General features: G+C 39.1%; 1 protein-coding gene and 2 long non-coding RNA genes across 4 annotated transcripts; 2 read left to right on the top strand and 1 right to left on the bottom strand.

The window, feature by feature from the left end:
- The first annotated feature begins 4,700 nt into the window (after window positions 1-4,700).
- On the top strand, window positions 4,701-5,552 carry LOC129758442 (uncharacterized). The gene is made up of 3 exons (XR_008739986.1): window positions 4,701-5,083; window positions 5,194-5,302; window positions 5,408-5,552. It is a non-coding gene; the product is annotated as an uncharacterized LOC129758442 (long non-coding RNA).
- Window positions 5,553-49,644: 44,092 nt separating this feature from the next.
- On the bottom strand, window positions 49,645-51,030 carry LOC129752840 (uncharacterized). The gene is made up of 2 exons (XM_055748623.1): window positions 50,245-51,030; window positions 49,645-50,163 (listed from the first exon to the last, which is right to left on the bottom strand). The coding sequence occupies exons 1-2, from the start codon at window positions 51,028-51,030 to the stop codon at window positions 49,645-49,647; spliced, it is 1,305 nt and encodes a 434-aa protein (XP_055604598.1).
- A 4,688-nt stretch (window positions 51,031-55,718) lies between these two features.
- Window positions 55,719-57,792, top strand: LOC129757081 (uncharacterized). 2 transcript variants are annotated; one of them, XR_008739606.1, is made up of 4 exons: window positions 55,719-55,978; window positions 56,046-56,221; window positions 56,284-56,688; window positions 56,744-57,792. It is a non-coding gene; the product is annotated as an uncharacterized LOC129757081 (long non-coding RNA). The 2 variants fall into 2 exon arrangements; XR_008739605.1 differs by having other exon boundaries at window positions 55,719-56,221.
- The last annotated feature ends 14,297 nt before the right edge of the window (window positions 57,793-72,089 follow it).

Below are 72,089 nucleotides of genomic sequence, written 5' to 3'. Positions count from 1 at the left end.
GCGAGCCAGGTTTTGGAATCTATTCGATCATACACAGCTCACTTTTTTATTTCATCATCTGAAATTGCTTTAAAATAACGAAATGAATTAGGAAATCACAGTTTTGGGTTAACTCATAAAGTTTGCATGTTATTTGGTCAATTTGGATTTGGTGGCCCACGATTCCCCACCATTTTTCAAAATCCAAAAAATATTGCTTTTTTTCAAACAGTCAGAATTTAAGAAAAATAACTTATAAAAATTTGGAAAAAATACCTTATGATAACTTGAAAATGTAGAAAACCAAACCGTTTTTTATTTTCATTTTATCTTTTATAATAAAGAAGTTATGGAGCAACGAAAAAAAGTGGCCCATGATTCCTCACTCTCCCATACTTTTGGTTAAATTTTACAAAAAGAAGAGTACTCTCATTTCTCGATCGAAAAAGAGTACAAGTACTCTCAAAAGAGTACGTATGGTAACCCTACTCTAGGGATAAATTATACCCATAAAATACATTTTGGAAAACTGCCTCTTAAAAAAATTGAGAGCTTACTAATGCTTTGAAAATATGGCTTTATAGAGTTCATATTATATTTTTACGAATAGCATATTGGAATAAATGTTTTTATAATAATTTTTACTTGTGAGAAACATTATAAAGTGATAAAAAAAGATCTTCAAATCACATTTTGTAAACATTTTCAAAAAAAGTTCAATAACTCGATAATTTTTTTTTTAATTTGTTAAGGTAATAGCATTGTTGTTTTGTTCTATTTGGCACATTTTTCTAGATTATTTGATATTTGTAAGACATTCTTGTTTAGAGATTAAGCGAGGGAATCAAGTACCCTCCCTCAGTGACCACGTATCCTCATTCTCCCCTACTTAATTCGTCTAAGTGGTCGAGATTTTATCAATTTATTGCTTACAAACTATGATAATTTGTTACCATTCAGAGTGTTGTACTGTTCATCTGTAGGTAAGAAGAGTATTTTTTTTAATTTTTTCAACACATAAATTTCTATCTTGTGAAAATCTTTTAAATTTGAGTAAAATTATAACCGCCAATTTTTAAACTTTTATTTCCATTTCCTTCATCCTCTCTTCTACAATTATCATTAAAACGTCATCAATTGAAAGGGGTCTTGTAAACGTACATATTACGCTTAAGCAGCAACAAATATTACGTCAGAAATCAAATGCACCTAAAAAAAAGAAAGTATGGGCCGCTTGAAATGTGATAAAATCGTACGAACAGCAAAATATGAAAATATTGAACAGAAATGTATGAATTCAAAGTGCTTCACATACTCCTCTTCGATTGCTCTCGCCACTTTACATATCTACTGGTTTCATTTGAATGTAAAAAAAATCAATTCAACTCTCAACTGTTTCGGTTAAATATTACCCTACCTGGGCGAGTGCAGGTATCAATGCAGCTTCTCGTTGAAACATCCCATGGATGAAATGTAAGCATCATCGAAAGTTCTAAAACGCCAAGGGGTATGAGAGATGGAAAAAATTGAAATGATGCTTGTTATGCTTTCACCGCATATAGTTTTTTCTTTGCCTACCTACATAAAGTCACTGCAAAGTCCACGTGTAGTGAAAAAGCCAAAAAAAAACAAGCTTTTTTCCCCTTTCCGCATAACACCCTGGAGGGCAAGCCAAGCAAAAAGACGATCAACCTACAACTTTTCCGAGAATGCAGCAAAACTCGAAGGTGATGCTGGAGAAGTCGGGTTCGCAAAATAAAGCGAAAAAAACCTGAAAACTCTCGAAACCAGCTGCGGAAGGAAGGACATTTTCCCCACAGTATAGCAGCGTAATACAGTAAACAAATAAGTTGGAAGTTTTCATGGTTATTGGACTTTCCTCCATTCAAATTTAATTTTATCCTTATGGCCGTACTGGTTTGATGCTGTGAATGGTAGCACGGCTTATGGCAAACGGAAGCAGATTTTGTAATCAATATTGAAAGCATGTAGTTGACGTTGTCAAAAAGCGTTGGGACTCAATTGGTAGCACATTCTAATCTTGACATTAATTCGGTTGAATATTTACTTGAATTGGAGTAACAGATTCATGTCAACTATAGTCAAGAGTGATAGAAATCGTTTGATGTTTTCCTTCACTTTTTTGTTTTTACTCTTTAAAACATTGTTTTTTTAAGTGGTAAAGGGTTTCTAAGTGTTAATCCTTTAAATGCGTTGTGTTGCTTTCAAACAACACTAATTTGAATCAAAATATCTCGGAAACGCGTAGAAAATTTTGAGTGATGTTTAGACAAAAAATATTTTTGAATAAAAAAATTTCATCGTAGTTTCTAGGGTAGGTGTACCCTCCTCCGTCGTATCCCTCTGATTCGTCGCAATTCAAGAATGCATGTTTTAGAGCCGAAAAATCACTTTCCACTTTAATTGGCTACTTCACATGATAAACTTAAGCTTGTGAATTTATTTTCTATCACAAATTTGTAACTTTTAAAACTATTTCTTAATTTATTTGATATTGAAATCGCGAAGTGAATTGAATTATTGATGCACTCCGCCATATTGTAAAACGAACTTAGTGATTCCCCCAACGTGTTTCTTTATTTTATCGCTTCCTGTCAATGCATATAACGATCAAAATCATAAAATTCGACAGAAAAGTGTTGAAATAAAATTAGAAAAATGATTTCAAACTAATCTGAACTATATAAATTTGTCAATATTCGATTGAAATCGAATCGCTCGGGCCCCATAATCAGAGGTGCCAGGTGTCCTGATTTATCAGGATTTGTCCTGATTTTCGAGAGACCGTCCTGATTTTTCAAAAACTCTCGAGTTGTCCTGATTTTTGAAAATTTGTCCCTAAAATGTCCTGATTTTTCCTGATTTTCATAAAAACTTCTTAAATATAATCGAATTTGTAGTTAAACTATGAGAAAATCGAATAAATAGGTTATAAAATAGTTAAACTCATTTAACAGATGATAATCTTCGGTTCAGATGATATTTAAATTGTGTTTTTCGATAAGAACTACCGGTAGCTGCGTACTGTTGTTGCATAAATCGAGGATTTTACAGCACCTGTATTGCGCCTTTATTTATGCAATCTAAGCAGAAATCCTTATTGTTTTCATGAATAAAGAGGTGTCCTGAAAAATCCTGATTTTCAACTTCGAGTTGTCCTCATTTTTGACGTAACCACCTGGCACCCCTGCCCATAATTCGTCGTAATTTTGCGACAGGAATAGGGAACCGTTTTGCAAGAATTGGAATTAGACCGGTTCATTTTTACTATTTTTTGCTGAACACAGTCGGACTCATAGAAAATGAACATAATGGATTTCCAAGTAATCACAACACAATACAGTAATTTTGTTTATTTTGAAGCTAGGAACTTGATGCGCTGGGAGATAAGTGGAAAAAGTCTATTTATATTGATAAATTACTTGAATGTATTCAGCATTGCTTTTCAAATGAACAAAGAATTGATGGATTTTTTAGCTTAGTGGTTGGTGTTTTACAAATTATTTACTAACAGTATCGTGCATAATTTAATAAACGTTTGAGTGCACGCAAGAATATCTCCAACTTTACACTTTTCTAACGTTCAACTCCAATGAAATTGTTTCTTCAAAATTATTTCATATTTTAATATTTGATTATTTTTGGTTCTATTATCTGATGACACTAAACCCTTCTCAAGTGTTTGAAACTTGAGATACATCAATTATTTGAAAATTAGACTTTTTAAGCTTCTTGCATTCAAACTGCAATATCGCACATACGACCAAACGCTTTGGTCTACAGAATGGTCACTGAGAGATCCTTGAAAACTAAAACTAAAACTTCTCCAGTTTTCAGAAATTCTCTAAATGGGGATCAACTCGAGGAAAAAATTTCAATTCCTGGACCGAAAACCTCGATTTTTATTGAATCTTTACGATGCATGGAAAAACGATGAAAAAAATTCCCGTTGAAGGTCAAAATGACAAGAGAATTTGTTTGAATAAAAAAGGTCTAATATTGTGCTGCCTGCAATTGCCTTAGCCAAGCAATGGTACCTAGATACAAAAACGCTACCTTGGGATTTCTTGGCAAGTCCATTTTATTGCGACTCAGATCTCATTCGAACTTTGCAGTTATCCTGCGCGGTTGATCCGTGCGAAGTAAATAATCGCATTTGTATGAACCGCAACCGCAAAATTCCAAATCTATCCCTCCTGAGGGAGGAATAGTTCGAGACAATTTCGGTAGAATTGAATAGAAGGTATAATACTTTGCTGCCTGCAGATGCATTAGCCAAGCAATGGTAGACCTGTTTAGAATAAAGCTATCCTAGTTTCATAGCCAGGGATGCCAGGTGTTGAAGATAAAAAATCTGGGCAATTTTGTAAAAAAGTCTGGGTGTGTCTGTGCATACACTGTAAATTTTTGCCTCGGTTTCCAGCAAAAAAAATTGCTGGAAACGTTCAGCAATCCAAATTTTTGCTGGAAACCAGCAATCGGTTTTCGAATTGCTGGATTTTTCAGCATTTGGTTATGTGCTTGTCATTTTTGCTGAAAAATCAGCAATCGGTTTTCAAATTGCTGGACTCTCCAGCAATTGATCTAGTTTGCTGGAAAATCAGCAATCGAGTTGTCAATGGCCTGTGTCGGCAAGCGCCTGTCCATAACGGCCGCTTGGAGCCGCCACTAGTACCCTCTCACAGAGAGAGGGAATGAAGAGAGTGAATCTGTTAAAAAAGAGATATTTACCCCGTTTGTTGTGATCTTGTTTTTCTGTTTTGATTTCATTCGTACTATGAATGATGGCAAGGTAATATTTTTTTCGGAAATTTGTGTGTGGATTTTCGGGACCATTCAGACCGGACCAGATCACTTAATGGCAGCCGTCGGGAGCAGAGAGTTCTCCGAAATAATTTGGTTAATCGTATTCTACAGTTTGAAGCACATTATCATGTAGTTCTACGTTTCGTTAATCACAACAGCAACTTCTCCGGCCGGAGCAGGACCAAGTTACAGTTAATCTACCGCGGATGGATCCTGGTCCGTTTGGTCAGCAGCAGCAGCAAACGTACCCAAATCACAGATAGTAGCAGCCGATACAGTAAGTAGAAAAATGTTCTAACATTTTTCCGGGCACTTGTTTTGCCAAAATACCTCAGTAAAATTTAAATTTACATTTGGAATTACCCATATTTTGAATTTTCTTCACAGAATGCCCTGAAAAGATGGAAAAGCATATCCAATGCACCCGGTGCAACGAGAAGTTGAAGGAATTCGAATAACTGAGCCGCAGAAACAGCGGTCTTAGACTGAGAGTTCGGTAAATATTTTTGTAAAAATTTTAACATTTTTGACCTGTTTACAAAGTTTATAAGGTAAGCTTCCATTTTTTTTATTTCTTATCAGAGTTTTATTTCATTTGCAGTACGAATCAGGAAAATCCGAAGAAATGGTTCAGGTTGTGCGATTGCCCTCTCGGCTGGGTAGCAGGCACATGATAGAGATGGCTACTGAAACGAGTTTCAAAAACGCGATTCCACGATTCACTTAGATACACAAATAAATTAGTTTCAAAACAAATAAATTTTTACCAAAGGTAAGCGTAGGCCACACTTTAATACAAAATTTAGAAATATTATTCGCACCGAGTCACATGGTTTGATGTTTAAATGTACAGTAAGATATACTCTATTGCCCCCTGCTGAATACATTGAGCTAGGCTGGCTCTTTTTGCTTCTTGCTTCATTTCGGATTTTTTTTCAACAAATAAGTCTCCCGATTAATCCAGTGTTAACTTCCGATATGAGGTGGCAAAACATCAAATTTCAGCTTTTCTTCCACTTTTGTACAAAGGCATCTGCTGCTGTTGCAATCAATCAACAAAATACACCCTACGACCTAGCCAACATGTAAATGCCTGCTGAAAAGCTGCATGCTTTGTAGCCTGAAAAAGTAAAAAATGTTAAGTGAATTTATTTTTAATAAAAAAAAACTGTTTTATCGCACCTGGAAAAGCAAAACAACTGATCGGATAACCTGATGTCATGTCTCACTCCTGTAGATTTTTTTTCCTCTCAAAGTTGCCGGAATTCTGAAGGTATTGTAGATACGGTGGCTACTTAAAAACCTGATACATCCTCCGACCCGTTGCCTCGACTGGATATTGTTCTTGCCATTTTCCTTCGTTCCAGCCTCGCGTTGTTCTTCACCAACCAAATATTAGAAAAACGCGACCGGAGGATGTTGATCCTATACGACTAGACCGGTGAGCGATAAAATACGAAGATGCAGAAAACAAAACAAAACAAACATAAAAACAAACACGCTTCTCAAATAAAACTCAATATAAGAATAATGGAAAATCAATACGGAGTTACACAGCAAAAATTTTCTAAAAGTATACGCAATCGAAAACACGAGTGATATATTTTTTCACCAGTGTAATTCAAATAATATGTAATTTTAAACTCATTTTGACCTATTTTTGATTTGTTGGTATAAAATTAATTTTGTATTTTTAAAATTTAGACGCCCTGATCTAAAAAATATTTATTAATATAAAATAACAACGAAAATAATGAAAAACATGGCAGATTCATTGTTTTAATTTTTTTTGCGACATAAGTTTGTCTACTCTGACTCGAAATGGTGGTTTATTGAACATATAGCCAAAATTTCTTTCGCTGTTAACGTTGTATTTCCCCCGGTGAAAACTCTTTCATGAATTAAAAAGTGGTAGGTTGGATAAATGAAATAAAAAAGTGGATCTAATAAATTCTTTTTCGATTGCAGGCATGCTAGATTATTGCAGTTACAAGGATCAAAAGGAAAAGCTATGTCAAAATTTTATGGTGTTAAGAAGATTCCGAGTACTATGTTGTTGCAGAAAAATTCGAGGAGTATGCTGACGCAAAAATGCAGAACATCGCCCGGATCGGGGAATCATCGAGTAAAACAACAATTCCAGTCTTAGGATGACCGTTTCAAGGGGTGATTTTTGTATGTATAAAGTATCGGAAATATAAGTGAATTGAAATGACTCATGTAACACATATTTCTTTACAGACATATGCAATACAAAAAATTTGAATATTAAATAATTTTGTGTGTATTTTTACACGACGGTTTATGTCATCCGATTTCGTGCATTGTTTTCGATTTAAATTTACACGCCTCATAAATTATATCATTTAAAAAAATACATCGCCGTAGAAATTTAGATCAAAATTTAAGTTCTGTTTTCGTGCATCGTTTTCGATCTTAAGTTACACGAATTTTTCTTGCTGTGTATAGTGCCAGACAAGTGAGTGATGGTTTAAGTTTTTGTTGATAACCGAAAAATTTCAAAGCGTGTATAAGCGGCGAAGCAAAACGAAAAACGGATTTGAAGCAAAAAGGATGCCAAATAATTTTATTTAAACTCTTTCAGAATACGAAAAATATAATTCCGTAAAATTATGATGTAGAACTGGCGCTTGATCTATATTGGTCTGCCAACTTATCCCAGGTCTCTCATTTTGCTTGTGAGTCAAGGAAAGATATCTCAAGTATCTCAAACAAAACGATACCTGCAACTATTTTCTGCTACCAATATAGAGCTTCGTCTCCTAGTGCTAACTATATAGTCCTGAACTAAACAGAACTTAATGACATAAAATTTGCTTCTTAATCATTGTAATAATTCGTACAAACAAATACTGAATCGATTTGGAGCTTTGATCAGTTCTTTAAATGAATTGTAAGAGAATCGAAGAGCTTTTGATTTCGATACATCGAAAACGTCAATATAAAATTAATAACTGGGAGTCGGAGCATTCCCGATAGATATATTTTGATAAATGTCACCGCTCAAAGATTTTGTGCACACATCTGCAGCAAATGAAATTGTTTATTATTTACGGAAGCTTAATCCTTAATATTCCAATTTCCCTTCGACCAAGAATACTCAATTGACGCACGCCTTGTAACACTTCTATCACGGATTTCTCAAAACATAGCTTGACATCTGCCATTACGATTTAATAAAAACAGTATAAACGAAAAAAAGCAAGTCTTACATTTGCATTTTTGTTGTATTGTTAATGTGTTGATTTGAATTTTACGAAACATAGAAATATATCCCAACTGGCAGCCCTGCTGACCCTAGAATAGAAAATCAAAACAAAAAAAATTACTCTCTCACCGACAGTTTTTCGCGATTTTAATAACTTTCACCACCTCGTTCGATGCCAGCACCATGTGCAAACGGTCCGGAAAATGTGGGGGAATGTTTGGAACTCTTAAAAAAGTGTGCCAGTTACGTCAAAAAAATATAAAAAAGGTAACTCTCAATTTTTCCATACAAAATTTGGTCGAAAGGAACCATTATGATCAGCGCCATCCCTTAGTGGGAGTTGCAACTAGGTATCAAAAAACACAGCCCATTTTGAGTTTGTTTTTGTTTCGTACGCTGAAGTAAGGTGAGATTCTATTTTACGAATTTAGGTTAAATTAATATAATTATTTTATTTTCCTCTATATTCTAGCAACCAGGCATCAAGTCAAGGGTAAGTTTTTATTGTACAGGTATATATTCCATAGAAGATACTAATCAAAACTATTTTTACAGGTGGCGGATGATCAACACTTTGGCACAAAGCGGCCACCCCAGAGCCGGTGTTAGAAAGTGGTGAAAAAAGTTTTTTTTTGAAAATGAATAAATCCCTTATTGAAAATGGGAGAAAATAATTGTTTTTATTGCTTATTGTATGCACAGCCAATATTAAACTTTAATTTTGAATTGAAATATAAATTTCATACTAAATACTGTCGGTTGTGTTGAAAGACAACCCAGTAAACATGGATTTCAATGTCGATGCAGTTAATAATTACTTTGTTTCCAATTTTTCTTCCGGTTTAAGCAGTTTTGAAAACTATTTTGTAAATAATGGAAGTTTTAACTTTAATGAAGTTCTTGGCCATGAAATCGTAAATGCTGTTTACTCCATTAAATCAAATGCCATGGGTTTTGATGAACTGCCAATCAAAATTATTCAAATTTTACTTCCGTATATTCTACCTTTGATTTCACATTTGTTCAACTGCATTATTCGGACCTCAAAATTTCCTAGAGAGTGGAAACTAACAAAAATTATTCCCATTCCAAAAAAATCCAAATCTAAGGAAATCTCAGATTTAAGACCCATCAGCATATTAAGCTCAATGTCAAAAGTTTTCGAAAAACTTATTAAACAACAAATTTGCAATTATACGAAGAACTTCAATTTGATTCATGAATTTCAATCCGGATTCAGAGAAAATCATAGTACCGAGACAGCTTTAATCAAAGTACATGATGATATCGCTAGAGCAGTGGACCAGAAAGGAATTGCAATTCTTCTGCTGATTGATTTTGCTAAAGCTTTTGATAGAGTTTCTCATAAAAAGCTTTGTTTAAAACTTACGTCTATGTATAGTTTCTCTAAGCCTGCAGCTGATCTAATAAAATCTTATCTTACAGACAGAAGTCAGTCGGTTCAAATTCAAGATCAGTTTTCCCTATTTAAACCCATTTTGTCAGGTGTTCCACAAGGCTCCGTTCTTGGGCCTATATTGTTCTCGTTATTTATTAATGATCTTCCTGCAGTGCTCGACTTTTGTTCAATTCATATTTTTGCCGATGATGTGCAATTGTACCTTTGCATCGATGGGCATTACAATCAATACGAAGTTGCTCATAAAATAAATAATGACTTAGCTAAACTTGTGCACTGGTCAACAGAAAATTTGCTCTCGATAAATCCCAGTAAAACTAAAGCATTATTTTTATCTAGATTAAAAACTCAACTACCATACCCTGATTTGTACGTTAATGCTGAAAAAATATGCTTTGTAGATAAAGCGAACAATTTAGGTCTTTTTTTCCAAAGTGGCTTAAATTGGAACCTGCAAACTAACTCCCAATGTTCAAAAATTTATTTTTGTCTTAAACAGCTTAGAGTTTCAACAGTTCATCTAAAGCTTAGTTCTTTTAGAAATGGGACAGTTACGAATGCCTGTATCTCAAAAACCATTCGTTGGAACCAAATACTTTCTATGAAGAAAAAGAAGGTAATGTTATGATCTTTCATGAAAAAATTTGAAAAAAAATATTTACCGTTTTTTGTTAAAGAAATTTCTACTTTATTCTTGGTATCTCCCATTGACCGACGCACACTTTTTTCAGTCGTGGTATTGATCAGTTTCTCCAACTTATACTTCGTAAAATCTATATTTAAGGTGGCTTCACCCTCCTTCTTCAATTTCTGATACTTTTTGGTCCAAAACTTCTCTGGAAACTGGAAACTGGAAGCATTTTAGTGGATTCAGTTGTTTCGAAATGAACAAATTTGATTATTTTTTACCACATTTTTGAACGTTTTTTTTTCGGTATCGGTTTTACAGCTTAAGAGCTTTGGAACTATCAAAAAATGGTTGTTTGAGGTTGGATTTCAATGAGTCATTACTACGCAACACTTTCAGTTTATCGGAGAAAATTGTTTTGGACATTTCAGCGATCTACCCTTAGTTTTTCGTTTATTGAAAATTAAAAATGCTGGTATGAGACTTGACTTCCTTGATGATCCTTAACCGTTGTTGCCGATCATGTGCTTCACTTCAATGCTTGATTTGAACTTTGTGGACATTATTGACAGTGTTTGCATACTTATCCACCACAAAAACTCAGTAATTCTTTGAATAATCAACGGTTTTGTCAGCTATCAATTTGATGATGACGTATTTTCAAGGAAACTGTGCAAAATTATTTTTTTCTTTTTCTCTTGCATCGTACATATCTCAAAAACGCGTAAATTTTAAATTTTGAAAAAAATAGGTCGAATAGTACTTTTTACAGGCAACAAAATGCTGTCAAAATTTTTAATATCCAATAACTAGTTAACGAGCTATTAGCAAATGAAAGTGTCCCATTTCTAAAAGAACTAAGCTTTAGACATTCCAACTAAGATTAGACTTTTCAAGACATACTTATTGCCTCATTTTTTCTATTGTGATTTCATTTATTTTAATGCTAAATCAACATGCTTGAATAAACTTAATGTAGCCTTCAAAGCTTGTGTGAGATACGTTTTTAATTTGTCCAGGTTTTCCAGAGTTTCGCATCTACATGAAAAATTAATCGGGTGCCACTTTTCGAACCTTCTTCTTTACAGATCATTAGTCTCGATTTACAAGATATTGACAATTAATAAACCTCCGTACCTTCGTACCATGTTGATACCATTAAGAAGCACACGCACTGCAAACTTACTTATTCCTTATCACAGTTCGTCATATTATAGTAATTCTTTCCTAGTAAGAGGCATTGTAAACTGGAATTCACTACCTGAAGAATTAAAACAGATTAACTCGAAAAGTATCTTTAAAAGAGATTTACTGGCATGGCTTGGCGAGGGGCAATAGAACTAAAGCAATATTTGCAAACTACGGAGCATAGTTAGTGAGATAGGCGCAATTTAAATGAACACCTCAGAAACAAATATGAATTATTTTTTACCTACCATTTGTAACGAATTAAAAGATGTAAATCTTATGTTGCATTAATAAACCACAACTAAAAACTAAAACTAAAACTAAAGAAATAGCTGGTTTCCAGCAATCTGGATTGCTGATTTTCCAGCAATTTGAATTGCTGGAAACCAGCATTAACGTTTGCTGTTTTTTCCAGCAATTGAAATTGCTGGAAAATTTGCTGGAAAGTCAGCGGGACAAAAACCAGCAAAATTTTGCTGGTTTCCAGCAAAAAAAAAATTTGCTGTGTACACAGTAAATTTTTGCCTCGGTTTCCAGCAAAAAAAAAATGCTGGAAACGTTCAGCAATCCAAATGTTTGCTGGAAACCAGCAATCGGTTTTCGAATTGCTGGATTTTTCAGCAATCGGTTGTGTTCTTGTCATTTTAGCTGAAAAATCAGCAATCGGTTTCCAAATTGCTGGACTTTCCAGCAATTGATCTAGTTTGCTGGAAAATCAGCAATCGAGTTGTCACATTGGAGTTTGTTTGTTTTCGTACGCTGAAGCAAGGTGAGACTCTATTTTACGAATTTTGGTTAGATTAATATAATTATTTTCATTTTCCTCTATATTCTAGCAACCAGACATAAGTTAAGGGTGAGTTTTTATTGGACAGATTTCATAAAAGGTACTTATCAGAACTCTTTTCTCAGGTGTCGAATGATCAACACTTTGGCACAAAGCTGCCACTCCAGGCCCGGTGTTGGAAAATTAAAAAAAAAAAACCTTGGAAATAAATGCAAACATAATTTAAAAATGAAAGAAACAAATTGTTTTTCATTGCTCGTTATATGCACAGGCAGTAATCAATATTTAATTTAGAATTGAAATATAAATTTGGTACTAAATACAGCCGGTTGTTTTGAAAGAAATTCCTGGCTTCCAGCAATCTGGATTGCTGATTTTCCAGCAATTTGAATTGCTGGAAACCAGCATTAACGTTTGCTGTTTTTTCCAGCAATTTAAATTGCTGGAAATTTTGCTGGAAAGTCAGCGGGACAAAAAACCAGCAAAATTTTGCTGGTTTCCAGCAAAAAAAAATTTGCTGTGTAAGAAAGATCACAAATTTTGGTACTAAACAAGAAGCCCGTTCAACAGCCAATTGAAATCGGTTTCAATCGATTTCGATTGGTAAATTGTTGTTCACTCAGCCAATGTTGTGATCGAAACTAATCCAATCGACGTTCAATGAAGCCAATCGGAATCGATCGAAACCAATCGAAAACGATCAAGCTCGGAGCAGACTTGTAAACCATCGACATTTTCTCTGACAGTCGCACAGCCTGCTTTTATCAGTATCATTGTTCGTGCCATCAAACGAATGCGACCGAAGACTTGCCGAACAGTCGACTACCATCAAACGAAACGACATTCATTCTTCTTTGTGTGATTGTCGAACGAAATTTCGTGTCTTGGTACACGAGAGGGATAATTTGATGGTCAAACGACCATCATTCCCGACCAGTTTACGACATCGCCTATCTCTTTCACGCAACAGAACTTACAGACTCAATAAGCAAATGCAATCTTTTCTATTCACTCCCTCCTGTTGAAAAAAAATTCGTCACTCTGCAGCGCCGGGTGATGTTTTTATGTGTTGGTCGAACAATGTGGAATGATTATCTCGATTATCTACGCAAGAGGGATGACAGTCAAACGACTAACCACAAAAAAGATCAAAATTTCGTTTGACATTTTTTTGCTCTCCGATAAAACGATTGCGCTCTCCACGATTGTCACGAACGATGTGTGGTGGTTGTCTCCGGAAAAATTCAAACGATGGTGACCACTTACAAGCCTGGCTCGGAGGCAGGATTCGTTTCTATCGATTTCTATTACACTAACACAAATGCAGTTGTTTTCTGTCAAAACAGCTGATTTGGTTTGTTGTGAAAAAAATATTAGAAGAAATGAAAGTGGTGTCATTCGTTTTGGTGTTTTCTGTCGTGTGCTTAGTCGGTGGTGCAGTGCTAGTCGTGCGGAGTCAGTGGTGCTGATCGGTGGAGTTATGTCAGCCATGCTGGATCGGTGGTGTTGTGCCAGTCATTCTGAGTCGGTATTGCTGTGCCAGGTATTCTGAGTTGGTGGTGCTGTGCTAGACGCGCAGGTCTGGTGGTGTCAGACATGCTGGGTCTGTGGTGCTGTGCCAGTCATGCTGAGTCGGTATTGCTGTGCCAGGTATCCTGAGTCGGTGGTGCTGTGATAGTCGTGCTGGCCCGTGGTGCTGAAAGAGATATCGGTCGATGTGGCGTCGCTGTGCTGTGCCAAAGGTGCTGTGTTAGTGATGCATTAAGTAGGAGCATCTTTCAGTGTACTTAAAAACCACTTTAGAAAATAAGTTTTATGTGAAGTTTATTAAAAATAAATATAAATAAAATTACAGTTACATAAAATTAGGCACTCCTCAAGCAGATTCATAAATGGAATATTAAAATAATTATGTAAATAGTACACTTAAATTTAAATAAAACAAATAAATTCAAATTCAAAACTGTTTATTATCCTTTCTCATTCTTTCCTATCTGCCCTGAATGGTTACGTACTGTATTGTATGCTATTTTGTTATCGGATTTAACTAAACCACCTGTAACGGCAAGCGCGTTTATGGTTACTTTAGGTACTGATCCGAACCGGAACCATCAACAAATTGGCCCAATGCTCCTCCCATGCAGCGTCGTTTATTCCTCTCATAATGCTGCTTCCAACGCAGCCTCCTACACCATCTTTTGAGAAAAACGTCCTCACGCGTGTTGTCTTCTGGTCCGGACTCAAAGGACGCCTCTCCCGGAGCATTCCCGCCTACGTGGGAGATGCCAGTGCCCAGGGCTTTAAGTTCGGTGCTGCTATGACCTGGGACAGGACCATCGGAGTGATGTTCCATCTCTATGCAGTTGAACACTGGCCTGCAGCACCAAAAATGTCACCAATGGCTACCAAAAAAATTAAAATAAAACGCCATGACTACCTCAAAACAAAAATGGTGTAACCAGAGCCGGTTCTTATTACCGTGTGTTTCCAGGCATTGTTGTTATGATAGGAGGGTTGTTGGTTTGTCAGTGACGGTTCCTGCTTCCAACTTCAAGATGGCCGTTCTTTGTCCCTCGAACACATCAGGATTGTTTCCATCCGTCGATATTAAAAAAATGTTGAATTAAAAATAGAAATATGGATGTGGAAAGGATGGTATGTGGGTTATTTTCGAGTTGAGAACAATATAACAAACACTGTTTCCTACCGCGTACCATGCCGATCTTATTGTTTTAAAAAATATGCTTAATGAATGATTGGTCAAATGCCAATGGATACACGCGAGATCTGGTACTTACGGATCAAATCCGATACATGAATATTGATTTCTTAACTCAAATTTAAAAGTCTGTAAAATCTTGGCACTCTCAGCAAAAATCTGGGCAAAATCTGTGTCTGACCAATATCTGGACGAAGGGTCAAAAGTCTTGGTTTTACAGACAAATCTGGGCACCTGGCAACCCAGTTCATAGCTTATTGCGACTGGTTACCCGAGAGAACTTCTGCTGTTATCCTGCGCGGTTGATCCGTTCGATGTAAGCTGATGCTTATTGCATGAACCGCAACCGCAAAATTTTAAATGTATTTCTGAAGAGGGTGGAATAAATTGAGACAATTCCGGTCTCCTTGTACGACGGAATTAGGGACCTGGTACGACAATGGAGGAACTTGAATGAGAAAAATAAATCATAAATTGACTCAAAAGTACGCAATGGATTGATCTATTTCCTACATAGTTTCATAAAACAGTATTCGAAATAAAGTTTAATGAATAAATATCAGTTTCAAATCAACATGCAAGGCAATTCTATTGAATTAATGAAAAAAGCTTCCTTAAGCCGTTATCTTAGGTACACTTACCCTAGTAGTTTTGAAAACCGCTGTTATTTCTTCAGATTTGGAAATCCTAACATTTTTTTTAAAATCTCAATCAATCACAGCCACTTTCCTGCATCCAATGAACAATGTATTGAAGAAATCATCAAAACCGTACTAAAATAAAAATAAAATATAATAGTTTTTTAACTTCGATGGGCCATAACTTTTGTAAGGCTCAAAATCAGGGTTGAGAGATTTTGCCCGTCACGGACTAGACATGGACTAGTTTTTTCATCATCAACAGATAAATCGGATTAGCGTCTAAAAATGGAGTGAATCGGAACAGTTTTTGGACTGTCAAATTATATAAGATAAATGAAATTTAACAAAACTTGATCAAAGAAAAACAGTACCGTAAACTGGGGGAACTTTGATCACTTTTTTCATTCATTTTTCAATATTTTGGAAGATGTTGCATTTTCGTCATACCTAAAAGCTTTGAAACCCTTACTGAGGTGAGGAGTATCAAACATGATCATTGATAGCAGTAAATTCAAACGACATTGGTGGTTATAATTAAATATTTGTTACAAAACCAGATTTCAAGTTTCGGGGTAACTTTGATCACTATGGTTTTTTACGTATCTCAACATCTTCAAATTTATTGTTTTGACGGCATTAAGCACAGAAGGCTCAAAACATCAATAACAGTAATTTTATGTTTGGACTCACTTGAATTTTTCAACGTTATCTTTCAAAAACAAATATACTCGAAAGATGGACAATGTTGCTGCATACATTTAGGGGCAAAAATTATAAACATTTCTCAATATTTTTTTGCCTCAAAAACAACAAAAAATTTACCTTCATAAAATTCTCTAAGTCCTCGTACTGTTCTTATGTTCTTTTTTTCTTTAAACTAAACCATTTGATAGGGTTTTAAGCCATTTTTTCTATACGGGCTTTCTCATGGAAAATGACCGTTTTTTTTTCAAATTCCAAAAATTATCATCAAATGACCATAAAAACAACACTTAAACTTAATCTATACCAAGAAAAAAGTTGAACTTTCACATTTGTTTGTAAGCCTTCAAAAAACCAGATATTTTAAGATTTTTAAATTATATTTTAAGTAATATAAAAAATCTTCTAATATAAAACAAATTTAGCTTATTTGTAACTCAATTTACAGGCTTTCAAACGTAATAAACAGTTTTCAGATACTTTAACTTTATACTTAGTTAAAGATGATTATCTGCAAAAATTTCATGTTGATCAAAGTTACCTCGCTGATCAAAATTCTCCAAGTTTACGGTAGTTATGACTTTCTACTCTAAATTTTTTTGTAGCTTTGTAGTTTTGTGTATTTTTTGAAAAGCGATAGTGGCTTAAAGGGTGATACAGTCAAAATTTGGTCAATATCAACTTGACGTATTTCTTTCAATTTTGCATTTAAAAAACCGGGACACCCATCATTTTGAAGGTGTGTGTTTTGGGACCGGAACACAATTTCGGACACGATTCGAAACTCGCGACGATTTGGGAAAACTCAACTTAAAAGAACAACTTTTATTTTCGGTTCGATTTGGGAGGTTTTATTGTTGATGTGAAGTACACGGCGGATTGATTTGGACTGTCATTCGAATTGCGTTGTACACAAAGTGGCGAAACAGAGAAAATGAATACAAACCAAAAGTTTCCTATCATTACAACAAACACGTTTTTATATTGTTAAAGTATTGAACTCGGAGAGAAAAAAGCATAAACTTTAAGTAAAACTTCTCTTTCGCTCTGCAGTGAACAGAGCTTATCTCTCCTGAGAGGTATTTTAGATCTGTTTCGAATGATCAGCCTTTGACGTATGTCTGTTCTACCTTCTACTTCTTCACTACTACTAAACAGCTAGATCTTACCAAAACATACGCCGCCCGCCTTGAAATATCATTTCAAAACAACGGTACATTTTTTTTACAACTATCGATTTTGTGTTGCATTGTGCTTATTTTCTGCGACTATTCTAACGGTGCTTTTTGGGCCTATCTGTTTTGTTTTGCTCATTACTCCGTATAAAATTCTGTCCTACTGTGTGTTGTGTAGTGTAATCTAGTTTGTTGCTTCTGATACAGTGAACTGGAGCTGCTGGAGATGATCGATGTTTTTATTACTCCCGGGGGAAAAGTTGGATGCTACGGATGCTGGCCGGACGCTGCTGAGCTGGAGCTGCTTGGGTTGCTGGATATTGCTCTTCATTCCGTGAAAACTTGGTGTTACTGCTGCTGTTGTTGTGGGGAGGAAATCTCCTGGGTGAGTATTTATTTCGTTTCAATTCGGTTGCAATCACGACTGATTTTTCTTTCCTTCGCAGCTGCTGGTGATTTCATTTTAGCAACTGCATGTTTACTGGGTGAAAACTGCCTCGCGATGAACAGTTAACCTGGAAATAAATTTGACCGACTTCTTGTTTGGAATGTCCCTCATTCTGGATTTGTTCGTGTTTGATATGGGAACATTGATGCTGGATTGGATGCTCGCAGTGTAAAACCACTTTGCAGTGATGAGGTGAGTACTACATAATATTTTCGGCCGACGTTCTTTGTAGTAACAGTTGCATTTTCCGCTAACCATAGCCTATGCTGCTGATTACTGATTGGACAAGGATGACTTAATCGCTGCGTGACGAGTCTCGTGAACTGCGATTCTAAATTGCTAGCTTCAAATCCGACTGACTTGTAAAACAAGAGTCCCTGGATCCCTGGTGATCGTAGAACAGTCAACGACGGTGGACGATGTGTGACTCAGGAGGTAAAAGTGAGTCTGCGTACCCAGCGACTCGGTTGGATGTTTACCCCAGCGATGCTGAATGTTTCTTCACACTGCGGTCTTGAATCTCATGATGCGTCGGATGATTTGGATATGCCCCCCCTGGTGATGAAGAGCTACTCAAGAGGTGGGGATGTTTGCTGATACACGCAAGCTGTTGCATTCGTAGCCTACGCGGAGCTGTGCAATGATGATCTTTTCTGCCGACATAGGTGGCGGGACACGAGCCGTGGAGAGCCAGCATGTTACTGTGACGGATCTGGCTAGATGCTACTCTCGTCGATTGCAGATTCCCATATCATGTGGTGCAACTGTTGAGATGTAGCTGCCGTACTGCTTCTGGTGCTCTGGTTCGACCGAAGGATGAGGTGTGGACACCGACATGGATTGTGGACCTCGACGTGGATTTGCTCAACGGTATTTCTCTAGGTGTCGGTGCTCCAAGACTTCCCTATGATTCTGTGGGTGTTGCGTCGAATCTCAATCGACCGATGGTGGATACCTGGATGCAGAGGGAAGTGCTTAGCATGATGATAATTGTTTAAATAAATCAGGACTTCCCTGGATGCGGAGGCAAAGCACCTCCGCCCACGCTTATAGAACGTCTGATGATTTTTGGTGGACCGATGACATCCTCTTGACTTCTTCGGGGCTCTTTTTGGGTGAAGCAAGGTAGTACAAAACTTCTTCTGAGGGAGGAGCGATTTTTATGCTTCTGACGGTGAATCTTCAAACGGTACGTTTTTCGGGCGAAATTATGTTTCAAACGATAGGACTTTTCAAAGGTATATGATTCTTCAAGCGATACGAATGCCTTCTTGATTAGGTTAGAATTCTTCAAAAGATTTGGCGGAGAACTTCCAACGATATGCAAGGTTTTTTCAAGCGATTCAGTGAAATTAAAACGGCAAAGCGAAACTTCAAAAATATGATTCGGAGTGATTATGCGGACTTAACTTAAACATGAATCAAATTTTGCTTCACTTCAATATTGTTTGATTACTTAACAATGGTAGGGTTCTTAAAGTGCTTGCAACTCATCTTGCATTCTTGCTATATTCAACAATTTCAGGAAGAAGAAGGGAAAATTACTTGGTTCTTCAGTGAGCATTTCAGTGACGAGAATTCTGACTCGATCATACACAAAATCTTTTTGAATGACATTCAATTGAATTCATTCCCTCTGACTTATCATATCTGACGCAAACTGACTCATTCTTGGCTTGGGCAACGACAAAACGTTGCACTTCATTTTTGACTGAGGGTTCATAGAGAAATCTTTTTGGAAATCTTTTCTTCAACGGAGAAGGTGCTTGTAATCCGACATATTTCCAGCTTCTAGAATCGTATGAGTTACTTCTGGAATTTCTTGCATAACAGACTAAGGTATGGGGAACGTTTTGCGGAGATTCGACTACTTGACCTGACACAATCCAACCAAAAACTGTGTTTTGTAACGTGGGACCATTCTTTGTAACTTTTCTTCGATCATTCGTCAACAGATCCAAATAGTATTCGGCACCAATCACAATATCGATCCGCTTTGACTCGTGGAATTTTGGGTCGGCTAGCAAAGAGCAATCGGGAAGTGACAAGGATGAAGAATTAAACGATGTCGAAGGTAAATGTGGGGAAAGTTTAGGCAACACGAAGAACTGTATGGTTTCTTGGAATCTGGAGATTTTCGGTGAACGTGAACAGACTTCAGCATGTATGGTTTTCGTTGATACTGACTCAGACGATCCAATACCCTTGACTGACAAAAACGTGGGTGTTTCTTCGAGCTTCAGCCTTCTCGAAAACTCTTCTGTCATCAGACAATGTTGCGAACAAGAGTCGAGCAGGGCTCTAGCTATCAGAGCGTGACCGTAGCGGTCCTTAATCTTAACAAGAGCGGTAGGAAGCAGAATATTTGATGCAGGCTTAACTGATAGTGCTACGTAGCTTTGGCTTGTGCTTGGCATTGGTGAATTGATTTGTGTGGTTGTGTTTGGTGAATTGTGTGTTGCATTTAGCGGTTGAGTGTGTGTTTCCGTAACTATTGGCATGGTTTGTTGTCTTTGCTGTTGATAGGCTTGCTGTGTATTAATATGGGTGCTTTCAAGATTAGGTTGTGCGTTTGACAGTTGACTGAGTCTCGGATTTGACGGATTTGGAACGGAGGATCGCGTAGCATGCAACATAGTGTGATGCTTTTGTTGACACAACCGACAACTGCTACGCGTGCAGTTTGTCGCAAAATGACCAGGCTGCAGGCAATTTCGACAGACTCGACTTCGATTGGCGGCTTCAACACGTTCTGATATCTTCAATCGAAGGAATCTCTGACAGTGAAACGGTGAGTGCCACGTTTCACTACAGAATGGACACTGGTTTGAGGACTTAACTGTTGTGTAGCTTGCTGATTGGGTTCTTGACTGGTGATGATCGGTGACATTGTAACGGGGTTCTGTGGCTGGAGCAACTGACTGCAGAACGGAACAGTAGCTGCGCAGAAACTTCCTCATGTCCTCGTATTTCGGTACTTCTTTGCTGTTGTGTTGAGTTTCCCAGCTTCTTAAGGTGACAGAGTCCAGTCGCGAGTAGAGCATGTGTGCCAGAATTGTGCTCCAACCATCAGTGTTCTCGCCGACCTTCTGCAGCATCATCAAGTTCTTCTCGAACTCACTTATGAGATTGTTGATGCTCCCATACCCCTCTTTTCTGATCGGTTCGAGTGAAAATAGTGCGTCTAGGTACGCCTTCACTATCAGCTTCTTGTTTTCATATCGTTCTGTCAGAATCTCCCAGGCGACACTGTAGTTAACGTCTGACAGTTCGATAGAGAGAACTTCTTCGAGTGCTTCGCCGCTTAACGATGACCTGAGGTAGGAGAACTTCTCCATGGGTGCGAGTTGACCGTTGTTGTGGATCAAACTTTGAAAACTGTCGCGGAATGAAACCCATTCGCGAAGTTTTCCACTAAAACTGGGCAATCGGATTTCTGGCAGCTTAACTCTTGACCCCATGGAGGCATGGCCTTGACTGTGTGAAGAGTCGTCTACGATCGGAGCTCGCTCGGGTTTGTTTTGAAGTTTCGACAGTGCACCCTTCAACAGGAAGAAACGGTCTTCAAAACTCAGCAGCAGCCTGTCGTTTTCTTCCTCACGTTGTGCTTCAGCTTCATCTTTGGCGTCACCATAGAGCTCCTTGGCCTTCTTCTCTTCACTTTCATAAAAGATCAGCTCGATTTTACTGCGCACTTCATGAAACTCATCAAACACGGGTTCTAAGGCCTCAAGCCTAGAACTAATCTGACACTCATCACGTTCTGGTTCGTAATTCTGTATGAATCGGTCGACACTGTCCATGAGAAGCACTATTTGCCGTTCTCTTTTCTGCAACAACTTCAACTGAACATTTTTCGCCATTCTGACCGGAAACTTTGTCCACTTCTAACTTAAATTCAAACACTCTGACCTTTCAGAGCTGAAAAAGCAGCGATTCAACCCAAGTGTGGGCAAATGTAGAGAATAGTTTCCAATTTCCAAAATATCTGACAAACTTGGACCAAATTTGCCCAAAACTGACGAAATTCTGACACAAAAAACTGACGGAGGCGTAATAACTGTTGAAGTTCAGGAGTTGATTCTTAAATTCTGACAAAATATCGAACGATTTTCAATTTCTGACAAATTAGACACCTTTGGACCCAATTCGTCCAATACAGAATTAATAGTTGCTGACTCAGGCTTCGAATTTCTGACGAATTCAAACTTGTACCTTCAGACAAGTTCTTAAACTGACGCTTTGTTTCTGACACAGGCTTAATATTTGACAATTTTTCAGACGGCTTGTAAACTGACTCAATTTCTAACAAGTTTCAGACCAGATTCCGAAAATATTCACTTAAGAATTCCGACACAAACTGATTCAGACTTAATTCTGATTAGATCTCCGACTTAAACTTAATTTCTGACCATTCAGACTTAATTCTGATAAGTTTCCGACTCAAACTTCAATTCAGGTTCAAATTCTGACACAATCATAAATTCTTGAACAAACTTGTGATTTTCCGACAAATTCCAACACCTTGGACCCAATCCGTCCAGTATCGAATAATTCTGACCAAAATATCTGACTTGCACCTTCTGTACTACTGACTTGCACCTTAATGTGCTTCTGACTTGCACCTTAATGTGCTCTGACATGCACCTTATGTGCTTCTGACTTAGGGTATTTGCACTTAAATTTGATCAACTCTACGTTCCATCCGATCGCGACGCGAATTTGTGAGACTAGCAACCCGATATTGACAGCAGCGAGTGGGCACAACCACAGAAAGCAAAGTAAAAATGCCAATAGAATACCAAAGACCAATTTTAGTTAAACGGACAGGGCACACACTTCATGCAACTAAAGATCAATTCAAAATCAATTCTTTATTTTATTAACCACTACTTTTTGGCCTCATGCATCAAGCCTTTTAAGTTACTTCCTTGCTATTCCGAAAAACTGCTCCTTCAGACGTTGCGTTGTTAGCTGGTTGTAAAATCAGCTGTCCTCTGTGCGCTGCTGTTCAATCAGCTGTCCTCTGCTTCGTTGCTGTTAGATCAGCTGTCCTAGGTATTGGCTTCACTTCACCAGTATGCTTCAGGTATTCCGAGTATCACTTATTGTTCAAATATCGCGATGGCTGACACTAGAGTCCGATGCACTTAATTGCATCCAAGCCAAGCGAAGTTAGCGTCCTAAGCGATGCACTTTAATTGTCTTCAACAACAATCACTTCAGTCCAGCACAGCGATGGCGAATTCGTTAGTGCAAAATGGTTCACACTTTCGCTGCTGAGCGAGCGGCGGTCTTCACTTAATGTCCGATTTTTATTGTTCCGGAACCACTTTTCCGGACGGTCATCCGGTTCGAAGGACCAAATGTTTTGGGACCGGAACACAATTTCGGACACGATTCGAAACTCGCGACGATTTGGGAAAACTCAACTTAAAAGAACAACTTTTATTTTCGGTTCGATTTGGGAGGTTTTATTGTTGATGTGAAGTACACGGCGGATTGATTTGGACTGTCATTCGAATTGCGTTGTACACAAAGTGGCGAAACAGAGAAAATGAATACAAACCAAAAGTTTCCTATCATTACAACAAACACGTTTTTATATTGTTAAAGTATTGAACTCGGAGAGAAAAAAGCATAAACTTTAAGTAAAACTTCTCTTTCGCTCTGCAGTGAACAGAGCTTATCTCTCCTGAGAGGTATTTTAGATCTGTTTCGAATGATCAGCCTTTGACGTATGTCTGTTCTACCTTCTACTTCTTCACTACTACTAAACAGCTAGATCTTACCAAAACAGTGTGTGTGTGTGTAGAATGTTGCTCCCATTCTGATTTTGGAATTCATTCTTCAGTTATCAAAATGCCGTCCAAAGAAGAAGAGAAGCGTATAAAAATTTTGCTCGCGCATCGCGAAAATCCGAGCTACTCGCATGCAAAGCTGTCAAAATCGCTAAAAGTTGCCAAATCAACCGTTACAAACGAAATTTAAGTGTTTGGGGAACGTTTGTCGACAGCCAGGAAGTCTGGATCGGGGGGAAATCGAAAACCGGAAGCCGCTGAGACGACAAAGATAGTTGCCGGTAGTTTCAAGCGAAATCCTAACCTCTCTCTCTCCGAGATGCCACAAATAAGCTGGGTGTATCGTCTACAACCGGGCATCGAGCCAAAAAAACGAGCCGGACTATCGACTTACAAGAAGGTAGTGACTCCAATCGGCCAAAGCGCGATCCCGGAGGCTGTACACGACAATGCTGACGAAGTTTGACTGCGTGGTAATGGACGACGAAACCTACGTCAAAGCCGACTACAAGCAGCTTCCGGGACAGGAGTTTTATGCGGCAAAAGGAAGGGGAAAGGTAGCAGATATTTTCAAGCACATGAAACTGTCAAAGTTCGCGAAGAAATATCTGGTTTGGCGAGCCATCTGTACCTGTGGCTTGAAAAGCAGCATTTTCATAGCTTCCGGGACTGTCAACCAAGAAATTTACGTGAAAGAGTGTTTAAATAAACGTCTGCTGCCTTTCCTGAAGAAACTGGTTGTTCCGTACTATTTTAGCCGGATTTGGTATCTTGCCATTACGGTAAAAAGGCCATGGAGTGGTACGCCGCCAACAACGTGCAGGTGGATCCCAAGGACAAGAACCCTCCCAACAAGCCAGAGCTCCGCCAAATTGAAAAATACTGCATATAAATCAAACACTCGTTAAATCAATATCCTCCCTACCTACCTAAGAGTCCGGCGCCGATTGACCGACGCATAGGGCTGAGATGAAAGATCTCCACTGCTGGTGATCCGGAGCCAGCGTCTTCACTTGCTGCCAGCCAAGGTTCTCGTCAATTGTGCGGATTTCAGCGGCTAGATTACGCCACCACGAGCTTCTGGGCCTGCCTCTTCTTCGATGCCCATCTGGATTCCAGTCAAGCGCCTCTCTGCAAATCGCGTTTTCATCTCTTCGCGGAGTGTGTCCAATCCATCTCCACTTACGTTTCCGAATCTCAATTTCTAGCGCCTGTTGATGACACTGGCGATGAAGTTACACGTTTGAGATCCAATTGCCAGGCCACCAAGCGTGGATGATGTTCCGCAGGCAGCAATTCACAAAAACTTGCAGTTTTCGCGTCGTCACCGCATATGTGCACCAAGTTTCACACCCGAACAACAATACGGATTTTCCGTTTGAGTTGAAGATTCGGATCCCAGTTCGTAGAGAGATCTGGCGTGAGTGCCAGATATTTCGGAGACTCGCTAACGCAAATCGTGCTTTTCTGATCCGGGTTCCGATGTCCTTCTTGGTACCACAATCAGGCGAAATCTGGCTACCAAGATACTGGAAGCACTCCACTTTCTAAACCTGTTGTCCAGCTATCACGAAATAGGAACGATTTTCTGTGTTGATCTCCATCGACTTGGTCTTTTCGACATTGATTTTAAGACCTGCTGCCTTGGAGCTTTCGGTGAGGTCGTCGAGTTTGCTTTGCATGTCTTGTTGTGTTTGGGCGAGCAAAACAATATCGCTTGCCAGGTCAAGGTCGTTCAGTTGCTCCATTGTTCTAAGATTCCACGGCAATCCTCGGTTTGGTCTACAGTCAATCGATCCAGTCAAGATCTCCTCCATTACGATGAGAAAAAGCAGCGGTGATAAAATACATCCTTGTCTCACTCCAGCAGTTACCGGGATTGGTTCGGACTAGACACCGTCGTGCAAGACTTTGCACGATAATGCCTCGTACTGTACTTCGATGAGATGGACTAGTTTCTCTGGGACCCCTCGTCGTTTTAGAGCAGCCCAGATGTTTTCGTTGTTCAGTCGGTCGAATGGTTTTTCTATATCAATGAACACCAGGAGAAGAGAGTCCTGGAATTCGTTGATTTGTTCCAGAATGATTCGTAGCGTTGTGATGTGGTCCACACATGATCGTCCGGATCGGAATCCAGCTTGTTGCTGTCGGAGTGTAGCGTAGATTTTCTCCTGGGTCCAGTTCAGAATCACATTGCAGAGTACTTTGAGAGTTGTACAGATCAAAATTATGCCACGCCAGTTACCACACTCTGTCAGGTCTCCTTTTTTCGGGACCTTTACAAGGATACCCTGCATCCAGTCGGCCGGAAATGTTGCAGTATCCCAGATGTCAGCGAAAAGACGGTGCAACATGTGTGCTGACAAGGCAGGGTTAGCTTTCAGCATTTCAGCAGGGATTCAATCGATCCCTGGTACTTTGTTGGATTCATGTCTTTGATTGCCGTTTCTATTTCAGCTAGCGAGAGCGCTTCCGAGTTGACGCCATTGATGCTACTTACTATTGGCGTTTCGAGCTGCGGGTTATGTTGGCCATCGTGACTTGGAAGAGTTGTTCGAAGTGCTGAGTCCATCGTTTGAGCTGATCTGTTCGATCGATCAAAAACTGACTTGCTTGATCTTCTAGCGGCATTCTTGCATTAGTCCTTGCACCACTGAGGCGGCGAGAAATGTCATAAAGTAATCGGATATCTCCCACGGTAGCGGCTCTTTCTCCCTCTTCGGCTAGGGAGTTTGTCCAGGCTCTCTACAAGCTGGTTTAACTGCTTTTATCAGCTCCGCATGTCGCAAGCGAGCGGCTGCTTTGGCTGACCCGGTACATGCCTGCTCAATTCCGACTTTCCCCTTTCTCCGATCATCGATCATCCTCCAAGTTTCATCCGACATCCATTCTTCCACAAACTTTACCGAGAGTACCATGGCTCGTCGTGATAAAGACATTCTTGATTCCATACCACTGTTCTTCGACTCTTCCGTTTGGCGGCAGCTCCGAGGCTCGAGATTCAAGCTGTTCAACGTATGCCCTTTTCACCTTTGGATTCTCCAACCGGCGGACGACGTATCGACATCCGACTTTTTCCTTCCGCCTTTGGACACGCGCAACTCTTAGTCGTATCTCGCTAAGGACGAGGTGATGATCAGATGCAATGTCTGCGCTTCGTTTGTTGCGGACATCAAGAAGACTCCTTCTCCATTTTCGGCTGATGCAGATGTGGTCAATTTGATTTTCTGTTCGGCCATCTCGGGATACCCAAGTGACCTTATGTGCTGGTCGATGGGGGAAGAGCGATCCACCGATCACCATGATGTTGTTGCCACAAAATTCTACAAACAGCTATCCGTTTTCGCTCATCTGCCCCTTGATGCGCTCAAGGTCTTGTCGGAGCCAATCTGTGCGTTGAAGTCGCCCAAATGGGTTTGAATGTCACCATTCGGAATTTTCTCTACCACGTTGTTCAGTTGACTGTAAAACTGCTCTTTTTCCTGCAAATCGGCAACGTCAGTTGGTGCATAACACTGGACCATTTTAAGGTTTCTAACCCGTGCTCTAAATCTAGCTACGATTATTCTTTCGTTTATCGGTTCCAATCTAATGAGGGCCGCAAGGGCCTGCGGGCTTAACAGGAAACCAACTCCTCGTTCCCGAGTAGCGAGTTCTCCTCGTATGCCAGAGTAATTAAAGCAGTACTTGCTTGAACTGTGTCTTGTGTTCTCCAGTGTTAGGCCAACGGACTTTGCTCTGTCCCAGAATTTAAGTTTGAGGCGGCTAGCTTCTCTAGCAAGTTGTGCCAGCTTGCCTTGTTGGGCAAGGGTTAAAACGTTCCAAGTTCCAATTCGTGTCCGTGTTTTCATGCTAAAAGTCGTCGCCAAAGTTCCAGGTCGGTCGTTTCTTTCGGATTCCGTAACAATTTCATGAATCGGAAGCAGTAGGTTGATAGCCTAAGGTCCCTATCCTGCGATGGGGCTGCCGTCTTGGACTTAGCTGGCAGGAGCCGCATTTCATAAATTCAGCCGCTCGCTGCGAGACAGACGCTGTTTGAGCCGCCCCTAACCTGGAGAACAGACGCCCGGTTGTTGTTGCACGCCGCCCCTGACCTGGGGAACAGACGGGTGCGGCCTCTTTCTCAGTCTGCATGCGACCAAAGCATCCACCGAGGTTGGGTACCCGATCTTCGCATTAAATACTCGCATCCCAGCCTGTATCACGGGGAGGTAGAGGATTCTTTAGGATAATAAATTAAAAAACTACATTGTCATGTCACGAATTCGAAACCACAATTCGCAATCATGGAACCGAATTCATACCACAAATAGGTGTCATATGTCTTTATAAAGTTAACTGTTTCAATCGGCCAGTAATTAAAAGCTTTCAATTGTTATTAGTTTTTATCACTTAGTCGAGAAAGCTTTGAACCGCTGCGCTGCTGCTCACACTCAGGTCCAGCGCCAGCCCCATCAACTGCACTTGAACCGGACAATTTTGTTGCTTCTGCTTGTGAATGATTGAAACCGATGCTGCTCAAATTACTTTCAAGCATTAGCTTCCGTTAACAGCGCCACTGCTGTTGAACTGTTAGTAGGTAGTAGATTTCCCAGAGGCAATTCCATTTTCGATCGGTGGTGTTGCCCGCCATTCACAAACATGCATAAGTTCCAGTCTAGTGTGTATTCAAATATTCAACGAGTGCACTCAACTGTTACACCCAAATTTGAGACGTGCCCCAATAAAAGCTGAGATAGTTAATTCCACTTAAAGTTATATAAATAATTATGTTTCGGAGATCTGTAGTTATTCCTCATAATGTGTGAGATTTTTAACTATTTGCAACATCCTTTCAATGTTACACAAATAAGAATCATTTTATCAGTATTCGAGTTGATAACGTTATTTTGATTTCTGATTTTAAATTTGAGAATGAGTCATTTTCAATGGCAAAATTATTTAAATTCAAGGGGTCGATCCTACATTTCGTGATATTATTTTTAGCAGGGAAAAATCACATTATTCATGGATCATATCCAACAAACATTTTGGCTGATTAAAAACGACTACTCAGTTAACGGAAGCTGAGTTAAAGCGTGATTGCTGTTTTAGCTTAATGGCTGTGAGATGAGACCAATAAACCAGAGGTTTAAAGTTCTAAAGCTTAGTTCTTTTAGAAATGGGACAGTTAGGAATGCGTGTATCTCAGAAACCATTCGTTTGATCTAAATACTTTCTATGAAGGAAATGAAGATAATTTTATGATAATTCATGAAAAAATTTGAAAAAAATTTTTTATCGTTTTTTGTAAGAAAAAAATCTACTTTATTCTTTGTACCTCCCATCGGCCAGCGCACACTTTTTTCAGTCATGATATTGATAAGTTTTTCAAACTTAAACTTTGCCTTATTTGTATTTTAGGTGGCTACATCCTCCTCCTTCAATTTCCGCTACTTTTTGGTCCATTACTTCTCTTTTAAAAGAAACTGAGGGCAATTTAGTGGAGACAGCTGTTTCGGAATTAACAAATCTTGATTATTTTTGAGCCATTTTTCGAGCGTTTTTAATGAAATTTCTGCTGGCAAAATTTAACAATAACGAAGTCAAACCATCATGAGATTGAACTTAAAGTATAATCGGGTAGTATAGATCGTAGGTTGCCAAGGGTACAAACAAGATTACTCTTTTTAGGCTTTTAAAAACAGCCAAAATAAAAATTTTCGTTTTGAAAATTGTAGTTTTTTTTTTCACAGGAGCAGAATTTTGGCAAATCATTATATTTTATACAAAATAACGTGGAAAGACATACTTTAAAATACCCGGGACCTTGCACGAGCAGGCATGGTATAGGATTCAAACGCTGGAATTTGTTTAAAATAGGGTATTTCATAGGTTTTGTCGTTCATCAGAAATCATCTGTCCCTTAGCCTCGGTACTGGCTTTACAGCTTACGAGCTCTGGAACAAGCAAAAAATCGTTGTTCAAGGTAAGGTTTGAGTCACTCATTACTAGGCAACACTTTCAGCTTATCAGAGAAAAAATTGTTGGACATTTCAGCGATCTACACTTAGTTTTTCGCTTACTTAAAAATAAAAATTCTGGTATGAGACATGACTTCCTTGATGACCCTTAATCGTAGTTGCTGATCATGTGCTTCACTCCAAGCATGATTTGAACTTTGGAGACATTTTTGACAGTATTTGCATACTTTTCCACCACTTACACACAGTTATTCTTTGAATAATCAACGGTATCGTCAGCTATCAATTTGATAATGAGGGATTTCGAAGGAAACTGTGCAAAATTATTTTTTTCTCTTTCTCTTGCATTGTAAATATCTCAATAACACGTAAACTTTAAATTTTGAAAAAAATAGGTTCGATAGTACTTTTTACAGGCAACAAAATGCTGTCAAAATTTTGAATGTCCAATTACTAGTTAACGAGTTATTAGCGAAAGAAAGTGTCCCATTTCTAAAAGAACTAAGCTTTATGCCAATTTCAATTCATAAAAACATCCCAAGAGGAAAAAGCACAGTACGAGACATTTTCGTACAAGATCCTGCATGACAGTGTCTTGTCCGATTCAATTTCGGTAACTGCTGGAGTGGGACAAGGATGTACAGTTGCGTTCAAAAAAGAATGAAATCGCATGAAGCTGTGCATCCACTTCCAACTTTGACAAGCTGCCATTTCTCTCTCGGTAGAAGTCTTTACAATGACTGGTAACCAAGATACGGCTATTTCCGTGAAAAAGGAAAATTTGGAATTGCTTCACTAAATTAACTGTATCTTTGACAATTTTTATTGGAAAATCTTGAAATTTTGTCCAAAAGTGGAAAAATGTATCATCTAGTACCTGGCTAATTTTAGTCAAAATCGATGAACGAGATCAAAAATGGTGCCGAGTAGAAAATTAGGCTCATTATCGCCCAGCATAAGATTTCATTCTTTTTTGAACGGATGTTTGTACGGAAAACATTGCAATCCATGTATTCTTGGTTTTTTTCTTTCACAAAATCAAAATTTGTCACAAAGAGGGTTGTAAATTGATAAAAGTTTCATTTTTGCTTTGTATAGGAATAGAAAATATTTTAACAGAGTTCAAAATAAGAAGAACAGAGTTTCAGAAATGACCTGCTAAATATATTGATAACCAAATTTGATACAAAATTGAAGCGAGTATTATATTCACTCTTGTGTTTAAATACCAGCTCTATTGATACAAATTTGTTTCTAAATAAAGCAGAAATGAAGACCCTATCAATTTACATGATTCATATTCATATTCATATAAATTTTGATTTTGTGAAAGAAAAATCACGAAAATGTTGATTATGATGTTTTTCATACAAACATTCGTCCAGAAAAGAATGAAATCGTCTGCTGGGCGATAATGAACCTCATTTTCTATCCGGCACCATTTTTGATCGCATTAATCGATTTTAACGAAATTTCGCCAAGTACTAGATGATACATTTTTACATATTTGGACAAAATTTCAAGATTTTTCAATGAAAATTGTCAAAGATACAGTGAAGCAATTCCAAATTTCCCTTTTTTACGAAAATAGCTGTATCTTTGTTTCCAGTGATTGTAAAGATTTCAAATTCTGTAGAGCGTTAGCTGGATAGTTGAACTAGATTGTGTGAAAATTTCATGAAAAAATATCAACAGAGAAAGAAATGGCAGCTTGTCAAAGTTGGAAGTGGGTGCGCTGTTTCACGCGATTTCATTCTTTTTTGAACGCAACTGTATCTTATCACCGCTGCTCTTTCTCATCGTAATGGATGAGATCCTGACTAGATCGATCTGCGCACCGAATTGAGAATTACCGTGAAATCTTTCAACGATGGAGCAACTGAACGACCTTGACCTGGCAGACGATATTGTTTTGCTCGCCAAAATACAATCGAATAAGCAAAGCAACCTCGACGATCTCACCAAAAGCTTCAAAGCAGCATGTCTCAAAGTCAATGTCGGAAAAACCAAGTCGATGAAGATCAACACAGAAAATCCCTCCAGTTTCATGGTAGCTGGGCAACAAAACGAGAAAGTGGAGTGCTTCCGGTATCTTGCTAGCCAGATAACGCCTGATGGTGGTACCATGGAAGACATCGAAGCCCGGATCAGAAAAGCCCGATTGAGATTTTCGAGTCTCCGCAACATCTGGCGCTCACGTCAGATAACGCTACGAACGAAAATTCGAATCTTTAACTCAAACGTCAAATCCGTATTGCTATACGGGTGCGAAACTTGGTGCATATATGCGGTAACGACGAGAAAACTGCAAGTTTATGTGCATCGCTGCCTGCGGAATATCATCCGCGCTTGGTGGCCTGGTAACTGGACTTCAAACGTGGAACTTCATCGCTGGTGTCATCAAAAGGCTCTAGAAATCGAGATTCGGGAATGTAAGTGGAGATGGATTGGGCACACGCTGCGAAGAGTTGAAAACGAGATTTGCAGAGAGGCGCTTGACTGGAATCCAGATGGGCATCGACGAAGAGGCAGGCCCAAAAGCTCGTGGCGGCGAAGTCTAGCCGCTGAAATCCGCACAGTTGACGAGAACCTTGGCTGGCAGCAAGTGAAGACGCTGGCTCCGGATCGCCAGCAGTGGAGATCTTTTATCTCAGCCCTATGCGTCGGTCAATCGGCGCCGAACTCTTAAGTTGGTAGGTTGGTGCCCTGGCAACTGGATCTCAAATGAAGAACTATATCGCCCACACAGGGGTAAATTACGAAAAACGCGATCAAAACTATTTTCTGCCGAAACTTTGCGTTTTAGACCTATAGTGTCTTCGAGACAAATGGCCAATATTACAAGGGCTATAAAAAAGTTATTTTGAAAATTGATCAACGCACCTAGCAGTGAGTAAGAAAATCTAACATTTTTTAATATTCACTTTAGAGCTATATTGTCTGAGAAAAGTTTTTAGCTTGCATCAATCCTAGCAACTTTATTAAAAAATTCATTACTGTATTAATAATCGTTTCAAAGTTATGACAAATTTGAAAAAAAATCATTAATTTTCAGTTTTTTTATCATAACTTTTTTGCGAGTGATTTTTCATATGAAATATGTTTAAGAGAGTTTTGGAGACAATAAAGTTGCACACTTTTGCTGAATATTCTGTATAAAAGTTTTGAAACTTAAATACTTAAACTTTAAAAAATCTTAAAAATATTAACCAAAAATAGTCATTTTTAACTGGTTATATCTCCTGAGTTCGGACAAGTTCGGTTACATATTATACAGTTTTTTGATGATTTTGTTTTAAATTTGTCATAACATTGGAACGATTTTTGATATAGTTATGGACTAATTGGCAAAGTTGCTTGGTACAAGCTAAACATTTTTCTCAGACAATATTGCTCTAACATGGATATTAAAAAAGTATGTTTTTCTAACTTACTGCTAGGTGCATTAATCAATTATTAAAAAAACTAATATTGTATCCCTCGGTCTCGAAAACACTATAGGTCTAGAACGCATAGTTTCGGCAGAAAATAATTTTGATCACCTTTTTCATGTTTTATTCCTGTATGTGAGCCGGTGCCATTTCTACCGTGTATGACGGAGAACGGGGAATAAAAAACCGCAACACACCGGTTAGATTTGTTGTTTCCGCACCCATGTTTCGAGAGCCACACACAAAGCTCCGAGGTGCGACACTTTGTCACCGTAGAGCACCACAGAGAAAACACATTGTCAACTGGTTCTAGCCCCGAAAAAGCACATCCAATTTCGAACAGGTTATAAAATCCAGATTTTATAACCTGTTCGCTGTCTATACATAAAAGACGTTATGATAAATTGGATTAAGATGTAAACAGGCACACGCAAGTATTCAGGAACGAATAATCGATTTCAGGCATATAATTTTGAGTGAGGGGTCGACTAAAGGGGTCGTTCATATAACCCGTTCACTGTTTTTGCGGCGGGCAGCCAATTACAGGGATAAAATAATGTTAAGCGGGTCGGCCAAAGGGTCTTCCATATTACCTAATCACTGTTTGTGAGATATTAACGTGTATAAATCGACATTGGATTAAGATTAAAATTGCCACACGGGAAGTTTAAGGGACGGACAATCGATTTCAGGTATCTAATTTGGTGTATCGTGTCTGCTAAAAGGTTCATCCTTTTTAACTATTAGGCCGGAACAAATTTCAAATGTTCAAATGTCCTTCTTTTGTCACTCGGAATTGGAACATCGCGAGGAGGGTAATAAAAAATAATGCGAAAAACAAATAAATTGGTATAAATTGCACGAAATCTTGTATGCAACAAAATTGCATACAATATCATTGCACAAAGCATATAAATCAAGTTGTTTTTTATTAAAAAAAAAATCAATAATATCAAGATTATAAATAACTTCCATCTGTTTCTGTTGTTTTTGGTTTTAAAATCTTTCGGATATTTGATTTTTTTTTCCGAAATTTACTTAAAATACTTATAACTATATTTATTTTAGAGAAACAAGAGATATCAATAGCGGGAAAGATCACATGCGAGATATACATTGTGTTTTCGATAGAAGGTCCAGCAGTTGATCGGCAGAGCTCGATTGCTCGGGTTCGCCGGTGTAACGGGTACATAAAGTCGAAGCAATATTATTTATTTATTTCTCTACCTTTATCAAACGATTCATTCATTTCTTCCATTGTTAATAATAAGCCTAATATAAATTCAATATTATTTTTGCCAACGGTTCGAACATGCCAATAGAAATTTTGCCCTTATTAAAACGACTCAAGACAAGAACGAAACAAACACCTAATATCATTTGAAGCACCACCCCAGTCATCAATCATTAAATAACACATCTGAGTGACCGACACAATTCTGGCGGCAAGCACGTGAATCTAGATGCTATCTTCTGTAGGCCACCGACCACTTTCTTATTTTGGCGTCAGTTGAATGACCTCTTTCGGGGGCCTTTGTGCACTTGTTTTGGGAAAGCAAAAGTTGGGCCTCTATTATTCGGGTCCAGAAGGGGAAGACGAGGACTACTCGAAGAATTCGCGAAATGGGATCTAATTGTTTGACTTCGCGGTGCGACTTGTTCGTATCGGGTAGTTCCGGTTGCGAAGTCAAGCTAGATCAGGTCGATCAGCGGACGATTGAGACTCCAAGCTCACTTACGTCCGGTGATTAGTAGAGTCAGGATCAAGTAGTGTTCATTATTCAAAGTCGACAGGTAACCAAAGTTCAGTGTGTGATTCCGAGACTAGGTTCCCTTACCTAAATAGCCCTCTTTTTTCGCATTAGTCTGTGTCAGGTGAAAGACAGCTTAGGGAAGTGCAGTGCAAAAAAGTGGTGCATTTACTAGTAGGTAGGTGGAGACCCAAATGGGCCAAATTTACAATCCGCCCCGCCAAAATGCGCGACATGTATTTAACCCGACCACCAGCCACAGGTACGCACACCCACCGCAGCTTACACCCTAGAAGACGGTCGCCGGGCCCGTCGCGAACCCGCGGGGTCCAGCAACAGCACATCCCGCCAGTTTCTCCTAGCCACATTGGAACACGACACCAAAGTCGCTTGCCCCACGAGGAGCCGACAGCAGGTTGGTCGGCGGCTGATAGACGTACCGAGATTCGCCGGAAGATCCACCAAGCCAAACCGTATCTCATTCAACCAAGCTTCCAGCAGGCCACGCTACATAGCTGCGCAAATGCTATGCGGTGACCGGCCGAACAAAAAAAGGTTCTAATCACCCCGTCTTAGCTACCTGCATAGTCCTCGACCAGCTAACATCAGCCGGGAGAACGATAGGTAGCCGCAAAGGAGCGACTGAACGTGGCAAGACTACTACTAAGTCCCGCCAACAGCTAGCAATTCGAGTGAGTACTGATAGCGAACCCACCCATATTCTCTAGTGATTGTTATACCTGATATGTTTTCGCAGTTTTTACCGTTTCTTTTAAGCCGGATAAACAAAGTGTTTTTCGCACTTTCTGGCGGAAAAATCGCGTTTTTCGGACTGGCGAGCCGACGAAAGTAGCCTTTTCACCACCCACGCGGTGGAAAAATCGAAAAACCAAATGAAAATCGAATGATTTTCCAAAGCAAAATCGCTAAGTAATTTAGCAACAACCAAGCATCTCCACCAAAAATGCACTGCTAGATAGAAATTCGAATAGAGGGAAAATAGTTTAGGCCTAAACAGTATCATGTAAACACAACACGACACACATGAAAATACAATAAAGCCAATTAATTATTGTAAGCGAAATGCGAATGTTTGAACTATGAAAGTCTGATTGGGATAACTGGAAAGGGAGTCACACGCTGTTCGTTGTTCGGGATTTATTTCGTAACTTTACTGCGGAGATTGGCCGCGAATCCAATCGATTTCTGTCTCTTCTGGTCCAGGTAAGGGGTTTGGTCTCGTCCGATGATTAGCGCCCCTAGCTTTTTTTTTTTTTTTTTTTTTTTTCCTGTAGGGGAGAGCCCACTGCGACCAGTAGTTGATCTATTGTGGTGTTTACCCCGCGTTACTATATGCTGTCAGGTTCACCTGCACTATTGATTGGAGTGACAGTTGATTGCTGATTAAGCATTTTATCCCAATCGGGTATGATATCAAAGATGTATGATATAACCTTCTTAGGGCTGATATGCAACCATATGTCTTGTGCGCTTATTAACTTTGCCCCAAGTACTCGCTCTCTCCTATTTAGGAGGGCGCAGCAGTTGCATAGAAGATGCTCTGCAGTTTCTTTTTCGAACCCGCAGAACCGACAGTCATCGTTCAGAATTATGTTTATCCTTTTGAGATGCTGTTTTGTTGGACAATGTCCGGTCAAGAGACCTGTGTAAGTACTTAATTCGTGCTTACTTAAGTTCAACATGTTTTTTGAGAGTCGTGCGCTTGGTTCAATGAATCTTTTTGCCTGGGTTGCTCCCTCCGCTGTTTTCCAGTTGGAAACAATAGTGGTGCTTTCCCAGTTCTTGAGCTCCATAGTCAAGGCACTTCTCGATACTCCGCAGAAAGGTTCAGGTCCAATCAACAGTCCCTGAGATCCTTCCCTAGCTAGTTGGTCTGCTTCTTCGTTCCCTAGGATACCGCAGTGGCCTGGTACCCAGAATAAAGATACTCTGTTCCTTATGGCCAGGTTTCTTAGTGCAACTATACACTCCCAAACTAGTTTGGAGTAACATGTGAACGTACTTAGTGCTCGGAGAGCAGCTTGGCTGTCAGAGAACATGCAGATACTTGTGTACCTGTATCCCCTTTTCAAACAGGCTAAAGTGCATTCTAGAATGGCTTGAATTTCAGCTTGGAATACTGTTGGCCAGTTTCCCATAGGAATTGAGATCCTGAGTCTAGGTCCGAAAACCCCTGCCCCAGTTCTTTTATCCATTTTTGACCCATCAGTGAAGAATAGGATCGATCTGGGAGGAACCGCAGGTCCACCTGACTCCCACACGTCCCTATCATTGATAGTTACATTGTATGGTATGTCTAGGTTGAAAATGGGCTCCATCCAGTCATCATTTTTCACAATAAGTGAGTTTAATTTAAATTTCTTCAGGATTTTGAGGTGTCCTGTAAGATCTCCTTCATAGAGAGTTTTGTGTTTGGAGAGTCTCAAGGCACTACGTTCCGCCTCTAACTCAATGAATTGATGTAGAGGCAGAATATTTAGTAGTGCATTTAGAGCCTCATTCGGTGTGCTTCGCTTTGCGCCAGTTATAGCTAGCGTTGCTAGTCTTTGGAGCTTTGCTAGTTTTTTCTGGGCAGTAATTTGCATAGTTTTGGTCCACCATACTAAGGAGGCATAAGAGATTTTGGGTCTTATAATAGCTGCAAATATCCAGTAGATAATTTTCGGCTGTAGTCCCCATTTTTTCCCTACTCCTTTGAGGCAGACCCATAGAGCTGTTGTAGCCTTAGCGATTACATGCTCTATCTGTGGGTTCCATGATAGCTTTGAGTCTAGTACTATGCCTAAATATTTCACTTGTGATTCGAGGTTTAACACTTCCCCATCTAATGTTAGAGGTTTTAGTGTAATTTTTCGTCTCCTAGTGAAGGCTATCACAGTAGTTTTGGAAGGGTTTATGTTTAGTCCCTCTTCCCTGCACCAAAATAGTGCGTAGTTGAGTGCAGTTTGCATTCTATTAGACAGCACATTCTCATGTTTTCCCCGAACTATAATAACTACGTCGTCTGCAAAGCCAATAACTTCGAATCCCATGGATACAAGTTTGTTTAGGAGGTCGTCCACTATCAAGGACCACAACAACGGTGATAGAACCCCGCCTTGGGGACATCCCTTCGTTGGTGTGGCTTTGATTGTAAGTCCTCCCAAGCTTGCATAAATGGTTCTGTTTATTAGCATCGCACTAGTCCAGTTAACAATTGCCGAGTGGCACCCTCGTCTTTTCATAGCTGTTTCGATTGAAGTGTGAGATGCGTTGTCGAATGCCCCTTCAATGTCTAAAAAAGAAGCGAGTGCTATTTCTTTGGCCTCTACAGTCTTTTCTAGTTTTTGTGTAAGGGTATGTAAGGCCGTAACCGTGGACATACCTTTTTTGAAAGCGAACTGGAAGTTGTTTAGCTTACTTAAGCTAAGATACTGCGATTTAATGTACTCGTCAAGTATCTTCTCCATTATTTTCAAAATAATGGACGTTAGACTAATAGGTCTGAATGCCTTAGGTTGTGTTTTATCTTTTTTCCCTGGTTTCGGGATAAAGATCACGCGCACCTTCTTCCACTGAGTTGGAATATGACAGAGGGTCATACTGGCGACGAACATCTCTACCAAGGCAGGTGTTACCATTTGTTTAGCTTGCTGTATTTGAATTGGTAAAATTCCATCTTCACCAGCTGCTTTGAATGGTTCGAATGTACTTATTGCCCAGTCAACCATTGAAGGTGTAAAGATTTGGCGCCCCTAGCTTGCTTTCGTAACGAACAGCTAACTCCCATTTCCACGGATTTCTCCCGGGTTTTGTCTCGACTTCGAGGCGGCCCTTAAGGGTCGAAGTACGGATCCCTTTTTAGAGTCCCTTCCGCTTCTTTCCCAAAATCGGGAATCAAAAGGAACTCGCGACCGAGTCTCATCAGCTGGGCAAGATAAGAAAGGGTAGGTGGTCTTCCAAACGGAAGTGGCGCTTAAGCCACCTGCTTAAAACCGGAAGCGTGTCGGGCCTCTCGTTATACCGGTTTCATCACGTTCACCGTGGTGGAATTGGCTAACGCGCCGTTGTACTGAAGCGGAGATTGCAGGTTCAAGTCCTGCCGGTGGGCCGTTGTATCTTTTTCGAAAAATTCATGATATTTACGGCTTATGTTCTTTCGTTCTTTGATAGCTTATGTATCTTTAATTCTTTCCGTCATCTACGAAAATGTATTTATTCCCCCCTTTGGGTTTTTTGGAAATTTCGAAGGGAGGGGGGTGGTGTGACAAAAAAAGAAATTGATATTTGGTCCAGCCTGAATGGTTTTTAGATATTGGCGTTATTATGCATTGGATTGAGATTAAATATTCCACATCAGGGTTTTAAGAGAAGATGTAAAAATTTGCACACGGGGTTTTTTTAGGTAAGACGAAAGGATCCGTATTGTGGAATTATAAGTTGAAAGTTAATGGATAGGATCGATGAGGAAAATTTGTGCATACTTAGGTATTTGTTGGGAATTTGGGGTATTCAATTGTTAGAGTCGAAGAGACCCTACTTCCCTGCGCTAGCTCAAGGGGGAAGTGATAGTATTCAAATTGACCTCAAGGAGGACTTTTATTAGCAACATCACTAAACGAACTGGACATCTGGTTTTTTATATAATTTTTAAGTACTTGCGTTTATTTCTTCATTCGGGATCTCGTTGCGGCCGTTCTGCGTTAGTCGACTCGTTGGGAGACACCTTGGCTACGACGTAACGGGATTCCGGAATAGAGAGTCAGGAACAGAGCAGCTCACCCCCTTGGGGCAAGCCCAGCGACAACTTGGCCTAAGTGTCGGGTAACAGCCTAATGTTTCGATGCGGTCCGGGGAAGGTCACTTTTGTCACGTGAGTGTCTGACACTACCGAGTGGGCACTAGCGGAAGCGGTCGGATACCCAGATGGGGTTCCTCCAGGCCACACTATTGCCAACAGTGCCGTTGGGGTTGTAACGTGGGGGCGCTTTTCAATAATAGCACGACCTTACTGCACTCACGGAACACCGGTGTCTTTTATAAAGCGGCAATAGTGATACCGGCACTGGGGAACCAATAACTTTCTGGTATCCACTACACTAAACCTCACTCGGCCGACCAGCTAGGAAAACGAATCGTGTAGTCCTCTAGCTGATCGTTGATTTCGGTCAAAGAAACGGATGGGGGTCTGGCCTCCCGATTGCGGTAGAAATGTGGTCACTTTGGGCACGTGACGTCGCTGTCGCTTAGAAAAACCACTCGACCCGAACCGAAACTTTTCATCAAATCAGCCACGAGCTATAGGCGCAACCCGCATTTATTAATTTGTTGTTATCTTCCGTTCCTTTTTTACTTCACGAACGCTTAAAAACTATTTACAAAGATGGCTGGTGTCGGACTTACAAACGGTTAACATTTACGCCTACTATGTGCATCCCAAAAAAATATAACTCTAAGAAATTAACACGAAATTATGAAAAATATAATAACCTATTCAAATAAATAAATAAACAAAGTAAATAGAAACGCGAATGACACCAGCCGAATAATTTTACAAACAATATAAATAACAAACAAAACCTACATCCCAATTGGCTCTTCCCGGAGTCGGGGTAAAAAAAACCCGAGGACCAATGCGCGATGAAGTGCAATCACGTCACCTTACCGTGGCTCCCTTAGCCGTAAAATCGCAAAATATTCTAGGGTAATTGAGTCATCCAACCAGAGGAATCTTCCCATGTCGTCGATTCTAATGTCGGATCACCGTACTCGGCATGTGTAAGCGCCTTACATACCGCGGCTCCCATAACATTAGAATCGCAACATATGCTAGGGTAATTGGGTCATCGTTGCAGTGAAATCTTCAAATTTCGCCGATTTTTAGGCCGGGTCACAAAACACAGTAACAATGACTCATGGATTTTTCCTAGAGGCGCCAATTTTTGTTCGTTTCTCAACGGAGGCTCCCTGAAGTGTCAAAACCAAAATACAGTTCTCCTTCTACCCAACACGCAAGTCCGTTGAGGAAGTCTCCTAACCTAAAGTGCAGGTTTTTATCAGAAATAATAGTCTTCCTCGTTCCGTCCTCTCATCCATCCAGTTCTCCAGTTCCAAAAATGTTCACTCATCATTCACTGTGTTATGAGAACTCAAAAGACTCTTCGAAAATTATGAGATCAGAATTGACTATACATCTCTTGCTAGACCATGGTTTTATTTTATTATTTTAATTTATTCATGTGAAAAACATTTAAATGTGATAAAAAAAGATCTTCAAATCACATTTTGTAAAATTTTTCAAACAAAGTTGAATAACTCGAAACATAATTTTTTTAAATTATTTGAAATAACAGCATTGTTGTTTTGTTCTATTTGGCATATTTTTCTAGAACATTTAATATTTGTAAGACATTCCTGTTTCGAAATATAGCGTAGGAATCAAGTGCCCAGGGATCAAGTATCCTCGCTCTCCCCTACAGTGTTTTTTTTTATCAAGCATGAAGTCTTCTCTAGCTAAAATATCATTTTTTGTCTCACGAACATGCTTCTAGTATATTTATAGAGTTATGTATCGTTCTAACTTTTGGAGCATATAAACCAAAAATGCCACGCTACCAGAAACCGCAAAAGACGACGATTTGCTTAATTTTTCCAAAAAGTTATGATAAAATTAAGAATATTGGATCAAGAATGGGGATAAGTGTGTGAATGGATTAAACCGATACCGCGTCATTCGTCACAAGCGGGCAGCGAGCCAGTCGGCCAGTCAATCGGCTAGCAAGCCAGCTAGACAGGTAGCGTCGTTCCCTCGGTAGTTCAAGATCCAATGGCTCACCGGTGTTGCTTCCGGGGTTCAGACCTCCGGTCTGCACAATAAGGATGCCCTATTTTAAGGAATTCAAAATTCTACGTTTGATGTATCAGTTTTGAAACGTAGTTTTAATTCATAAAATTTAAGTCATAGTTATTGATAATCTTATAATAAAAAATCTTGATGCTCAAAGCTCCCCTAGTTTACTGTAAGTCTCAAACTGAAAAAAATCGACGCAGAATAAATTTACTACAACACGAGCAAACAGGATAATAATTTAAAATAATGTTTTGAAAAGCTGTGCGAAAAGCAAATTTATTTTCCGAATTTGAATCTTTTTTTTTTTTGGTGGGCGCGAAGAAACTTTTCTCACATCGATTGAAACTCACGTGTGTAGAAGACCGTGTTATTATCGTAGTTGTAGGACACACCGCTAATCTGACATAAGATAAACGCAGACAAGCTTAGGGTGTAGCGTATGCACCGAAGAACGTGATGACATCTACAGCACATTTGCATCCGATAATAGAAGAGCTGCTGCAGTGTCGTCGTCGCCGCCGTCGGAAAATTAAATTCCGGTAGAGGAAATGGTGCTCTGGCACGGGGGAAGTTTGAAAAACTCTTAACTGAGGTTTTATGTTTGCCATGTTGTTGGTCGAAATACTCGTCGTACTTGTCTGTGTCTGAGTTCTTCTACAGAAGGTGGGTTTCGTACTAAGCCGGTTCCACCTTATTGCCACTGATGAATGTTGCACTGTTTCATTCAGAATGGAAGGAAAGAGCGGCATCGGCATCATTTACGTAATTTACAACGAGGCTGATGCTTTTTCGAGTTGATAGCAAACTGGATGGGAATTCTGGCGAGAGTTGTATCAAATTCATGAATCCCTTGGAACATCATCGTCTGCCTAGTTTTGATGGTAGGAACTTACCCAATAGCTGCAGCAACAGAGTACCTAAGTAGAATCATGACATTTACACTGTCAGGAAAAATCCATTGAGTGAGAAGGCAAACATTATTCCCACATTTCGATACAAATGAGCCGCTCTTTTGATGAATGACTAGACTTCCGAATTGAAAAGAGAGCACTGTTCATTACTGTGCTTGGTTTTTCGACAAAAGTTGTCTTTGCCGCCATAATCAACTGCAAAAACTGCACAATGCAACACTGGCATTTTAAAAATGGATTCATTTAATCAGTAGAGGGTTGACAATCAGTAGAGATCGGTAGAATAAGAGTTCTTCTTCAAGATGGACATGAATTTTGCGTCACGTGTCACATCAAATCACACCACATTTTATATTTTTTAATAAGCGATTCATAAAAATGCATCATTAGAAGGAAAATTTAGATTTAATGTTTAAGAATTTGATCAGCATTTACATTTCAAAACAAGATATTCGTCCTTCTCCCTCGCACTTTCTCCAACCACTACTAATGGGGCTCAGATTATAAATAATCCGAACACGTACAGAAATCATGTTAGATTAGCAAATTACGGAGCCGGCTAATTCTGGAAACTGTACGTACACCATATGCATAATGAGGTATGCAGGTTTAAATTCCCAATACAAATCCCAATCCCTACAGTGTTTTATAATCAACAGCAACAACAACTAGAAAACACTTTCGTTATTTATGGCTTTCGAAAAGTGCCAGTGCACCTAACACCGAAACATATGGCAACAAAATGCTGCTTTTGAATTATTTATTGGTCAATGAAGAGCTCTGTGACTGGGAATAAAACGAAATTCCTACCTGTCGATTATCCATTGATTAAGCATATTGCAACGAGAGATGTTGAGCAGGAAATGTTTAGTTGGCAAACAATCGATACATAGTCAAAGTTTCAAATACATACAATGTTCCAATGCAGTCCCAAACCCATGTTTTATGTTGACAAACAAACAGGGGGATTTCAACGATTGAACCTGGCTGCGAAAAGGATACTTACTGTCCACGGTTTTCATTTATGTACAGTCGTAATTTTTAGTTATTGTCTTCTTTTAAATATTATCACGAAGGGCTATAATATGAAAGATGATGAAAATAAGGCTATTTTGTTTTTTATTGGTGGTAAAAGTACCCCGGCCTCTGCTTATTTATTAAATCTTTCAAAGGGTGTGGAGATGGGGGGTTCGGAGGGTGCCGCAAGAAGAATTCGATATTTGTAAAAATATAAATCCAAACGTCTTGACATCCTGAAAGCAGTTGGTCTGTGCCTTTTTTTTGGGTACAGAACATAACAAATAAAATCTTGAGTATGACTCGTGTAGTAAGAAAAATAATCAAAAACTTCAACTTTGTTAAACGTATCTACCCGATCAGGAGAGCATATCAAAATAATAACTCAAACGTATCTCACCAAGATATTTACATCTGATTCAGTTATAATTAAGTACTCTAAATTTTCGATTTATATAAGTTAGATAAGTTTCTCCAATGTTAGAGTTAGATAAGTTTCTCCAATCTGAATTATACCTTATTCTGATTGACAGACTTGAATGGGGTTGAGCTCATTTTCAATGATAGATTTTTTTCGGATTGTCCTAAAATAAAATTATATACGTGCAACTGTTTATGAAACACGGACATCGAAGTCAACGGCCCAAACCGTGCATCAAATCCCGATCAGGAGGGAAAACAAAACTATCTCAAAATGAAATATTTTGATCATATTATTTAATTATATTAATTTTAGATATGCTCCTTTCAAGATAATGTCTCATTCAGATAGCATAGTGTGCATTTCACCCAACTTTTGACAGATCTTAGAGCAAGTTCACTGGTGTTAGAAGAAAGTGATAGAAATTGTGATAGTTGTAGCACAGTTGGGAAATTTTCTATCGCGGAAAATAGATCAAAAATGTTGGTCGTCCACCGGAGTGTTATAAGAAAAAGGTGCAGTTTTGACACTTCTAGCGGTGCCAAGTTTATTATTTTTCAATTTTGATCTAATTAGAATTTTTTTGAAATGACCGTTTAAGATAGAAATTTTATTTTGCAAAAAATGTTTCGGTTTTCAACAATATTTAATTATTCATTGAATAATTACCTGGCTAAAAAATTAATATTTAAATTTTGGGAGGATTATATTTAATAAAATTCAAAAGAACATAATTATTCATATAGATATAAAATATAAGAAGGTTTTACGGCTTTTCCATTAAAATGTCTATTGCAACCGCAACACAGTTGACTGGCATCGCTGTTCGTGACCCGCGGTGCTCTTTCGAAATTGTAAACAAATTTAATTGAAGATTTCATAATCAATTAAACAACAAGTTTAACCGTACTTTAATTAAAAGCTATCACAGCGAATGTTTCTTTGCTGTACTGTATTTATTTAATCGTTTTCGATCGTGTCAGGCGCTGTTGCTGCGGAAACTATCACCCTTCATCGAGTGCGTCCGCGTCCGTCTCGTCACAGGCACAGGTTTCATGGCCAGCAAAATGCAATGTCACAATCAAATATGCTGCACCCGATAATGGCCTCAGTCCCCAAGAAGAAAGTCCCTGATAAATTGGTCGAATGTACAAAACAACCCAGATGTGTTGTTCGTGTTGGGGTTTTGGATTGTGCCAAGAAGATTGACCTGTAATCAGCGCAAGGAAAAAAGAAACAAATCTACTGAGGCTATTTTTAAAATCAAGTAAGGTAAGTTAATTGATACAGTAGGATTTATTTAATGGTTGATCTCAATTTATTTTCCATTTTTAAGAATGACTGTATGGAAAATCCCATAGAATCGGCAAAGGAAGATGTTTTTGGAGCAAAGGTCTGGGTTTCAAAAAGCTAGAAAAAGCCATGAAAAGAAATTGTGTTCGCCTTGGAACTGCAGGTTGAAGGAGGAAGGGAGTCGTGGAGCAGCAGAATGTAATGGAGAAGATGATGGCCCGGTGAGTGGCAGTAAGAGGGGCCGAAAATTGGTTGCACAAGTCTCCAGTCCAAAACGTTCCGGAGGAAAATCTGTTTGCTGGATTTGGTAAATAAGCACGGAAGGGAGATGGTCGGGAAAATCAGGACTTGAGAAAGGAGAAAATCGTGTTTATGTTCATGAAGGTGAGTGTGTTGGATGAATTGTTCAGCAAAAACGCTAATCCTTTCTTTTTAACAGGTGTCCGAGAAAATCGAGCGTTGCATGAATTTTTGTCCACAGATATGGCTCAATCGTTAGGAGCCTTGGTGGGGTATATAAAATATATGGTCGCAAGGTGGACTATCTGGAGGCCATGCTACTGCATATAGACCAGGATTAGAAGGGCTGATAAGAGTCTTTAAAAGAAGAAGGTTGCAATGCAGTGGAAGGCTCGAGTAAGCCAACAACGGACCGGAAACGTCGCATTCAACAGCAATCGCTCTCGGGTTGTTTCAGCAAGTTGAGCTATGTGGAAGGCAAAATGCTATCGATTGAATCGTTGGTCACGAAAGTCGTTTAGGTACTATGGATGGACCAAACAATCCCAGAAAATGCAACTCTGTAACGAACTCTGCTCCATGCCAACCAAACAGCAAAAGCAAGAAATTTTGAACTTGGGATTTTTCTAACGATGCGATGTGATTGAATACCTAACTAACAGGAATTCCATTCGAAACGGTGCAAACATATGGGCCAACCGGACCCAGAAAAAGTTTTTCCGCTAAACCACAAGAGTTTTAAATCTATATTCCAGACTATCTGCAGAAGAAGTACCGGGTACGAGTAGATGATACCTTCAGATTTTTTTGGAACTAATAATGGCATCAACCAAAACATTTAATAATTTGTGAAGGTGATAATAAGTTGCAGATGATGTTACTTCCGGAAAAGTTTTCGATGTTAAAAGTAACAACCAGTTGTCTGCCGGTTCATGAACAAGTCACATCTCTCATATCCGGACATCCTGTCCGGCTTCTGTTACACTTACCAGGTTCTCTAGCGCCACTCCCAGTAATCAGTTGAGTTAATAGATCTCTGACATGAAAGGATTACCAGGTGAAGTGTAGATATTTCTCAATTTATTAATCATTTGAATTTGTTTTCACACATTTTTTATTGAATTACAGAAATAAAAAAAAAAAACCTAGATGAATTTTCATTTCTTCATTTTTTTAATTCATTCTTTCAACGAACGATTGTTTTTTATTAAAATTCATTAATAAAAAAGTTGTATTCAAAACAGAACAAAAAAAACTTAACTTTTAGTCGGAATCACTTTCACTTATGAGTGATTCAAAGGCTTGTGTTTCTTTTTGAAGATCTTTTAGGATTAGTTTTTTTTTTAAAATGAAGTACTCCTTTGCAAATTCGTCAAGGTTTTCAATAGGGGTTGCCATTATTTTGACGGATGTTGCCTCTTCCAGAGCCTTAGCATTGCGAGCTAGCACATCGTTTTTCTTGTTGATACTATCAACAAGTTTATCCATTACATCTTTTCGGCTATTGGTTATTGAAAATTTGCTGGCTTTTTGGCCCAAGGGCCTGTTTTCGGAGCTCGTTGGAGTAGCTGGTTCGCTATATTCCATCTCTGAAGTTGTTGGAGACTCGACGAAGTCCGGTATTGATTGCTGGCTAGAGTCTGTAATATTATCGATAAATATTAAATTTAGCATTTCGAGGGTACGGCTGAACGTTGCTGGGTGGAATGAGGACGATGAAAGATGTTAGGCCGAAAAGCAGAAGACGCCGAAAAGGAAAGTTGACCAAATATGCCATGAAACGAAAAACCCCTGGAAAGCGTAAGTTCAGGATAAGCACGATAAACGACAAGCAAAAGTCGAACTTTGAGTCGTAGTCGTAGAGATTAGAATCGAGTTATTTATAGGCGAGGTCATAAACGAGTATAAATGAGTACCTATTACTTTTTCCAAGGAATGTTTTCTCACGGTTCTAAGTGAGATCAAGGTTAGGTGCGTTGTTGACGAACAATCATTCGAATTAACATTTGACTTTATGTCAATTCAATTTGAAATCAATTCGGCCTGAACATTTCACTAAGTGTCCTTTAACAAGTTCGCCCAAGCAGCCTTCAGAATGTTTAAACTTTTTGAGTTAACACATACCAACACTTTTTGTAACGTTCGTGTTAAATTTTGGTTCGTTACGTAAAACCTCGATGCAGCCTTGCAATCTGAACTCCTTGAGGTTGTTTGGACCATGAAATTCTTAGACGCGGTTGATAATACGTCTTCATATGAGGTCCCACTACCTTGGTGCCTGAAAGCGAATACCTCACAATCAAGGTACTTTTGTACCAGTTTTTTCAGATGGCTGAAACGTTGCCGTAAAGCATCTGGTGGTCTTGTGGCCAAAGACGGTTGATGTCGAGCTGCATGTATCTGAATTTTTTCCCAAAATTTCGTCCTGGCTTGATCCGTCCCTACTGTTGCGTCGTTTGTAATCGTTTTCCACGAACGGCATATTTGGGTGTCTTCCACTTCACTAAAATTACGACCTCTTATACCGACGCTAAAGAAAAATTAATTAAAATTAATAATACTTATGACACAAAACAGAACTAAAAATACCTACTGGCTAGTCTCAACAGAACTGACATGAAGGCCTAGTTGACGCAGTTTTTGTTCAACCTGAGAAGGGTTGAAATAAAACTTATGCTTTTTCAGTTCAGCGGTTATATTTCGATTTGCTTTTGGCCCTTTATCTTTGAAGAATTCGAACAACTGTTTTAACAGAGATACTTCTCCTGGTTGCCAAATGTCTTGCGAAGGATCTAAAATCAATCATAACGTTACTTCAACATGAAACTAAATTTTGTTTTGTTAAAAGATTACCACTTGCAACGCTGTCGGATTGTTCGCCCTCATCCATTGGCGTTAGCTCGCAGTATGCGAAATGTCCGATGTCCAGCTCTTCCGCTGCTCCACCATAGTAATCCTGGATACTCATCTTTTAACTTATGATTTTGATTGTTCGTGTGTTTGTTTGTTCAATGTTATCTCAGCCGTCTTATTAAGAACTTGGGAGCTGAAATTAAGCATAAGTATTCTTTAGGACCAGGAAGGATGAAAATGCGGATTTCGGGTGAATTGTCGAGTTCATTCGAATTGCGCAGGGGCTTCGACAAGGTGATGGTCTATCCTGCATGATGTTCAACGTGGCGCTAGAAGGTGTTATTCGACGAGCGGTGGGCGAAATGCGGGGCACGACGAAGCCCGTCTCGAGGACTGTTGGAATACCATCAAGACAGCCATCAACAGTGCTGCGGAGAACGTCATCGATTATGTGTAGGCTTCGTGCCGCAAGCCGAAATGTGCCGGAACAAGGACGATACCTCTGATCGTGAGGTGATAAACAGGTGGAAGAAGCACTTCGATAAACACGTGAACGGCGCACATGCAGGGGATCAAGACGGTGGGGGAAGGTACATCGCCGGCGTAGCCAACGACGTAGAGGAGCCACTCCCAACGATGAGTGAAGTTAAGGAAGCCATTCGCCAGCTGAATAGAAACAAGTCGCCTGGGAAGAATGGCATCGCAGCTGAACTCATCAAAATGGGCCCGGACAAGTCGGCCGATTGCCTACACCGGTTGATAGTCCGGATCTGGGACATAGAACAGCTACCGGAGGAGTGGAAGGAGGGGTTATATGCCCTATCTACAAAAAGGGCGACAAATTGGACTGTGAGTACTACCGAGCGATCACTGTTCTCAATGCCGCCTACGAGGTGTTGTCCCGAATCCTACTCCGCCGCCTAACGCCACAAGCAAACGGATTCGTGGGAAGTCATTAATGCGAGGCACGATTTTCAACAGATCCAGTCAAATTATCTGCTTTGCCGATGACATTGATATAGTCGGCAGATCATCTGCGGCGGTGGAAGAGATCTACCAATTAACCTTGTTTCCGGTGAATGAGCTTCGTCCTAGTGACCCATTTGGCTAAGTGTCATTTTTTGGCCTTGCCTTTCACAAAGAAAACCAAATTATAATGATAAAAAATTAAATATCTATATTTAAAAAAAGTTGAAAATATATACAAAGTAAAATGAGGGGAAAAAGGGAGGAATGTTTAAGAAATATTTACAGAAAGGAATTTAAAAAAAAAGTAAACATCATAAAATTAGGTTATTTACAAACACAAATACGTAATAAAAAAAAACAAATTCAAATATAAATAAGGAATAGTAGCTATACACAAAAAATCAGTTGTTCCCCTTTTCATCCCACTGATGGTTTATAAGATCTGCCTGCAATCTCTCCGATTTTTCTTTGTCGATGAGGCTGCTCCATCTGTTGAACATTTGTTCAATATGGCTCGTGCCACTAGCAAATCCGGCGGTAGCTTCTGGCAGTGGTTCTTGAATTTGCTCGAAGAATGCGTTGTGCTCTTCAATCAGTTCTTGGGTTTCCGTCTCCATGTATCTGATTCGCATGTTGTGCAAAATAATACATGTTTCCATTATTTGGGACATCGTCTTCCTGTCCCACAATCTGCAGGGAACTTGAAGGATTCGCCAGACACCTTGCAGAATTCCAAAACACCTTTCTACATCTTTTCTGACGCCTTCTTGATGCTTGGCGAACAGAACCTGCTTGGCTGTTTTGGGCGCTTTAACGGTTTTGACAAAAACCGGATAATCGGGATAAATCCCGTCGCCCAACAGATACCCTGTTTCGTAGAGGTGATCTCCTACAGAGAAAGGGGGTCCCAGAAAATTTTCCTGAAAATTACAAAACTTATATTTCAAAATATATGATCTTACTAAATAAGTTAATTTTTCACTCAGAAACGAAAGAATTACCTTCACTATTTTAGCTATCAGCGGAGACCGATAAAGTACATTGAGGTCATTATTGGTCCCAGGACAACCAAAAAAGCTGTGCCATATATAGCAATTTTTGCTTGCCACAACCTCCAGGACGATCGTTGCAGTTTGACCTTTGCCTTGGAACTGCCCTTTCCACGCTGAAGGACAGTTCTTCCAGCGCCAGTGCATACAATCGATGCTCCCCACCATACCTGGAAAACCTCGTTCGCTATTTTCGGCTCTCAGCTTTGAAATTTCGCTAGGATTAGGAGACCGTAGATATTCGCTAGCGAACAGCTCAGTAATACCTTCGCAAAATTTACGGAGGATTTCCAGGCTGGTTGATTTACCGACGCGGAGGTTTTCGTCCAGAGAGTCAGCCGAGGCACCATAAGCTAACATGCGCAATGCGACGGTGCACTTTTGCATGGTAGACAGACCCAATTTATGTGCAGCGTCGGACCGTTGCTGGAAGTACTGATATTTTCTGGCAAGCTCACTTGATATGTGCACATACATCTCGCGTGGCATGCGATAACGACGCAAAAATGTTTTTGCGTCGTATGTGGGGTACAGCGCGAAGTAATCATTATAGAATCGTTGATTCGCTTCCGGAAAATTCCTTTCGATGTTAGGTTTTCGACCAGCACGCGATCCTCTGCCGGTTGATAGTTGCGAATGGGCTATCTCCTGCACCAAAACTTCCTCCTCTTCGTCCTCGATGTTCAAAGCGGTGAACAGCTGGGCTTGCTCGAACACGGTTTCAAAGGAATTGTCCATAATACCTTGAGCACAACAAAAAGCGTAAATGTTAAAATTATTACAATATCAGATTCCAGATTTAAATTAAAAAACAGATATCAGAATGATCAAACAACACCAGCTACGACAGAGTAATGCCCAGTATTCCGTAGGATCCACTTTGTTTAAAAGACAAAACCAGCAACGAAAGAATAGTGACCAGCATTTCACGGCATCCACTGACTTTAAGAAACAACACATACGACTGGGATACGAGTGAAAAGAAGTAGATTTTGCTGGAAGAACTGTGCAACATCGCTAAGTCCCTCCAGTTGAACAAAGCTCCGTTTCCGGATGGCATCCCATATGTAGCAGTGAAGGCCTGAAATGTTCCGGTCATCACTGCAACAGTACGTGGAGTATAGGCTCTTCCTAGACGTGTGTAAGTGGCAGACGAAGCCAGGCTGAAGAAGAGGAGAGGATACCGGTTTTGCCCATTGGTCACCCTTGACGTGAAAAAAACCCTTCAACAGCGTCAGTTGGGCAACGATTGTGCCGTCGCTCATTCATATGAGGATTCCGGCATACATCTGAAGGATAGTGGAGTATCACTTCCAAAAGCCTCAACTACAGTATACGACCAGGGAGGGATTGGAAACAGTGAGTGTCTCGGCAGGAGTTCAACAAGGATCGATACTTGGCCCGGTATTGTGGAACATTGTCTACGACGAACTGCTGAGACTGTGTCTCCCCACGGGAGTGAGACTTTTGGAATTCACCGACGACGTGGTTCTCCTGGCATCGGGCCTATCAACCGCAGAGGTCCAGCTACTCGCCACAGTAGCGATTGAGAAGGTAGAAAGTTGGATGCCAGTGGAACAGCTCGTAATGCGGCCGGTGGACTTATCGCTTGATCGGATTGTGAATGGATCGGAGACATGCAGAGGTGGATTTATGCATGACACAGTTCGGATGCTTCATGCAGTAAAACCATCGGTTTGGACACGTGGCCTCGCCATTCTGCCCAACCTGCAATCCGTAAAAAGGATCTACCACCTGGGTGATCAACTAATAAAAAAAAAGAATTCAAGAGACAACACCAGCAACCGACAAGGTAGTGCCCGGCACTTCACGGCATCCACTGAGTTCAAGAGACAAAACCAGCAACCGACAGGCCCATGCCCGGCATCCATTGAGTGTAAAGCCTAGTCCACACTAGACAATTTGGACTGCGATTTCAGTTGCTGAGACTTGTCTTACATTTGATGAGATGCAGGTCTCAGGTCTCCCGACAAGTATGAGACCTTCGGGAAGCGGAGATACCATTCGGGGTGGTCGTGACGGGATTCTAGCTTGATAGTTCCTCAATCGCCCATACTTTGATGGTTAGAAATCCTGCTGGAGTGAATACTTAGAGAGCGCTACCTAATCGGCACACGTTTCGAGGTCCCCGGGGTAGTGGAGGCTGTGACCGGCGTGAGTTACTATGAAAGCGTTACCTAACCGGCACACGTCTCGGGGTTTTCCGTACCAGACTGAAGTTGGCGATAGAGAAAAGGAGAAAGATAGTAAAGGAGAAAGACCAAAATTGAGAAAGAGGGAAAGGGTGAGATGTATGTGAGTGCATGAGCACAGCCTACCCCTTGATGTAGTATCATAGGGTGAAACAAAGGGGCACATCTGGCACACGAAGCCCAAGGTGTTTTTAGTGGGACGAACTAACTCACGGCTGCAAACACTTGGCTGTTCTGGTTTGATGTCAAATTTCCATCTTGTAAAAAAAAGTATAAGACCTTTAGCAACCAAGATGTAAACATAAACAAGTCTCAGTAACCGAAATCGCAGTCCAAGTTGCCTAGTGTGGACTAGGCTTGAGAAACAACACCAGCAACGATAGGGTAGTGTCCGGCATTTCACGCATCAGCTGAGTTTAAGAGAAACACCAACAACGACAGGGTAGTTACTGGCATGTCACGGCATTCGCTGAATTAAAGAGGAAACACCAACAAAGAAAGGGTAGTGTCCTGCATATCACGGCATTCAGTTAAAGACAACAAGAGCAACAACAGGGTAATGCCCAGTATTCCGTAGCATCCATTGAATTCAAAAGACAACACGAGCAACGACAGGGTAATGCCCAGTATTCCGCAGCATCTACTGAGTTCAAGAGACAACACCAGTAACGACGGAGTAGCGTCCAGTATTTCACAACATTCGCTGAGTTCAAGAGACAAAACCAGCAACCGACAGGGTAGTGCCCGGTATTTCATGGCATCCATTGAGTTAAGAAACAACACCAGCAACGACAGGGTAGTGTCCGGCATTTTAAGGCATCTGATCCGAAAATACTCTACCTTTTGTGTATGCCGAGCTGCCTGGTACGTCGCGCCTCTGTGTGTAGGATACCTCCAACGTTACCGTCGCGGAGTATCCGAGTCAAACTCGCCCTTTGTGACGGAGGCTGTGGGGATAAGAAAAGACCTTCTCCGCAGTCTTAATCGTAGGGGGAAGAGTATTCACGTTGCGGAGTACTCTCGGCTAGAGTGGACTCAAGACGCCATCGGATGAGCCACTCGAGTCGGGTAGGATGACATCATCGTCGGGATTAATCCGAGTCGCAAGCGTTAAAGACCCGTACGTGTGCTGTGACAGGCGCGAGTCTAGAATGAGCACAAGCGATTCAGCACACGACAGGCAAAAAGCCTAGGGTTGCCAGCCGCAAAATTGAAAGCCAAATGAAGGAGGAAGTCCGGACCACGGTCGGAGTAGAATGCCTTTTCGTCGGGAGGCATTAGAGTAGTGAGCGTCCGATCCTAGCTGTAAAGCGTACAAAGATAAGACTCTACCTTCTGCGTATGCCGAGCTGTTGGGTACGTCGCGAACGTTGTGTAGGATCCCTCCCCCGCCGCAGAGTATCTGAGTTGAACGCGCAAGAAGCAGGGTATATATGCTGGAGTTTTGACTTGAAATGGAATTAGCTGATGAGCGCTCGGGTACAGCCTTCGAAGCAGGTCCGGATGGGAATTATGACCAGAGGCCCCAGGTGGACTTTATGGCGTAGGGGTACTTAGTATCATGAGTCGACCAATTGCATCCATGGACCCAGGGTAGCATACTGTGGATATATTATAAATATTGATTCCTCTACTGATTTGAAGAGTATCAATATTCTGATCACTTAACAGTATTAGAAAAAAAATAATTTAAACATATTCATGTGGTAAAAGAAATAATTTTATATTAGTTTTTACTCAAAGGGTTGTCTATGGGCGGACACTACGAATTACTTCACCAAAGTAGTCACCAATGGCACAAAAACGTAACAAAATGACTGAGATCACTTGCACAGGTCTCGTGAGTACGTGTTTTCCAATACTGAACGTTCTATGAAGCCAGTCATAAAAGTTTTTTTTTTACAAAATATTTAAATAATTAACTTTTGTTTCGAAAGAACTAGAGAAAAATTGTCTATGACCGGATAGTAAAATTTAAAGTTTCTCAGATGACAAAAATAGTTTCGTTATTGAATTCTTATCTTCTGCAAATAATTTGAGGGTGCTACTCAGAGATAAAAAAAATGAAAGTTTCAAGTTGAAATCATTTTTTTTTGTAAATTGTTTATTTGAAACGGCTCATACCAAGTTGAAATCATCTATAATTTTGAATATTCTCTTGACCAGTCATAGACAAAGCGCATTTTTTAATTTTGCTAATATTTCGTTTGAACTTCCATTTTGTTATCTTAAATCTGTTTGTTCCGATGGGTTTTGCTATTTTCTAAAGCAAATCTCGAGCTATACTCAATAACTTAAAACTAAATCGAGTGTTTGCAACAGTGATTGAAATCCTCAACCATTTTCTCATCAGAGGCATTCAAAATACACACTTTGAGGCCTCGTATAGTAATACAGAAGACGATACATATACATTCATTCAAACCTCCCCCCATGAGGAGGATCTGCTCCGAGAGACACTATCCGTTCGCTGCTCAGAACGAACACTCTCAACGTTCGGTCGCTACATGATGCATGAAGTAGACGAGGCACACATACTCATTTACGTTATTGAATTTGATGGACTCGATGGACTCAAGCCGATAGCTGTCGTTGAGGACAACATCTTCAACCTCGCCGCAAAGGTTGAGGCAACAACGACAACAACCGAACTTATTGCATTGCATAGGCCCGCAACGTATGGAGCAAGGAGAGGAGAGGAAAAGAAACGAAAAAACTAGCTGCCTGCGTGCGGTTGCTGTGCAATAATAGCAATAGCAGAAAAACCTCAGGTATTCGATCCAGGCACAAACGAGGAGACTCGGGTTTGCTCTGCCTTTTGAATTCGGTTCCCTCAAGAATGTAACAGGAGATGAGAGAGAGCCATTCGTTTGGTTTTTTGGATTCGCTGCCTCGAATGTATATTGCTTCTTGAAGGCGGGCCATGTGAGAGCATATGCATCATCGGTTTTGTCGTTTTCGCTGCCTCAAAGCAACCTTTGCTTCCGAGTAAAGCGATGAGCGAGAGATGGTTGATCAATTCATGCTCAGCAAAATTCAATCACTGGTTTGCAAGCAAAGTTTTGGTCAAGTGTAAGCCTAGTCCACACTCGGCAACTTGAAATGCGATTTCGGTTGCTGAGACTTGTTTATGTTTACATCTTGGTTGCTGAATGTCTCCCATACTAGTCGGGAGACTTGAGACGAGTATCTCATCAAATCTAAACAAAAACAAGTCTCAGCAACCGAAATCGCAGTCCAAGTAACCTCGTGTGGACTAGGCTTTAATGCGTCAAGTGTTTATGCCAGTCATCATCGGATCGGAAAACAACAAACAGCTGTCCGCGTTCGTATTATTTATTTAACCACCGCGCACCGCCTAGATTACACATTATAAAAAGCAGCCGTGACGGTACGGGATTGTGTCCGAGGAGTCTTCCGTCTATCGACCCGCTTCGTATGAGACCGATGCCAATGTTACTGCGAAATGACCGGTAATTGTAGCCACAAAAACAACTCTACCCCCAAGCGTTATTGTAGCAGAGATTATTATGTTCCCAGGAAGCGCAGGAACGCATTGGTTAGCCGCGAATATCCAGCTTTGATTAGCTTATTTCGGCGAAATCATTTCACGTTCCGAAACATTCCCGACAATCTCCGCTCGGCAGCCAAAGCGGCCTTAACCACCACCGCTTCAGTTCTGATTCCAAGGAAAATACAGCAATAGTTCTGAGAAGGTAAAATTTTGGTTTAGAGTCTCGAAAGGGAAACCTGAATGTTAATTTACTTTTATTTACAGCTTCGTACTCGAGTTAGAATCGAGGGCAATGCCTTTCGCGATATCCAACTTCCGGATCCGAGGGTTCTACCAGTGATAAAAGTTCCCTGCCAAGATTCACGGCCACCCCTACTGACGTGTGAAAGATTCCTTAAAATGGACAAAGGAGTGTCGATCTGAGCAATATGCAAAATGCGTAGCACCAACAACATCTCCGGTGTGGATTTGAAGATAATGAAGAGGAAAAAAAAAGCAGCCCACTGCCCCGTCCCCCTTCTTGTGCGATCCATATAATCACCAGCTCGGTCTGATCATTTTCTCGAAGAACTCATGACTATACCGGGCAAAGTGGTTTGTCCTCGTAGAATGACGTTCGCGTCCGAATACTGTAAGAGCCGTCGGTATTTTCGGGATTTGGAATTAGAGGTAGTAGTTCAGGTTTCATTGCTCATAAGTTTTGTAACCTTATTATGATTTTTAGGATCCCCTCAAACGGGCGGAGTGGTACTACAAATGTTAAAGCAGAAATAGGAGCGCTATTACGAGGCGTAGCAAAAAGCTCCCATATCCCAACGACAAAATATGATGCTCACCAATCTAGCTGAAGAACAGAAACAGATAGAAAATTAATAGTTCATTCCTTCAAAGCTGAAGCAAAGTAGTAATTTAGTTTAGACTTCATTGCTTTGAACAATTCTCGCAAGATTAAGAGCAAGTGTTAGCTGAAATTTAAAAGCCGATTATACGAGCTTTGATTTTAAACGATACGAGTCTAAAGCCTAGTCCACACTAGGCAACATGAATTGCGATTTTTGTTATGAGACGAACTTTGTTGTCTGTTGTTGTTGTTGGAAACCTGAGACGGTCTCAGTGTCTCCCGAAGAAAATGGGAGACGCTGAGACCGTCTCGAGACGAACCGTCTCCTAGTGTGGACTAGGCTTAAGTATACAATAATAAATGTACTGTTGATTTGTTTTTGTTTGCATTCTGTTCTGCACTGCATCAGCTACGTTTATTTTGTTTTAAAAAAAACGGTTTTGTGGTCTCGGTCCGTTACCGCGGTTTTCGCATACAAATAATCCGATGTAGTATCCCAGATGGTTAATTTAGAACTGCCTCGGTTAATCCGGATACCATTCAAACGGAGTATTCTTAATTAAATTTGACATTCCAACAGACAACCGACCCAGGGTTGCAAATTCATGTAGGAAAAACCTAATAAATTTGGTTTGGTCTCCGGTCGTGGATTGTAGCTTGTCGTACTGGATGTTTCTCAGCTAAGGAGCATTAAGCGACGTGCATTAACTTCCTGTTGAGTCGACCTCAGGCTAGGCTCAATAGAATTCACCTTACAAAGTTGGGAGCCATTTTCATGCTGTCGTACTGGACGATCTATTCGAGGTTCCAATGGGGGTTTCTAGGGTTGCAGCTGACAAAGATTTTGTCGAAACGAAGGGAAAGATGACGGAGGAAATTGCAATTGCTAGAAAAGAAACTAAAACCCGATCCACTTTTCTAGAAAACATACTTTGTCTGTCGTTGTGCATGAGTGACTTGTGCTGTTGGTAATGTTCCAAAAGAAAAACGCTTGCATGTTGAAGTTGTGATATCGGTTTTTTTTTGGTAATAAAGTTTGTTTTTGTTTTCACCGCAAAAAAAAATTGAATCCTTTTTTTATTGACATTCAAATATTAAAGCATTGTAATTTTTAAATAGCGTGTGAGAAAATATGCTGACTTAAAAATAAATGTCCTATGATTTGCTAATGTGGTCTATCGGATAGGCTAGAAATCTATCATTACTTTTCTGAAATCATTACAAAAAATGTTTGATTAAACTCACCTGCTAAATTGACGACGGCAAACAAAATTGACGGCAAACGCTCAACAAAATCGACGGAAAACGGTCAACAGAATCGACGACAAACGGCAAACGGCAAAAAAATGAAGACAAACCACGCGGGATCACTGCAGTTAAAAATGGCAGAGGCTTCCTAATAACTTTTTAACCCGACTATGCTGCACGGAAACTTAAAAAAACTGACGGCAAATGTCATATTCGCGTAGCAATACTGTATTGCTACGCCGGCTGTATCACTCCGGTTCGGTGTTGCAAAATACCATGTTTTTCTATCACCCTCAGCCAAAAAGTGTTATATGATATAAATTTTGCAGCGCGAAACTGTTCGAATATCAGATTTTCCCAACACCGGTGGACGGCAAATGTGTTGTGATGTGTTGTAAACCTTCGAAATTTCTATCTCCATCTCAACCAGTGAACTTGCTCTTACGGGTTTTTCTTAAGGAGAAAAAGAATAACTTTTCGATTCCATCGCCCATTGGACAAAACAAAACCTATCAAAATTATAACTTATCAAGATATGAGTGCTTCGAGAAAAATTTCTAGTGGAATGTCAATAAACCACATTATATGCTTAAACCATGCTCCATTTTTGGTTTCAAAAAAATTGGATTCAATTTTATGGATCTGTACGGTTTGGGCCGTTGACTTCGATGTCCGATAGGAGCCTATCAAAAACTGATATAACTTAGATATGAGCGTATCGATTTTTTGATATAATTTGAGATATTTTAACATCCTACGAGTACTGAATTATAATTCATTTAGATAGAAAAAATGTATCAGAATATCTCATCTTGATATAATTTTGTTTTTCCCTCCTGATCGGGTATGCGTCAGTGCAAAAATATTTCTGCGTGGAAATAATTTGCACAGGAGTGTAAATGGGTGCAATTTCTGCAATAATAGGTCAAACAATCATTTTTGATCGGACCACGTTCACCATGTGACTGAGTTTTAGTGAAAAGCCTCGGGACCGACATCTAGGGATGCGTTTCACTTATGGTCCTAAGTGATTCGTTGATGCTGTCTATGAAGATGCCTTTACTTTTTGGATGAATTGGTGCCATCCATGGAAACTTGACAGCCGCTGCTGCGGCACTTCCGCTTGAACTGTGCACTGCTAAGCGCCCCTATATATCTTCGCCGACCGTGACGTTGGCTCCGGCCAACAATTTGATAATTTATTTGATCAACATAAACAATTGCTTTGTTAAAAAAAATTCTTGTTGTTGACCGGAATACATGTAAGTTTTATTTAAAGTTGAAATCGAAACATGCCAAAATAATATATTATTTAAAAAGCGTGTTGCTATACTTACCACTTTCAAAAAAGTTAAGCGATGAAGTCATTATTTTGATAAATAATTTGGGAATTTGGGAAGAAAAATCGCCGAACAATTTCAAGAGCACGCAGTCGAATTGGAAATGACAGCTGCAAAACTCGTATTAGTATTGGTGTGAAGATGTTCAACAGACGACCTGGTTGAAATCGATCGAAGTCAATTGGGAAGAGACAGATGATCAACTGTCAAGATCCATTCCTGCTTGTTTCGACCTATTTCAACCTGTTTCCATCAACTTTCATTGAACACACATATTGCAAACGTATGTATTATGTTTGCTGGTAAATTGATAATTTATTGAACGTGTAATTTTCGTTCGCATTCTAGCTTGAAATAATTTATTGCTGCAAAACCGCCTTCTCGAGAACTGATGGAAATAAATGCATTCAATTATGTTGGATGATAACAACACTTGATTTCTGTGTGATTTTTTACTACCCGAATACTTTTGCTAGCAAATAAAGGAACGAAAGTACAGGTACAGCCAGACTGGATAATGATTAGGAAATCATTAGAATTGATAAATTATGTCGTCTATTCTGTAATTGGTTTTTCTATGTTTCGTCGGTTCTGATTAAGGGGGGGGGGGGGGGGGGGGGTAGGGTCTAATACTTTCAAAAAATCGATTTTTTTTATTTTTTTATTTTCTTATTGCAAAACATTTCAAGAATGTTGTGTCAAATTTTCAAGTCAATTGAAGCAAAACTGTAGAAATTATAGGCCTTTATCTCCTCCTATCTAATACTGCAAGAAAGCAAGAGCAGAAATTTCAAACGCGTTTTTCTCGAAAGCACATTTTTAAAGTCCGTGGACATCGTCATTTGAAAACTACTTCACCGATTCTTTTCAAATTTGGAACATATTTTCTACATATTAAATACCAGACCCCAACGTTTTTCTTTTTTTGTTTTTTTAATTTGGGGAGATTTTACAGATGATAAATGGCGGATTTTTTCGTGAAAAATCGTAGTTTTTACTTCAGACAGCCACAAAAATTTCATTAAAATTTTTTTAAGTTAAATAAAAACGTTGGGGTCCAGAAAAAACATCTATTAAAAATATTTTGCTCTGATTTTTTGACTTCAGATGATTCTGTGCTGAGATACAGTGTCCACCGCAAATCCTGTTTTCTAAAAGGCATCCTCGAAAGTGCTCCGTCACCGGCTCATTTTTCAATATTTTTCTACGAAAAAATTACTAAATGTTCTTTCAACAATGCTTTGTATAATGCAAAAAATTTGAATACATTTGTTTGAACGATAGCTTTAGAAAAAAATCGTGAACCCAACGTTCCCCCTCCACGTTAAGTCATGCCTATACGTTGTCATGTCATGACTATTTTTCCAGTCTTGTTTTGTCGTATCATTTGTAAACACGGCTCCATTTTCAAACCTGGATAACCGAGAAACCTCTTTAAGTTAGAGAAATCTCCAGGTCCCATGCTTTTTTTGGTCCAAAACCTCTACAAGTAAGAAAATGAAACCTCTATAAGCAAGTTTTTTTTAACTGGTTATTCGGTAATTCAAGGTGTACCCCTCGCTCCTTTCAATGGGGAGATAGGAAAGAGTCAGAGGGCTTTCATGGAATTTTCTTGAAAAACTCGAAAAATAATCGAGCAAATGTAATCAAGTTTAGCATGGGCGGGTTTTAAGTACAAGGAATGTACCACCATCGAAGAAGGTTTGGTACTTCACCCTCCTTTCAGTGGAGAAAGAAATGAGAAGGGGGCTCCTATATATTTTTGTTTGCGCAACTCGAACAATTATCGAGTAAATAGAACCAAATTTATCATGGAGAGATATTTCAGATCGAAAAAGGATTTAATGATGATTTGGCACCCCTATTTGTTTCAGTGGGGAGATAGGAAAGGAGGAGGGGTCACCCCTATAAATCTTGGCACAACACTAGTACCAATCAAGCAAATGAAAACAAATTTTATATGAAAGAGTATTTGAATAAGAGAAATGTTTATATGAAGAATTCAGATCCCTCTTTCCTTACAATATTAATTTAAATATGTTCATTGACACGTGCGGCGAGATGAAACGCTAGATAGAAGAATTTGTAAAGGCATGAAGAATAGGCAGATAGGGAAGCATCAGATGAGCTTCATAGGATAAAGTTTGGATAGGTGTTGAAACTGTAAGTCTAGGGCATTTTTTATTGAAAAGCATGAAAGTGTGGTGGTACGCCTTTGCCGTACAACAGACTACTCTGTATAGGAAGCGTGATCGACTTTTGGTCAACACATTCCTAAACACAGCAGGCCAGTTGGATTGTGTTCTGTGAATACACAATCAGGCAAAAAACGTAGCACCACACCGAATTACATGTGCTTTTCTTAGATGCGCACCCGATTCTAGCGATGATTGCAATTTTTGGGTTTCGCTTAGAGTAGTTGCTACTCGTTGATTTTTCACATTTTATCTACTCGGCGTCGCAAAGTAGGAACCTCTCTTCTTCTAATGGAGAGATACAAAGTGCCCAGGGGGCCTCCCGTACCATTTTTACAAAACCCAAGAACTAATCCTGAAAATGGAACCGAGTTTGGTGGGTGATGATATTTGAAGGCGAAAAGTGTGTCCGTATGCGGTAGCCTTGGTATTACAAAATTGATTGAAGGTAATGACCCTGATCATTTGAACTTAATACTTATAACAAAGGAAACAACTGCTTGATTACGGCATTTACAAAATACAGATACAATATTTCAGAAGAAATAACTCCAGCGAATATATATAGCAGATAAACTCCTATGCATGAGCGTGTGTGAAATTTTCACCTACGGGGAGCTTTTACCGCTCATGTTGGGGGATTCAATTCCTCAGAGAAATCCCTTTTGGCAATATTTCCTGAAACTTCGAGACCTTACTGTGATGTGTCTCCTGGCATCATTCAATCCTCAGGAGCTAAACAAATTAAGAAGGTTGATCAAAGACCATCACAGTTCGTTCCTCGCTATGTTCAACGAACAATTAAAACCAAAAATGTATTTTCTCGTACATTACCCTTCAGCTATAAAAAATGGACTTCTGATTCGTACGGATGCAAGAAGAGGAGAGAGTAAGAACCGGGAATTGAAACAATATGCACGAGTTTCATTCAACAGAATAAATCTGAGTAAATCCATTTCCATAAAAGAGGCGTATAAAAATGCTTATATTGCTCTGATTAATTATGAGAAGAAGACTTTTTAAGCTGAACAGACCTGCGAATATCGTTGTAAGTCAGCTTGAATGGCCCGAATTGAGACAGCAATTTGGAAACAACACTATGTGTCAATTCTCTAAATTCGCCCTATTCATCGATATTCCAATCAATGGCATTTCTTGCCTTAAAACTGTAAACATTTTTTCAAAGTGTGCGGATTTTTCAAAGTCCACTGAAAAACGTTGATGAAATAAAAATACAATGAAGAGACTGAGAGAGACGATACTTAAAATGTCAAAACTTGCAGGAGGCATATATTCGGTTATTAATGCCATAACCTTTGAAAGTTTTAGTGATTAAATGCAATGTTACTTTGTAAACATAGAAGATACGGCTAGTGCGCAGTTATATGATATGGAGAACATGAAATACTATCTACAAACGATGCATCGCCTGAATAACGTTAAATTGGGACTGGCAAAACCAGTTTTGACGTTATCAATGAAATGCTGAAGTAAGTAGTATGATAACGAACATCAAAACAAAAAACTTTAATTAATTTTAATACCAAAGGTTACCTTAGAAATACCTTTCCGAATGGTCATTAAAACATATATGGACTCCCGATGCTCATCCGAAGAGTAATTTCTCAGCCGTAGCACAAATTGGGATCAGTACTCTGACCGATTGTAACACCAATGAGATGTTCACCAACTCTTCAAAAAGGATATAATGGCCCTGAAAAAGGCCGTTTGCAGATCCAGAGGACTATCAACCTCTGGAACAGGAGTAAGCGTGGCAGCAGATGCCCTTTTGGCAGGGCCACCATTCACCAAACCCGGCGTAAATGTTGCGGTTTCTTCCTCATCGAGGGCTATTCGGAACTACTGCGCCAGTCAATGGGAAACAACCAAACTTGATCAGGAGGGAAAAACTAAATTATATCAAGATGAAATATTTCGATACTAATTTTCTTCCTATCTAAATGAGTTATTATGCAGTACTCGTAGGATGTTAAAATATCTCATATTACATCAAAAAATCTATGCGATCATAGCTAAATTATATCAATTTTAGATATGCTCCTTTCAAGATATCTCGTTCAGATAGCATAGTTTGATATTGGGCAGAACAAATCCTATCAGAATTACCATACCCCATTTTTGGTTTCCCAAAAATTTGATTAAATTTTATGAATCTGTTACGCGTAACTCGTCAATGTAAGGTTTGGGCCGTTGACTTCGATGTCCGTGTTTCAGAAAAAGTTGTACGTATATCAAAATATGATATAATCATTTTATTTCAGGACAATCCGAAAAAAATCTTGATCATTGAAAATGAGCTCAACTCCATTCAAGTCTGTCAATCAGAATAAGATACATTTCAGATTGGAGAAACTTTAAATCGAAAATTTGGAGTAGGGGAGAGTGGGATACTTGATCCCCTTTTCTTATTTTCACCATATCTCTTTGGAAAAGTTTAGCAACTCGCACTCTTATACATTTTCTGACAGCGTGTAACTTCAAGTTTCTATGCTCCAAAAATTAGAACGATACTTGAACCCGTAGATGAACTAGAAGCATTTTCGTGGGAGTAAAAAAATTGCAATATTTTTGAAGTTAAGGGAGACTTGATCCTTTATTCAGGAAGCCCTAATCCATGGAAAAAATAAAAAAAAAACCCAAGATAGAATGTTAATTGACTATTTTGGTCATGTTTGTTCTCATTTCACAATCTATAATTTTCGGAAAAAAATTCTATAGCTTATTCTCAACCCTTAAAACATTGCATACTTACGGGCGCAATTTTCTATAAACGAGAGAAAATCAATTATTTTAGCCCTTTTCTTCAGATAATTGATGGATGAATATTAGCTATTGGATAAATATTAGTAATCTCGTAATCAGCAATGACCACGATCCATTGAGAAGAAGAATATACCGGGATCTTTTGTACCCAATTATAAGGGAATCATCATTTTAGAAAACTTTTTCTGAAAAAAGTTGGGAGTTTTCCATCGCTTTGAAAATATTGCATTTTGAAGTTCATATTACGCTCGAAAGATTGATGTATTGGAATAAATATTTTTGTTACAATATTTACATGTTAGAAACATTTTAAAATGATGAAAAAAGATCTTCAAGTCACATTTTGTAAAAAATTTTCAAACAAAGTTTAATAACCCAAAAACTTATTGTGTTAAAACTTTTTTGAGCTTCAACCATTGCTGTTTTGTTTCATTTGGCACATTTTTCTAGAACATTTGATCTTTGTACGACATTCCAGTTTCGAGATATAGCAGCGATAACATCTGTGACTGGATCTCGGGTTGGGCTTGCTTGCAGGGCCGCAGAGAGTGACGAAAGCAGCAACAGTTCCGATGACTAAGCGTACAAGAGCACAATATGATAAACTTATGTATCCACGCGGAGAAATCAAGTCGGCCTATTATGTTGTTCCGATGTCCGTGATAGAGACTGTGTGATTGATGATAATTGATTTTCTCTTGTAATCATGTTAAATAAAAAATTCATAAGCTAATTTTCAACGTAAGATTAGTATGAAGGGATTGTGGTCCATCAAATACGTGAACAAATAATTTATAACACGTTCAATAAATTATCATTGTACCTAATGCGTGTTTTGTAGCTGTCATTTCCAATTCGACTGTGTGCTCTTGAGATTGTTCGGCGATTTTTCTTCCCAAATTCCCAAATTATTTATCAAAATAATGGCTTCATCGCTAAACTTTTTAGAAGGTGGTAAGTATAGCAACACGCTTTATAAATAATATATTATTTTGGCATGTTTCGATTTCAATTTTAAAATAAAACTCATATGGATTCCGGTCAACAAATGAAAATTTTTTTATATCAAAGCAATTGTTTGTTGATCAAATAAATTCTCAAATTGTTGACCGGAGCCAACGTCACGGTCGGCAAAGCTATATAGGGGCACTTAGCAGTGCACAGTTCAAGCTGAAGTGCCGCAGCAGCAGCTGTCAAGTTTCCAATGGATGTCACCAATTGATCCAAAAGGGAAGGCATCTTCATAGACAGCATCAACGGATCACTTAGGACCAAAAGAGAAACGCATCTCTAGATGTCGGTCCCGAGGCTTTTCACTAAAACTCAGTCACATGGTGAACGTGGTCCGATCAGAAATGATTGTTTGACCTATTATTGCGGACTCCTGTGCAAATTATTCCCACGCAGAAATATTTTCGCACTGACCCGATCAGGCGGGAAAAACTTAATTATATCAAGATGAGATATTTTGATACTATTTGTTCCTATCCAAATGAGTTATTATTCAGTACTCGTAGGATGTTAAAATAATTCAAATTATATCAAACAATCTATGCGATCACAGCTAAATTATATCAATTTAAGATATGCTCCTTTCAAGATTATATCTCGTTCAGATAGCATAGTTTGATATTGGGTAGAACAAAACTTAACAATTATAACTTATCAAGATATGAGTGCTTCGAGAAAAATTTTCTAGTGGAATGTCAATAACCCACATTATTTGCTAAAACCATGCTCTATTTTTGGTAGCCCTAATATTAAATTCAATTATACAGATCTGTTGAGGCATACTCATTAATGTACGGTTTGGGCCGTTGACTTCGATGTCCGTGTTTCATTAAAAGTTGTACGTACATCAAAATATGATATAATCATTTTATTTTAGGACAATCCGAGCAAAATCTTTATCATTGAAAATGAGCTCAACCCCATTCAATCAGAATAAGTTATAATTCAGATTGGAGAAGCTTAAAATCGAAAATTTTGTGTACCTAATTATAACTGAATCAGATGTAAATATCTTGGTGAGATACGTTTGAGTTATTATTTTGATATGGTCTCCTGATCGAGTATGCCATTGATTGGCAATTTGCACAATGCCAATAATGATATCGTCATATGCCAATAGCGAGATGATTCAAGAGAGTTATCATTGGCACAGAGCCTGATCTGTGGGTGTATGATTAATTAAAACCCTATTCACAACCTCCTTTCAGTTGGAGCATGCAAAGGGGAAAGAGGGGCTTCCATACAATTTTTGCATAACTCGTGAGCTAATCGAGCAAATGAACACAAATTAGCATGGGAATCTAATTGGGTACGAGGAATGTATTTATTATTATTTAAAACCCTTCTTCTCTTTTCCAGTGAGAAGAAAAAACAAGATGAAAGGAACTCCACGTACAAATAAAACTTTTTCGTTTTCAAATATTAGCAACCTTTAGAGATATTGATGCCTGAAAACATGCTTTTTTTAAATAAATCACTTGAAAAGTACCATAAGCCTTCAAGATAGAGACTTACTGTCAAACGGGGCATCATAAAACAGCGGGGTAAGATGCAACAATTATATAACACCACACTGAACCAATTTTTAATTTAATCTATTGTAATAAAGTTATCTTACATTACAAAATGATGATGACATAATTTCTTGCATCTTAAGCTAGTTTTTAAAGTTTTTTCTTTTTATATAAACTATTAAAAATTGAGCAATAAATGTACAAATTTTAACACCTTTCTATGGCGTAAAAAACTTTACCCAGTATGACGGATTGGCTTGATAATATTACCTTCAAATTTTTTACTGGTTTCCTCGTGCTACACCAACACTGTTGGTGTAAAAATATTTATTGAACAATCACTCAATTTTTATAAATAATTATTTTTATAATTCAGTTAGGTGTCTGGGGTAAAATGCAACAAAATGCTAATCAAAGGAACATGAATGTTTTGAATTACGCGTTTGTAAACATTGAAATTTCATTCATCCAAACATTTGCATTTATGCTTCCAGCTTATAGAATTTTTCGTAGTATTATCTAACCCCTAAATGTATGCAGCATCTATATTTTCTCGAAAAATGTGAAAATTAGTTTTTACAGACCAAAAAATTACTGAAAAGTGTGTTTTCATGCGTAGTGATCTTTAAGGCATCGCAAATCTATTTTAAACTATAAATTTTCATACGTTTTCATAAGATTTTTCATTCAAAACAAAGTTTGTTGCAAGTTACCCCATTTTCTGGAAAGGGTGAAAATCGCTTGTTTTTAAAAAAATTAATAATAGCTTGAGAGACCAAATTTTCTAACTACGCCAATTTGATGTCCCATCATTCTTGAAACTTTTGATGCATAAGGGGTAGGATTAACTGTGAACATAAATTTTTTTGAAGCCATTGAAACTAAAAATTGTTGCATGTTGCCCCAGTTGGCGGTAATATCTTCAAGAAAGTTGTGGAGTTTTACAATTCTCAAAACTCTCTCATACAAAGTGGGTCTCTATTCTCGCTTAAAAAAACCAAAAAAAATTATTTCTGGGTGTTTAATTTTTGAAAAAAAAATGCCTCTGAAGCATTCGTTTCAAAGATGGGCACTAGGGTCTTCTACAATTTTTTTTCAACTGAATGATTCACCACTTTTACCAAGACATCGTTAATATTAGATGACTTAAAAAATATGTTCAGTATCGCCCCTGATGGCCTGGATCGATAGCATCAGATATTTCTCGATGAATAATAAAACATACTAATTCACAAAAAAAAAAACATTACAAAGATTTAGTAGACTGTATATAACGACTTAGAACTAATTGCAATTTAAGTGGAGGACTTTTGACACCTTAAATATACTACTGGCCATTCCGGCCTATGATTATGGCCCCGTGGCCTCCGACGAATCTTACTTGGTCCGATGATGGTTGGCTGGGAAAAGAGGCTGAGCCTTGGGGTGATTTTGGCGGGACCCTTCGGAAAACTCTCTTCGTTGCTGAGGAAAAGCCGATGATTTTGGAGCGCATCACAGCCGTTAATGCGCGCAGCATGCCCATTTTAAAATAATGATGCACTGTAGAACATACTATTGAGATATTTTGACATCTATGTCTATAAAAAATCCATGATCACATTTTTCGAGTTTTAAACCAGTATTAAAAAAAAATTTAAAAATTCAAAAAATAAAAATATTTATGCCATTGTGTCAATTGTTAGAGTATGATATGAACTTCTTAATGCCATATTTTCAAAGCAATAGTAAACATTCAATTTAAAAAAAAAGTTTTCCAAAACGAGTGTTATTTGCTCACTTGATCTTTAGAGCCCAAAAAGATAGGAGAGAAGGGGAATACTTGATCCCTTTTTCTTATTTTCATCATATCTTTTTGAGAAATTTTAGCAATTCGTCATCTTTTACTTTTTTTGATCGCGTATAATTTCAAGATTATGAACTAGAAATGTTTTCGTGAGACTTAAAAAAATGTGATATTTTTTAAGCTACAGCAGACTTGATCCTAAAGGAGACTTGATCCTTAATTCAGGTGCCCTGACCCTAGGCAAAAATCTAGTTAAATCCGAAGGTAAAAGGTCCGGTGACTATTTTTTGCCACATTAGTTTTCATTTAGCAGGTTGTTAGTTAGATAAATACAGTATATCTAGGATAAACATTGATTATTGGACAGATATTAGTAATTTCATGATAACCAATGATCACGATCCATTCAGAAGAAAAATATATTTCTTTGGGCTCTAGGGATCAATTATACCCATAACAAACATTTTGGAAAATATCTTTTAAAAAAAATGAGAGTTTACTACTACTTTGAAAAATCGTTATTATGAAGACATATTTAATAAACTGTATTTATAATAATTTTGTCATGTGAGAGACTTTTTAAAGTGATAAAAAAGGTCTTCAAATCACATTTTGTTAAATTTTTAAACAAAGTTCTATAACTCATTTTTTTTCAATTTGTTGACATAACAGCGTTGTTTTTTGTTCTATGTGGCACATTTTTCTAGAAAATTTGATATTTGTAAGACATTCCTGTTTCGAGTTAAAGCTAAGGAATCAAATACCCCCAGGGATCAAGTATCCTAATTTTCCCCTATATTTTTCTTCTGAAAGAATGATGCTCATTGCTAAGCAGGAAATTATTAATGTTTATAAAATGACTTATATACAGTTGCGTTCAAAAAAGGATGAAATCGCGCGAATCAGCGCACCAACTTTCAACTTTGACAAGCTGCCATTGCTCTATTGGTTGATATTTTTTCATGAAAATTTCCCACAATCTAGTTCAACATCCAACTAACACTCTACGAAATTTGAAGTCTTTACAATGACGGGAAACAAAGATAGAGCTATTTCCATAGAAAAGGGAATTTTGGAATTGCTTCACTAAACTTGTTGTATCTTCGACAATTTTCATTAAAAAGTCTTGTAATTTGGTTCAAGGATGTGAAAATGTTTGATCTAATACCAGGCCAAGTGTGAAGCCCTTGTCTTGGTGGCCGAGATCGTCCTACTACACCTCTTGCACCTTCCCACGTCTTCCTCGGCACACTGCCCAATGGGCGACCAACAGGTTTTCGGCAATCACACCACCGGATGCTGTTTCCTTCGACTCGACACGTGAGTATGCCGCACAAGTCCACATAGGCTTCCCGAGCCCGCTCCTCCAAATGCTGATGGATTTGTATTATCAGCTGGTTCGCTGACTTCTGCCGCAACTTCCGCTCCAACCCTTTTCTGTTCGAAGAGATTCGCTGACTTGCCTAATGAGATGTTTCCCGCGTGCTCGGACCCTGGTGAGCTTCCGGATTCTGATTGTACCCGACGACGGCCTGGAGGGGTATTTCACAAGCCCCGTACCGATGAACTTTCTCCTGACACACGACTTGACCTTGTTTATCTTTGTTATCCACCCGAGGATACCAACCAGGTGTTCAGGAACCGGACCTCTGAAGCCTGGTGGCGTTTTGTTGCTGAATACGAATGCCTTTCTAGGCGGTGATCCCTCGTAGCTAGGCTCGATTTCAGGCACCAAGGTACCAACAGCAGCAGCTTTGGTAGAACTGCGCCAAGCAAAAAAACCAACCCTGAGGACGAAGCGAGATTAGTTTCCTATCTATGCTCTGCTTTTTATTTGTTCTTACCCAATATTGGGGCTGTTTCTTTCTTTCCACGGTCAGGTTCCTCCCTCGCCAAATCTGCGCTGTGATGAATTGTGGCTGACTGCAATACGAAGTGCATTTAGTGCATGAAAGCATGCGTACAATGAGGTTAACTTACCACCGGGAAGGTGTTCGCTTTTTTTGTTCTGGTTTTGCGGAAGCGAACGACTCGACCGGGATGCCTTATCTCGGAACTTTTTACTCCTGGCTACCAACAGAGACGTTCGATAGCACCTGATCGCAATCCAACGGATTAATCTGCCAAGTTTTGGGGAAGATTCCTTAATGGCATGTATTTAGCAAAAAGACAATGCAACTCACCAGAATTTGGCAAAGGTTTGCTAATAGCCTTCTATCCGGTAAAGTTGGTTCCTTCGGATGGTGGTTCCGATGATCCGGTTTGTCTTAAGATTGGCCAGGAACGCCTCGTCGAGCCAGCTAGTCACGCCTTCCAAAACGCAAGTCACTTCCACGTCAACTTATTTGCGCGTTATTTTTCTTTTTTTTCCGTTCGCTTTTACACTGGAGCAAATCAGGTTTTCAATTTTGCTTGACGTCTGACTGAGTTGACCGAGGGGTGCAACAATTGAAAAGTCCACACTGAGTGGATTTTGTGATTCTATTTTTTGGCCTTAACATAAACGAATGTGTGCTGATATATGCTTACTATAATAACTGTTACAAGGAATCCTGGCCCAGGATTACATTACAGTCAACATTGGAAAATGTTCCCTTGCAAGTCCAAAAATGTAGGTATTGAGTGTTAATTCTCTGGAAAACATTTGTTTCCTGATATCATTTATAACGTAATAACTTTGCGGCAAATCTGGGAAGTGACAATTAAAAGGATGTTGCCTTTCACTCGCTCCGAGCACATAAGATAAGTTGCAACTTAATTGAAAGTAACTGCGTGGCCTATTTTATCCCCCGACAATCACGTTGGGGGAGTAAAAATATTTTCCCTGGCAGTGTTGGAGGCAAATAAACTTTTCAACAGATGGAAAATGTACCGGCCGGTCCCTCCTGGGAGCGTTCTTTTGTCTTCGGTACTTGTTGAAGGCATCCCGTCTGTCATGGGGATTGTTACTTGTGGATGAAAAGTTTCTTATGATTCGGGAAGTTGCTTGGATAGGGAGTATTATTAGTTTTAGTGAGGATTATCACAAATGTGCTTTATTGACCGCAATAAATTTGAGGGCTTGTGATAACAGAGGAAACCATGTGGGATGGAAACTCACACGAAAGATTTTTTTTTTGTTTTTAATCGAGTTCCAATTTTCGACTTGACTGAATTTCAGCAATTCTGAAGTGAATGTTTATGATTGATCGTTATATGTTTTTTAACAAATCATTCATAAAATCAGTTGGTTATCCGGAAAACATCATTTTCTAACCACATAATATCTTTTTTAAATAAGTGTATATGTACGTACTCCTGCATCACGCACAATCATCCAAAGATTTTTAATAAAACGTAGACGTTAACAGA

Source organism: Uranotaenia lowii, chromosome 3 (genome assembly GCF_029784155.1).
Source record: "Uranotaenia lowii strain MFRU-FL chromosome 3, ASM2978415v1, whole genome shotgun sequence".
NCBI lineage: Eukaryota > Metazoa > Arthropoda > Insecta > Diptera > Culicidae > Uranotaenia > Uranotaenia lowii.
The sequence above is the reverse complement of the archived record's forward strand: the minus strand, read 5'-3'. Positions and strand labels throughout refer to the sequence as shown.

Coding starts and splice junctions, on each gene's coding strand:
- LOC129752840 (XM_055748623.1), bottom strand. CDS start 51,030: ATGGACAATTCCTTTGAAACCGTGTTCGAGCAAGCCCAGCTGTTCACC. Junction 50,164..50,244: donor TGATAGCTAAAATAGTGAAG/GTAATTCTTTCG, acceptor TGTAATTTTCAG/GAAAATTTTCTGGGACCCCC.